Source organism: Triticum urartu, chromosome 7A (assembly GCF_056163025.1).
Source record: "Triticum urartu cultivar PI428250 chromosome 7A, HENAU_Tu73, whole genome shotgun sequence".
Taxonomy (NCBI): domain Eukaryota; kingdom Viridiplantae; phylum Streptophyta; class Magnoliopsida; order Poales; family Poaceae; genus Triticum; species Triticum urartu.
In genome coordinates this window covers 628,578,888-628,650,976 of record NC_141879.1, presented here as the reverse complement: position 1 = coordinate 628,650,976, position 72,089 = coordinate 628,578,888, and the positions used below count along the sequence as shown (strand labels likewise).

Here is a 72,089-nt window from a genome sequence, read left to right as displayed (position 1 = left end):
CTCCCCCTCTACCGACTCATGAAGAAGTCCACTCACTTCGAGTGGAACGACCAAGCAGACCATGCTTTCCACGAGCTAAAGAAGATGCTGACCACACCGCCTGTCTTGGCGGCACCGACTGAGAAAGAGCCCATGCTCCTTTACATTGCCGCCACTAGCCGGGTGGTCAGCACAGTTATCATGGTCCAGCGCCCAGAAGAAGGCCGAGCTTAGCTAGTCCAGAGGCCAGTGTATTATTTAAGCGATGTATTATCCGCCTCGAAGCAAAACTACCCACACTACCAGAAGATGTGCTACGGTGTGTACTTCGCCGCCAAGAAGCTCAAGCCCTACTTTCCAGAGCACCCCATCACGGTCGTATGTACTGCCCCGCTCGCCGAGATCATAGGCAGCCGGGATGCATCCGGCCGGGTGGCAAAATGGGCCATTGAGCTAGCTCCCTACACGATCTTCTACCAGCCTCGCACCGCCATTAAGTCCCAAGCGCTGGCCGACTTCCTCGTCGACTGGGCCGAAACCTAGTACCTGCCACCAGCCCCCGACTCCACTCACCGGCGGATGCACTTCGATGGGTCCAAGATGCACACCGGCTTGGGAGCCGGCATCATCCTCACCTCTCCCAAGGGCGACAAGCTCAAGTATACATTGCAAATTCATTTTGCCGCCTCCAACAATGTGGCCGAGTACGAGGCGCTCATACACGGGCTCCGACTAGCCAAAGAGCTCGGCATCCGCCGGATCCTGTGCTATGGCGACTCGGATTTGGTGGTCCAGCAGTCATCTGGTGACCGGGACGCCAAGGACGCGAACATGGCGAGCTACGCTTCCTCGTTCAGCAAATTAGTGGATATTTTGAAGGATGCGAGTTCCTTCATGTACCACGGGCTGACAACGTGCGAGCAGATGCCCTGGCACGAATAGGCTCCACCCGGCAAGCTATACCAGCCGGCGTTTCTCTCCACCGCCTCCTCAAGCCGTCTATAAAGCCGTCTCCAGAATCTGATTCCATCTTCGTGCCGCCTGACCCCGATGCGGTCAGGTCCGACTTGGGGAACCAAGCAGGCGGCTCGGGGACTTTGACAGGCGGCCCGGGGACTGCCATAGTCACACCCGGCTCGGGAACTTCGGAACTCGGCCTGGGGGCTACTGCAGCCGGCCCGGGGACTGCATCGACACAACAGGCGGTCGCTGACTCCAACTCTTCACCACCCAGCCCACCCGCCCTGGTCACAGTAGCAGTTTTGACAGTAGAAGAAGTCGCAGCTCCATCATGGGCCCAGCCCATCCTCAACTTCTTAGTAAACAGAGAGTTGCCAACTGACGAGATCTCGGCAAGACAAGTCCAACGCCGAGCCAGAGCATACACAATAGTAAACCGAGAGCTTGTTAGGCGCACCATCACTGGAGTCTTCCAGTGCTACGTCGAGCCAGAGAAGGGCATAGCAATCCTCAAGGACATCCACCAAGGTGAATGCGGCCACCACGCGGCCTCAAGATCACTCGTCGCCAAAGCTTTCTGCCATGGATTCTTTTGGCCGACTGCTTTGGATGACGCCAAGGAACTAGTCAAACACTGCAAAGGGTGCCAAGTTTTTAGTTCCAAGCAACACCTGCCGGCTTCTGCACTCAAGACCATCCCCCTCACCTGGCCTTTTGCCGTCTGGGGGCTGGACATGGTGGGCCCATTCAAGACGGCACGCGGCGGCATGACACATCTGCTCGTCGCTGTGAACAAATTTACCAAGTGGATTGAAACAAAGCCAATCAAGAAGCTGAATGGGCCGACTGCCGTGACATTCATCGCAGATATCACAACCCGGTACGGCGTACCGCACAGCATCATCATCGATAATGGCACAAATTTTGCAAAGGGACCACTGGCACGTTTCTGCGCAACACAAGGCATCCGGCTGGACCTAGCGTCCGTTGCCCACCCGCAGTCAAACGGCCAGGTCGAGCGAGCAAACGGCCTCATCCTCTCCGGCATCAAGCCCCGCCTGGTCGTGCCACTGGAGCGTTCGGTCGGCTGTTGGCTCGACGAGCTGCCGGCCGTCCTCTGGAGTTTGCGCACTACCCCAAACAAGTCGACCGGCTTCACCCCTTTCTTCCTTGTATATGGTGCCGAGGCTGTCATCCCAACTGACATCGACTTCGACTCACCTCGGGTCACCATGTACACGGAGGCGGAGGCCAAGGAAGCACGAGAAGACGGCGTCGACCTGCTGGAAGAAGGCCGGCTATTAGCCCTCAGCCGGTCCGCCATCTATCAGCAGGGTCTGCGCCGCTACCACAGCCGGAAGGTCAAGCCAAGATCGTTCCAAGAGGGCGATCTTGTGCTGCGGCTGATCCAGCGAACAGCCGGCCAGCACAAGCTCTCGGCCCCTTGGGAGGGCCGCTTTGTCATCAGTAGAGCTTTAGGCAACGACTCCTACTACCTAATCGACGCGCAGAAGCCGAAGGCACGAAAGAGAGATGATTCGGCAAGGAGTCGGAACGACCATGGAACGCCAATCTCCTCCAAAGATTTTACAGTTAAAAAGCAGTATGTACCACGGTACCTTTTGTACTAAGTATGAGACAAAGGGTCCCCCGAGGAGCACTCGGGGACTATCCTCTTTTATCTATGAATGATGAGTATCATGCCTATGATTATGTTACTACATTTGCTTTTTCGTCCGGCACCGGGTTCGACCAGTCGGCCCGGGGACTCGCCGCCTCGAGTTATATCTAAAGTTCTGCCTATAGTCAGACAAGTAGTGTGCCGGCACCCAAGCCCCCTCTTGTCAAAAGTCGCAGCTCGAAGAATCGACTGTCCGACTGGCAAGAGCCAAGGGCAGGAACGGCTAAGGACTAACGAACTTATATAACGCGAGCCGGCCTCCCGCCCCGCCAACCGGCTACCAGAGAAGCCGGCTGGCCGGCTTCCCGTTTACCTTGCTACAATCTAAGAAAGCTCGAGTACTTGTCTTCCCAAATCGACCAAGTCCTTCTCCAGCCACAGACTACAGAGCAACTGTCTGGCTGGGAAGGCGGTGGCCAAGGGAAGGCGGCAAAGGAAAAAGCCAAAAGGATGAAAAGCAAACATGAACGGAAGCCAAACACATGCATAATTATATTTACACAAAGACCTTCAAAAGGCCAACATTCAACATAGTTGGAATACACCCCCAGTGGGTGGAACTGCGCAAATTTAATAAAAGTTGTTCAAAAGAGTAACAAGCAGGAAAGCAAGGACGGCGGATCAGGCCAAGGGAACGACGGGCGAGTTGGGAAGGTTGGTGGAGACGACAGTGCCGGCTGGAGGAGTGACCGACTGGAGAATCTCGGCATGATCATCACCTCTTGCAGGCGGCGTGCTTGCACGCGCCTCATTGCTGGAGGCACGATCAGGCTGAGGCGGGCTGGTCGCTTCGTTGTCTGGCACAACGTCTTCACCATCCTCTCCCTCCTCCTCTTCGCCCCCATCGCTGGAAGCAATCTCCTCCGCCGAGTCCTCACCTTCTGTCGGGTTCAGCCCGAACCACTCCTCCGGCTGAGCGACGCCGGCGTCATCCACCTCAGGGGCAAAGGCGCTGGTGTCGGTGTACTCGGCGATCGCCGAGGCGCGCTGGATGATAGCCGGCCGCACTGCCTCCAGCTCCTCGTCGGCCTCCTGCCGCCAGGTGCTCAGCTGGTCCAAGTTTAGCCCAGGATACCAAGCTCGGACGAATTCCAGTGCCCGCCCAGCGCCGGACCGGGCCGCTGACGCCTTCCAAACCTCGAAGCGGCCGACTGCGACCTCCAGCCAGTCGATAGTCCAACTTGGGGTGCGGGGAACTGCCTCGCTGGGCCAGAGGGCGGCCAGCACTTGCGCCCCGGCACGCTGAAGACGGCGGAGCATGCGGTGGGCCGGCTGTAGGCGGGCTTGAAGCGCCAGAAGCTGCTCCTCAAGTGACCGGCCGACACCCAGTGCAATCTCGGCCCCTGCCTGCCGTCGCGCGTCGCGGTAGGCCTCGATGGCTTGGGTAGCGGCAACAGAGTAACCGGGAAAGTAATCTGCACAAAGAGAAAGCAGTAGCACAAAATCAAAAGACGAACCAGATGGTAGGAGGCAGGCAAAGAAACAAAGAAGAAGAAGGCCTACCGTCGATTAAGTCTTCCACCCGGCTATAGCCTTGACTCATCGCCTGCCTTGCCTCGGCCCAGTTTGCCGCCTCGGTTTCATATTCGGCTTTGAGGGCAGCCTCGCTGTCCTGCGCCACAATCAGGACCGCCTTGTGACTCTCCTCCTGGTCAGCCAGTTTCTTGGCCAGGCGATCGCGCTCCTGAGCCAGGGCGGCGCACTCGGCCTCCTTGGCGCGAAGGGCGGACTGGGCTCCGCTTAGCTGGTCCCTCAAGTCAGCATTGGCCCCTGCAGATATGAAGAAAGAAGTCGTCAGGAAAAGATCCGACCCGACAACTCAGCAGTCGGCCCAAATCTCGGGGACTACACCCAGTGGGTGCGCTGATATGCCCCCACTTGAGTTAAAAGATGAAGCACTTACTCCGGCTCTCGGTCAGGTCAGCGGCCTTCTGGTCCAACTCCTGGACCAGGGAGTTGAAAGCAGCTGCACGGAGGTTGTGGTACTCCTGCAGACAAGACAAGAGATGCGAGTAAGAACAAGACGGCAATCAAAGTCTACTAAGAAGTTCCAAGCCGCCTGCTCAGCAGCCGACTCGGAACTCGGGGACTACACCCAGTGGGTGCGCTGACGCGCACCCACGGAAGAAATCAGGAGCAATCAACGAAAAGCGGGAGGACTCACCCGAATAACTGTTCGAGTCGTGAGAAACTCTTGAGTATACTGCTTCAGCGCGGCGGCCTGGGCCTGAAGCCGGCTCCGGACGTCCTGCGCCGCCACGTTCAGCGCGGTCGTCCCACCGCCCGGCGTCCACCCGGACGAGCTGCCGCCGACCGCCTCCGGGTCCTGGGCCGACAGGCTGGCGCCCGCAGCTTTTTGCGACTCTGGCGCTAAAGTCGCCTTCCCCGCGCGCCGAGGAGACGGTGACAGGACCACAAGGTCCGCCCCCACAGTCGGCTCACCTTCGGTCGGCTGCGCGGGCGGTGCGTCGGGCCGGCCACCTTGGCCCTTTCTAGTCGGCGGCGTCGGTTCCGTCTCCTTCTCCATCGCCGGCCGGCCACGGCCGGCCTCCTCCATCGGGGGCACTGCGATGTCGGGAGCCGCGGCGCGAAGGGGGATGACGAGCTGCGGAGGTTGGTTCTGCAGGGCCTCCGCCTCCCTCTCCGCGGCCACGGCCTTCGCCTGGGCCTTGGCAGCCGCGTCGGCTCGCACCCCCGCCGACTTCTCCTCCGCCTCCCGAGCCGCCCTCCGCTCCTCTGCCTCCCGCTCCTCCCGCGCCTCCCGCGCATTTCGCTCCGTCGCCTCTAGGAGATCGGCACGGGGATCCACACGTCGGGAGCTTGAAGACCCTCCTATGGCTCCGATATGGAGGCGGAAGGGACCCGTCCGAGGGAAAGTGGGGCCCTGTTTGATAAGTCAAGAAGAAGGCTTAGAAGAATATCAACCAAAGAAGAAAAAGAAAGGCGTAAGAAAAATGACACTTACGCTGAAACCGCCTGCGGCTGCTTCACCACATTGCGGAAGAGGTCCGCCTTCGCGGCCGCTTCGTCCCGCTTGGTCGCCTCCGCGGTACTCTTCGGCTTCTTTGGCCGACTGCCGAAGTGGATCAACGCGGCCTGGCGTTTCTGCGCCACCATAAGCAGCCGGCGCGGTAGATGGGCCCGCGCCTTGATGATCGGGCGCCGGTCGGCGGCGCGGAATAACTTCGGCCTCATCGTCATCCGGCCAGTCCTCGAAGGCGGCCCCGAGCCCAGGGCCGCCTGCCTCGCTGCCTTCCCCTACGACGTCGTCTTCCATGGCGGCCGCCCCCAGGTCCGGGTCGTCAACGTCGTCCACCGCGCGGTCGGGGAGGAACTGACGTTCCACCCCCGCAGCCCCGGTTGCCGGTGGAAGCATGGGGTTCTGCCGAAAACAAGCCGACTCGTCAGGAGTCGGCCATCGCGAACCCGGCAACAGGGAAAGAAGAAAAGGAGAGAAACTTATCATAGGCGGAGGATTGGCGCGAGAGTACGGCTCCTTGCCGTACTGCCACTCCTCGGTGAGCTTGCAGTTGGAAATATAGTTCACCATGTAAGACACCTCGGTGTGAGGCATCTCCTTGGTGCTTAGCCGGCACGGGTCGAAGCGGCCGCTCATCTGGCAGATCATGTGAGGTCGGCCCTGGAGTGGAAGCACCCGGCGCTCCACGAAGACGACCACCAGGTCGGCCCTGGTCAGGCCCTCTGACTGGATCGTCACCCGAAGCCGTGCAACGGAGGCGGCCCCACCCTGAGACAGCGACCTGGCCTGGTAGGACCATGAGGGCTGCCTCCCAGCCGGCGGGCTGGCTACGTAAGCCGGCAGATTGACGAAGTCGCCTTGCGGAGTGACATTCTTCACGTAGAAGTAAGATTTCTGCCAGAGCTTCACCGACTGTATCAGCGGGATGGGCGGAAAAGGATTGTTGTCGCTCGTCCTCCGCATGACAATGAAGGCGCTGGATGGGGCGGGCACGCCCGCGATGACAGTGCCAAGCTTGCACTGGAAGAATCCCCCCAGAGTTAGAGGGTGGGGAGGACGCCAAGAAAGCCCTTGCATAGGGTGACGAAGGCCGACAGCAGCATCACCGCGTTTGGAGTGAGGTGATGCAGCTGGAGATGATAAAACTCGAGGAAGGAGCGGAAGAACCCGCTCGCCGGCAGGCCGAAGCCACGCAAGCAGTGCGAGCGGAAGATTACACGCTCGTCCTCCTCCGGTGCCGGCGAGATCTCCCTCTCCGGCGCGAGACGGACCCGCACGTAGTTAGCGCCTGGCAGCCGCCGCGTCCGGCGGAGGAAGTCGACATGGTCGTCATGGACGTTGGAGCCATCCCAGGAGCTCGACAGCGCCATGGGGACGGCGCGGCGATGAGAAAGGCGCGGCGGCGGGGAGCGCGCGACCCTGTTGCGGCTGAGCAACGGCGAGCCAAGAAGATTGGCGGGAAAACCGAGCGGCGGCGGGTAGCTGTGGTGACGGAGAGGAAGAAGAAGAAGGAGGAAGGGGCGGAGTGAGGGCGAGCATGCGAGTGTCTGCTGCTCCCCTCCTCGCCCTACTTATAGCCTCGTGCGGCGAAGCCGAGGAGGCAAGGTGTGGGGGACGTGGGATTAGCTGCGCCCGCTCCCCCACGCCCCATGATTATTGCGCCTTCACGGCGTGCGGTAACCGCCGCTGGGAGGCGCGCGGTCCATCCTGGCCGCAGAAGATCCGTGCGTGGGTCAAGGACCGGTGGTCACTACTAGGGAAAAGCCTACCAGCAGCGAGGGTTTTGGTCCTCTCAGTAGCGCGGGCACCGGCGCTACTAATAAGGCGCTACAGCTAACATATAGCAGTAGCGCCGGTTGTCCCACGCTACTGCTATACATGAATAGCTGTAGCGCTCTTTGGGAAAGGGTGCTACTAATATTATCTACAGCGCTGTTTGCTGGGACGCGCTACTAACAATGCGGCGCTACTGCTAAATTTCCCCCCTCGCCACTACTAGTTTATTTATTAGTTTTTTTCCTGCATATTTGTTTTGTATTTGAATAGGCTTTATACAATAATCTTTAGCATATCATACACATACAAATGTAATCATAGCATATACATACAATTAGTCTCATCAAATCATGTCATCATCATAATCATCATCCAACACAAAGTGGTCTCTCGTCATCATCTCGAAAATAGCGATACAAGTCTCGAATGATATGCAAATACATCGTCATCCATCTAAACAATGATATACGCAAGAAGAGCTATCACTTTGAGAACATGAGTTTGTATCCCTCTTTCGCATTAGCCTGAACCTCTAAACTAACTACTGCCTGTCGCTCGGAAACCGGAAGGGCCTGACACTCCAGCCACTTGTCGTATATATACTCCTGGCATAGCACTTCTTCGCCATCTATGATCTATGCACCTGCATCATCACATGAGTCGATGATATGCAACATATATAGTTGAGCAACAGAAAGAGACAGACTTGGCAAAAATAAAAACAACATATCATAAGCATAAATAACAAAGTTCATCCTACCCCAAAATGCCCTAACTAGAGTGATTTTTGCTAGTCGAGGAGGAGGACGGTTTAATTACATCACAAATAAAGTTTCACTGTGCATAACTCAAAGTTTTGTCATACAGAAAGTATGGACTAAACGGACACATTGTCATATATCGACAATCACTCCAACATGTCGTTCCATCCATCCAAGTCAGGGAGATAGTCCCCGAGCCTAGTGAAAGGCTTCAGGTCGAGACGCTGAGAGGCTATCCATGTTCGGACGTCTTCCCGCGACATTTGTCCTTCTCCGTAGAACATCCCTGTTTTTCCGACGACCTCCTTCATGATGATTTGGGCAAGTTCGCGCTGGATGTTATAGAACTCAGCTCGAAGTCGATGATTCTCGATATCTCCTATGTCCTTTGCCCATTGCAGAATATGGGCATCACCGGATCTAGGTGACATGCGAAGGTTCTGGTGATCCCGTCTGTACTCCAGCATGTGGTGTAGGACATAGAATCCATCATTAAGAGAATCGTTCGGTTGCTGGATGCAGCAGAAGTCGGTCTTATGGCCGAAGGCGACCCTGCTGCCCCTTCTCTTCTTGTCCCTGACCTCTCCACCCCTTGCTTGGCAGTAAAACATAGCACTGTCGAGAACATCCTTGATGTGGGTGTAATCCTTTTTGTGAATGTTCTTCGACGGTTCCAAGTAAAGAGCGTGGGAGAATCGGGGTAGAGGATGATGAGGACGGCGCGCCCGCCGCTGCGCAAAATAAGTCCTCAAATTAATTAGCCTCCACCATGCAAATGAATGATTGAAATCGAAGCAAGGATAGCAGCGCGGATGACTTACACGGGATGATAAGGCACGAGAATCGCCTCCTTGTCCTTATTGGCGAGCATGAAATTGACGATGTAATCCCTCGCGTATTCACGGTGATTTGCACAGGCTCCCAACAAGCCCTCGTGCATGTAGTACGGGTCAGCGACACAGATATGAGATATCTGCTCAACCCCGATGATGTAGTTCATGTGCAAGGCATAAAGGCGGACAAATGTAAAATCCAGCTTCTTCACGTGAAACATGTCGAATATGTAATTGAATCGGAGGAAGAACTTATCCGCGGGGAAGCTGTCGACGTACGACATTTTCCGCGGAACATTAACCACGTAGAGTGGGTATCCTGGATCTTTCGAGGCGATGAGGTCTTTCTCTACCCGCAGCACATCATCATGAAGTCTCTTTAGATCGCCAAATCTGGCCCGTAGCGCTGTTGCAGGTAGGATTGGTGGGGATATGCCATTTATCCGCACCGGGGATATCTATACGGTCCTGAAGCCGAGGCTGCTGAGGCGGCTGGATCATAGAAACAACTTTTTTGCCTTTCCTCGATCTCTTCCTAAACTTCTTTACACCGGAAGGTCATCCATAATATGTTGAGACGGCAATTCAGGCACCGACTCATGACGCTCAAACCCTGAGGAGGCGCCAGTATAGTCATACTGTTCAGCAGCGCCATCGTCGTCCTCATCCTCATCCATGGCGACGTCATCAGCGACTAATGGAGCCTCCTCCTTACCCCGTCCGCTATCACCCAACCCGACACCCGACGATAATTGGGTAGGTGGGGTGTTGATGTTCATACCTTGCTGAGGCTGTGTGCTCGTGGGTGTGCTCCCGGCCGCTTCCAGACGAAGCAGACTCTTTGGCCACAACAAGACCCACCCAGCATTGCAAAAATCACCAAGCCGCCGCGGTGTCTCGTCGTCATCCCCCAGTAGTACTGGAGGAGGCAAATTCTCATGGCCCGGTTTGACACTGGCCACGGAAACCTTGAAGACGTTCGGGGGGATCGGCCGGCTGTGGAACAATGGTTCCTTCGGCTCCATTATCGTCGCCTTCCCCACGTCCACCTTCTGGTCGCCGATGGTGTACAATATGGTGCACGGGGTTTCGTCGGCCTGCAAAGAAAAGTCTGCGATGTGAGACATCCGAAAGGCAACGAAAACGGGAGATTATACATTTATATTGAAGGGGGCCGGTGTGACAGATACCGTGAGGGCGTCGAGCTCAGCCAAAGACGAAGCACCGCCTAGCACGTCCGGTGCGGGAGCCGGTGCGGGAGCAGGTGCAGCTGCAGGTGCTGGTGCAACGCTAGTCGAGCTGCTCCCCGCCAAGAAGTCAGCAAGGGGAAAGTCCGCTGCATCTTTTTTTGGATTTTTCCTGGTCCAATTGAAAACGGCCGAAACCAAGGTAGTAGAAATATCTAAAGCCACCTGTTTTGTGGCAGCTACCCCTGTTGCGACTGTCTCAGTTGATTTCTTCTTAACCGCAATCTCAACCCTCTTGTCGATGTTTTCTTCATTTAACCTCCGTCTTTCCTTCTCTCCTCCGTGGTCTCACGGTAGTACTTCTTCCACGTGGAGCCGTCTCTGACACCGTGCACACGTCCATACGACGGTCGAGTATCCACCGGTTGTTGTTTCAATATGTTCAATGCCCGGTTGAATGGAGTGTCCCACTTGGGCCTCGCCAATGCCTCAGACGGCGAGTCACTTTCGGCCGCAATCCTGTTCTGCTCTCTCTGCAAAAGGCACAACGATCGTTTACAAATATAACTAACGTGTGCAGTCGAATTGATCAGAAACTAAAATTACCAGCAGTCTCATGAACTCCGTAATGACCGGTGTTGTCTCATAAACCTTTTTCACTGGGTCCCAACGGTGCTGGGCCCTGAGGACGTCACGCTCCCGCGGGACGGTGAACTCCACCAAGGGGTCTGGGATGCCCAGACTCGCGGCTTCCGCGTCCTCCTTGGCCCATTTGGACCTCTTTCCGCCGTAACCACGGCTTCCGAGGTGGTGGCTCCCAATGTTCCTCTCTTGAAGCCCCTTCATGTACTTAGACTTTTTTTTGGCATCTTCGGCCTCGCAAGCCTCCTTGAATATTTGAAACTGCTCTTCCGTGATTTTCGGATTATCCTTTACAATCTCGGAGTAGGGTTCCTTCTTGTCGATGATCCTTGCTTTCACACGATTTTTCCAGGCGGACAACGCGTCGCTAAACTTGGTCATGGCGTGTTTGTTTATCTTCTTCATTGCCGGGTCCTCATCTGGATCTTTATAATCCTTCTCATTCCGGCCCAGGAACAAGAATATCTGGTGAAACTTCTTTAGGAGGGAGCTCCTCATATTTTCTATCTTCTGTAGTTTCTCATCGTTGATGGTGGCGGTTGTCCGTATGATACAGCCTATTTGATTGCCGTAGCATCGACGCGCTTCCTCAGGCGTCGTTGGCTCAAAATTGCCGTCGTCCACCTCCGTGACCACCACTCTAGCAGTCCTGAGTTTGTTAGGAACCCGTCGCCTCTTTGCTTTCGCTTCTACACCGGCTCCGCTCCCCCAGGCAGCGCCGGTCTCAGTCTGAGCGCCGGTCTCAGTCTCAGCACCGGTCTGCGTGTCGGTCTCAGTCCCCGATGCCACCGGTGGGCCCAGCAATAACATCGGTTGATCATCGGTAAGGCTAAAAAATTCGTCTGCCGCCCGGTAGGCGTCGTCGCAATCACTAGAGCCCTATCCTTCATCGTTGCTAGCCATGTTTCCTATGATTAAATCTACTCAATTAATTCTAGACCTAATAAAATGAATAATGACATAAAAAGGCCTATTGTTTTGCAGGAATGTTGACTCCTTCCTGGTGCGGCAAATCACGGGCACTCGATATGTCCTAGTTTGTAGCACAAGTCATGCCGAAATTCACGGAAAATTTTGGCATGAGCTTTGCTAAAAAGTGGACAAATCGAGAACCTGAAATTTGCCGGAAAAGAAATGAATCAACATTCTGGCAAAACATAGGCCACTAAGCATTATTCCCTGCAAACAGTGTCCAAATATACACGAGCAACCACATGTGCAAACAGTGTAGAAGAAAATTCATTTAACTACTAATAGAACAAAATTCAGTTAACTTTAGTGCTCTATAATGATGAAAATAAAACAAATTCAGTTAACTACTAATTTCATTCATTTAGGTTATTCATTTAACATCACCTAATTAACCTACTGTACCAATACTACTAGCAGCACTACTAACCTAATTAACCAAGCAAAACTCTAGTGCCCTAACTGAAAAACATCTAATTAACATCTAATTTTTTCTCTAAAATACAGAGAGAGATGAGTGAGGGGGAGGGGTGGGGGACTTACAGAGAGGGGAGAGACGGTGGCGGGGAGATGCTCGGTGACGGAGGCAGGGGCGGAGAGGGCGGGCTCGGGCACGGGCAAGGGCGGTCCTGGGCGGGCTCGGGCGGCGGTGAGGTGGAGGGCGCCGATGGTGACGTGGAGGGCGGCCTTGGGCGGCGGCTGTGAGGCTGAGGGCGGCCTCAGGCAGCGGCAGTGAGGCTGAGGGCGGCCTCGGGCGGCGGCGGTGAGGCTGAGGGCGGCCTCGGGCGGCGGCGGTGAGGAGATGGCGGCGAGGGCGAGGGACGATTTGGGGAAGAATTGGTGGCCAGGGGGCGGGGTGGGGGGAAAACGCTGTTTAAGTGAAACGTAACGGTAGCACGTTTCCGGAAATGCGCTATAGCTAAGTTAGCTATAGCGCATTTACTGAAACCCGCTACTGCTATTCCTTTCTCCTTTTTTCCCTTTTTTATTTTATTTTTTTTACATTTTTTTTCCCTTTCTCCTTTTTCTATTTCTTTCATTTTCATTTACTTTTCTACTTGTTTTTCACTTTATTTTATTTCCGTTAGCAGCAGCGCTTTACACGTAAGCGCGCTGCAGCTAAGGAGATTAGCAGTAGCGCTGGGCCATTATACGCGCTACTGCTAGGTTGGGCTAGCCATGTGCGCCCAGTTCGAACGTAGCAGCAGCGCTTTTCGCTAGTACGCGCTACTGCTAAAGTCATAGCAGTAGCGCGGTTTATTCACGCGCGCTGCTACTAAGTAGCAGCAGCGCTTGATTTTATATAGCGCTACTGGTAAAATTATGTGTATAGGCTTTTCCCTAGTAGTGGGTGGCGGGCCCCGGACTGCGGCGGCGTCCCGTCGCGCGCGTGGGCTGGCAGGCCCTTCCTGCTGTAGGGTGCCACGTGGCGCGCAGGTGACGAGCGGTCCGCTCGCAGCCTGACTCGCGCGCCGCCTGGTTCCCGCCTAGGGCTGCAAGAAAAGCTCGAGGCTCGTGAGCCGCTTGAGATCGACTCGTATTTTGACTCGACTCGAGATCGACTCGAAAAGAAATGAGCTGAGTATGAACACTTTATGTAGCTCGATAGAGAAACGAGTTAATCTTGAGCCAACACTGGCTCGCTTGATTTTAGCTCGATAGCTCAATGTCATATAATTATATTAAATAATCTTGATGTATATTTAAAGAAAATAGTGTAATTTATTGCCATATATGCTGTGTCCAAGTTTTCTCATTTTTACCTAGTAGGAAACATGGAGGCCTATTAAGCAGGAGAAATTTAGCCTCAATATGGTGTGTGGCCAGTCATGTGCCAAATATCCTATTATTCTCAGCCAAAGTTTAAGAGCAGTTGCACCTTTATTTTTTATCTTTCTAGATCATTGATCCCTATTTGTCAAGTGCTAGTCTTTAGTTGAGAGAGAATAAGTCAAATTTTATAGTGGTTTTCTATGTTGTGTTGTTGGCTATAATGTTTGAAAAATTGCCTCAGATTATTCATAAAATCATCTGATTATTTAGCTCGAAACTAGCTCGAGATCGATACAAGCTGAGCACGAGCCACTTTCTACGGCTCGACCTTGATCTTCACTCGGTTTGAGCTCGCTCGAATTTTAGTATAATTTGAGTTGAGCCTAGTCCAACTCGCTCGAACTCGACTCGTTTGCAGCCCTATTCCCGCCTTCAAGCTTCGAAACCTCCAGAAGACGGCGCACCTAATCAAAGCCGGCTCCTAGTTTCCGGCTCCTCAAGATAGGAAGCAGATTGAGCTTCTCGTCTTTTTTCTGCCTCGGAGCTCAACCAGCTTCGGGAACTACTGTCGGAGTAAATGACCATGGGTAGCCTAGCCGGCTCCCCCTGGCTCTTCAGAAAAATTATAGGCCGATCGAGCCTTCAAGCATCCAAGACGTGGGACCGCCTTCCCCCAGCTGGCTACCTCTCAGGCCGGCTGCACGAAGGCGGCCCAGCCCTAAAATCCTCGTGAAGAAAACCACGAGAGGGCCGGCTCCAAAAAGCCGGCCACGAGAAGGCCGACTCCAAGAAGCCGGCCCCCCAGCAGGCGGCCAAGATCGTGCCCTCAGAGTCTGCACCCACATAACTGCGATGAGACGGGGCGTGGCTACAGTGAAGCTGCCACCCCCAAATCCCGGGACACGCATCACCACAGTGCACCGTACGGGGCGGCCATCACCCGTCCGGCGCGGCACTCTTGCCATGTTGGCCATGTACGACCCGTGGGTGGCGGGCCCCCTCAGTCAGGGAGACGCCTAAAGGCGGCCAGGCCTCCCCCAGTCGGCCTGGGGTATGGCCGACTCCCAATAGCCAGCTAGTCCACTCCCTCGAAGGAGGCGCCTCATTAAGGAGATAAGACGAGGTAAGGCTACAATGATAAGCCACCCAGCGGCAGCACTGTAGCCATGCTTACCACGACAAAGCCCTCGTCACGAAAGGCGAGGCAACAGTAACCAGCCTCCGACAAGACCCCTGAGTGGTGGGACCGGCCTGTCGACCAGAAGGTCGGCAGTCGGCGGGGTCCACCAGTCGGCGGGCCCCATCGGTCGACGGAGAAGCCGACGAGCATAGACACAGACGGCTAGGGCCCACGCCCAGCCGGATTACCATTGTATCCCTGGGGGTTAGGCCTATATAAACCCCCCAGGGCACCCATGCTGGCGAGATCCCCTTTCAATAGTTTTAGACACCAGATCGAGAGGAGAAGCGGGCTAGCCTTGCCCTTCTTCATCCTTTCACCGAACAGCTCAAGGAGCCTCTTGTAGCTACTTGTCGATCTAGTGACCATGCGGAGACCCCGCAGAGCAGCAGTAGGGGTGTTATCTCCACGGAGAGCCCTGAAGCTGGGTAAGATCCGCCAGCGTGCATGTCTTCGCCTTATCCCGTTTCCAGGCACCGGCGATGTTTTATTGGCTCCCACAATGATAAGGCACCCGTTGGCATATGTCGCACCAACCACCCGACAGTGTGTGTCTCCAATCTATCCCCATTGAGGGCCACAGTAGGCTGTCGAAATTGGTTTGCGACCATGCGCCCGACCTGCAAGGTGGCTGTGAGTGGAGGTGTGGCCACTCTCGTCCGGGGCGGTGCCCTAGATACTGTTTGTGGTGGCCATTGAAAGATCTTCATGAGAGTTTCTTTCTCCAGATCTGGTGGCTGCCGCTGGTGTGTCTTACTGGCGATATTATAGGATGTAGCTGGAAGGCTGCTTTATGGCGGTGAGAATCAATCTATGAACAACAACTTGACACAAAGGGTATGGTTGTGCAGCTACGACGATGAGATTTCTAGCACATCTCATATAGTTGTTGGGATCGAGGAAAAGTGGTGGCGACAACACAAAATTGACTTCAATCTGGTGGTGCTTCTTGAGTACACAGTCTCGAGCTCCATGATACAACCCCTAGGTCTGATCTAATTTGGTTATACCTGGCAATGTGATGTTTTTGTCGTTATCTAGTTGAAGGCATTGCTCGGATATGCTCCGACTTGTTCTTAATAGTGAAAACTTAGAATCTAGCCTTTGGTGGTTGGATCTAATGACAACGGTGCTTGAGCATTGTTTCCTTCCTGAAGGTGTTGTTATTGAAGAACTTCGTTGTCCTTATGGTGTCAAGAGATGGTTGCTGCAGATATGGTCACTGATGTAGTTTGTCGTTCGTTGTTTTGATCGCTTGAGAGTTTTTTAACACTTAGGCATAGCTTTGGTCTTGTCTGACTTCGCTATTTGACGGCATGTATATTTGTGTGTGTGTGTGCATTGGTGCTGGCTATGTGCATCCTAACTATGCAGAGAGCGGGTGTGTGCCCATGGTGTTTGTATCCACTTGATGATTCATTTCGAGTGAATAAAATACACCATTTGTCGAAAAAAGTACAAACGCACTTGAACGAGACCTGGTGGTGTCAAATGAAATCCCAAATTAAGGAGAGCTACCTATTCTACCTATGAATTAAACCAAGGAGATTATTAGGATACCTCTTGGAATTGTGTTGTGTTTTTAGTTATGCAAAGTAGACCGGAAATTAGAGCCTTTTTAGGGAAAGTTTATCTGTGTAGGCAACCCTAGAAAATGGAGACTTCCACCATGTTCTATTAGCTGAAGCAATAGCTCTCCAAGATGGCTATGACGTTACATCAGCTGAAGCAATAACTCTTTGGCATGGCATAATACTTGCTGGGGGTGCCGGTTGTAACAAACTAATGATTAATTCAGACAATCTGGAACTGGTAAACTCAATGAACAATGAAGGGAGATCAGTTGGACCTGTAGCTGTGATTGTGGATGATTGCTTCCATCTGGCCTGTGACTTCCCTAGTATTGCTTTTGTGCATTGTTTTAGAAAATCTAATGGGGTTGCCGATGAACTACCACAGATGGCCAAGGGCCCATATTGAAATAGCTTCCTTTAAGAGCCCCCCGTTGAGCTCACTCCTCTCTTACTAGATGATGTAACTCTAATTGAAGTTCAATGAAGAGAGGGTCTTTTATCAAAGAAAGATGGCGACTAATTTTTCTTTTGTTGATTTATCTGTACGGTGGTTGTCTAAATCATTCCTTGCTGCAGAGGACAGTTGTAAAGATGCTTTCCTTTTTAAAGAAAAGATTAAGCTCAATTTGTGTTTGATGACTTAATTCTCCCTTATTAACTGCAGAATGATTGAACATATTTTTTATTTTCAGAAGAAAAAGAAAAGGTGGTACATATGTTTGAAATGCTCTACACCATGTTGTTAAAGTTCATTTCCTTGATGATAGTCAGCGACCAAACTTTGATCCAGCGCAATCGCGCGGGTGTGGTGGTTGATGCTGCATTCACCATAAAGATCTAATTACTAGCTTGCTCGATTCAAGATCTTCATTATTAGATACACGATCCTTGGCGACTTCTGGATGTTGTGAAATTCATTGGGCCGCCTGCACTTAAGCTTCAAGAACATAGGGAAACTATGCATCCAGATACATGAACATGTTGGGGTACTATTTTTCGATCAGTGAATTATGGAAATAGAATATAAAGGTTCTAAATGTCATGTGGCATACAATAGAAGTGAAAATTTTGCGTGCTATCCTATAACGAGTGTGGAATGAGGATAGAGAAGGATATGAGACACATCTGAATGACATGAAACCCATGAGTTAAAAGAGTATGAAATCAACGATGGAAATGTTCTGGACTAGAGGATGGGGTGTAGAAAATAGGACAGTTATAAGTAAAACCAGATGTGCTTTCAAATTTAACGTACCTTGATGTAGCCGAACACCAAAACCCACATGTGCCTTAATTCAGGGAAGGTGTTATTAGTTGGGTGTTACTCCCTGTTGATGGCCCTTGGTTAGGAACTTCTACTTGTGAGTTGCGTTGAGATTTTCCTCGAAGAGGAAGGGTGAAGCAATATAATAGCGGATAAGTATTTCCCCCAGTGAGAACCAAGGTTATCGAACCGATAGAAGAATCACACACATTCCCATCAATAGCACCTACACACAAAAGCAAATACTTTCAACCAATTGAGGCAAGATGGTTGTCAATCCCCTTGAACTCGTTACTTGCAAGGATTAATTCTGATAGTGATAAATAGATAAAAAAGAAAAGTAAAATAAAAAGAGTAAAATTGCAGCAAGGTATTTTTACTTTTAGTAATATGATTAAGAAAGACTCGGGAGCCATAGTTTTCACTAGACGCTTCTCTCTCAAAAAATAGCATACGGTGGGTAGACAAATTACTGTTGGGCAATTGATAGAAAAGCGCATAGTTAAGATGTTATTTATGACAATGATGACATATATAGGCATCACGTCCGTGACAAGTATACCAACTCCTGCCTGCATCTACTACTATTACTCCATCAATCAACTGCTATCCAGCATGCATGTATGGTATTAAGTTCATGACAAACAAAGTAACACTTTAATCAAGATGACATGATGTAGAAAAAATAAACTCAAGCAATATGATTAAACCCTTACATTTTATCTTTAATGACAACAATACAAATACATGCCTCGCTACCCCTTCTGTCATGAGGTGAAGACACCACAAGATTGAAGCCATTACAAAGCACCTCTCCCACTGAAGATAAATCAATTTAGTTGGCTAAACCAAACGGATTGATCGGAGAGAAATACAAAGCTATTATAATCATGAACATAGGCTAGAACACATGTAGATGGACAAAGCCAAATGGTCTTGATCGACTATGATGTGAGCCATACCTCGAGTAATAATTAGGGAGGTTGATATGTACAAAAAACACCCACTGTATATAAATAATAATCAATGAATGAATATGACAAAATTGGCTCAAACTACACTGCTTATAAAATACTAGTTGATAGATGAATTTAAAACAACACACAATTGTCTAACTTGCATCTCCCTAATATGAATAATGTCTTGGATCTCTAATATTCTCAAACCTCAATCTTTATCTCCCATGAACTGCGCCAAGGTGTCAAGTTGTCCTCCAAGTGTAATCCAAGTTAATATAGATAGGTACTCCTTGGCAACTCCCACCTAGCACATTAGTTTTACTCACAATATTTAACATTAGGTGATGCGCAAATACTAAACATATCGACATTAGGGGGAGAATGATCAGTACCTTATTGTTTTACCTTCCAATTTTTTGGGAAGGAAAATATCCATAAATAAAAGCTAAGAAATACTAGGAGGAAAATTGATTACAATGCAAACGAGTTCCAATATCATAGAACATTTGGCAGATTATTAGCAGACTAAAACACAAGATTTACTTTTGACTAACTCTGCATGATAGAATTAACAAGTCAATGTTCAAAAGAAAAGGTTTTTTCACGAATTATACAATTGCCCTTAGTGTAACAATGCCACTACATAATTTTAATGCATCTGTTATGCCATAGAGGTTGATGGGGGCACCCTAATTCTAAGCAGAGAGAGGGGGGCTTTGTTTATGAAGACACCTTAATGACAATCAATATGCTTCCCAAGGCCTTCAGCATGGAAATTTTCTATGGTCCAGCGCTTCAAAAAAATAGGCCATCACAATCAAAGCTTCATTGGTGGGTAGGATAAAACTAAAAACCGAACAGATAAACATAGTAGGTGGATTTCTTTTCAAATTGTCTATGGTTGCTCCCTATGGCTTGCATTTTTGCTCAAAGACAGTTGTAAACCACATCTCTCTTATTTGTTCTCCTTATCAACTTCACGCGGCGGCGGGTCTGGTTCCACCACACCCAACAAAAGAACACCCCCCTCTTCAGATTGTGTCCCCCACATGCCACGTGATTCCTGAAAATATCCTCATGCGGATCCATCTCACCACGGAAAAAGAAGGCCTCTTACTACCGCCACCCCGAGTAGGGGAACATAGGGTCATGCCCCCGTTTAGGAGAAGGGGGGCACACAGACATGCCCACTAGCTCGACCTCGAGAGCAGTTTCTGATGCAAACCCAAGTGGAACCGAGATTATTCTAGTTGATCTCAGATATGAATGTATGAAAATATAATTGATTTAATTAGTAACGCACACAACTGATCATATTGATAGTTAAGACACTCAACTCAAACATAGCCAGCAAAATCGGAAAATCTTTGAACTGTTGTACCATTAAAAAAATTCCTACCTGTCAACCCAAACACAAAATAACACAATGCCATGCAATCCAGAACAGATCTCATAGATGAAGGAAATACAACTATCCACTTTCTATTGTCTGTGTACCAATTTTTTAACCAAAAGATCGCAAAGCTACTGGAAAAGTGGGGAATACTCGAAGTAGCTATTAGGGTACGTGATACTATATATGGGGAGGACACTCCTGAGGGTCAATAGCACCTCCAACAAACGTACCAGTCATTGTAGATCTGTAGGTCTTGTGTTCAGCGATAATGTCCTGTGATAGGGACTTGCGATATTCTTGTTGGCAACAAATTAATTTACCTATTACCTCCTAGTCCTATCTTTTCTTGTGGTCTCGGCATGTCAAACTTTGCATCAACTTCCATGAATGCCTTCCCCATGCTTGTGCAACAAACAACGTAGAACACTTTCCTTATTCTTGTGAACAACTAGTGTTGATTATTTATCAACGAGGGGTGAGCGAGAGGGTGCATAAGTGCAACACAAGTGCCTTCACCAACTGAATAATTGTTGTACTCCCTCCGTTCCTAAATTTAAGTCTTTGTAGATATTTCACTATGAACCACATACGGATGTATATAGATGCATTTCAAGTTTAGATTCATTCATTTTGCTCTCTATGTAGTCCATCTAATGGAATCTCTTCAAATACTTATATTTAGGAACGGAGGGAGTACAAATCAACGATGTCCGCTAGATGATGGCCTACGGATGAATTTAAAGCATTATATTCTCTTCTTTTATTACAGATGAAAGAAGCAGAGTTGTATTAACTAGACTCTCCGTATTTTCAACATTTGAAGTTTCAGTCTTTTTTACATGTCCAATTGTGTTTTTTTGTTAAGTTTCTGCTAGCTTTGTGATTTGAGTTACTTTTCTTAAGTTTCATCCACTTTCCTGAACTTCTAATCACCCTTTTATTGTTACTTCACTAGTTTTGCATTTGTTGCTAATACATTTTTTTCTTTGAGGAATTGCAACTCCTCCTCATTGTAATTGCACTTCACATTTTTTTCAAGACTTGTTTTGTCTACTTTTTGTTGCAGTTGCACCTAAGTTTGGTATGTGCTCAAACGGCCTCATAGTAGTGATGAAAATAGGCGAGTCACCAAGAGGACGCTCCTGGGGGTCGCACCTCCAGCTTAATAATATTTCTATTTTTAACTGGGCTAATCACTTCTCCGTTAAAAGCATAACAAAGAAACATGGTAATGAGATTGTAGGAGATGTGTATGAAGGGAAAGCAAGTTCAAGCACTACCATGAAACCCACTACTAAAGCTCATCAGCAAAATGTCCTCAAACCTTGATCTTACTAACAATATCAGATGAGATACTAGGGCATACTCAAACGTACTCAAAGTAGCGATCAACTAACTATAGACCTGCAGTTCACAGTTCGTCTACCAGCCTCTCCTGCATTAATTGCAGTCCAAAACCCATCATTGTTGTGACAGTTTTTCCTGTTGTGCACAAATTAATTTTCTTGCTACCTCCTATTCCTATGTATTCTTGTGTCTCAACATATCAAACCTTGCATTAATTTCCATCGATATCTTCCCCATGCTTGCTCAAACCTTGCAACGTAGAATACTTTCTTCTTCTTATGGATTCTGAAGCACTAGAAGTATCGATTATTTATCTGCTGGGGCATGAGGGAGAGTGTGCATAAATGCAACATATGTGCCTTCACCCAACTGAATAACTGTCGTACAAATGCAATGATGGAGTACAAAAAATTAACACTTCTTCGCTATACTGTAGATGATGGTTGATTGATGAATTTAAAGCAACACGGACTTGTATTAACTAGATTCTCATTAATTTAAAATTAGTACTAAAATGTAGGAACCATTTTATTTTTTCAATATTTTGTGTGGGTTTGTGTCACCTTTGGTGATTTTAATTACTTTTGTAAGTTGCAGTCCCTTGTCAGAATTTCCAGCCACCATTTTCTTGTTACTTTGCTAATTCTGTATTTGTTCAAATTACCTTTTTCTTTTTGTGCAATTGCACCTTGTCCTTGCTGTAATTGCACTTGCACTCTTTTTTGGCATTTGTTTTAGTTTTATTTTTTTGCAATTGCACCATAGTTATTGTGTGTAGTTGAACCTTTAATTAGTTGATGCAATTGCATATTTCTTCTTCATGAAACTGCACTTTAAATGCTGGGACATACCAGTGATACTACTTTATAGATCCTCCCTGGAAAAATTGACAGTTTCAAGCAACACAAATCATTGTAGTTGTTCCTGCTTAGATTCTCTTAACATACAATGAATTTAAGTTTAAAGGTTTGGCATTTGTGCATCAAACTATAATAAATGAAATACATGTACATGAAACAAAAGGAACAAGTCGCTCTTATCATTAAGCCACACTTATACATCAGTATCTCACCTTAAGACAATTTTGGTGTGCTTATGTGTTCTTGTCGTTCCAACATGTCAAAAAATTGCATTTCCAATCAATGCTTGTGTAATTAAGCAACACAAGTGGTAATCTATTACCTTACGACTTTGTTTTTTTCTAAACTTTACATTGTTGGAAGTACTGACCATATATTTATCAACCCAAAGACGAGGACGTCGGACATACATGAAACATAGCAATTGAACCACCATTATACAACTTCGATCAATGATGATTTCCTTTAGCATGATGAATGTAAAATGAATAAAATGGCTCTAGGTTATCTGGTAGAACAAAAAGTTTATTTTTTGAAGAGGAGTCAACATTTTTTTTCTTTCTAAATTGCCGCCAAGAGTAATTTAGAGCCGCAATCTGGACAAAACATGTTTGCCACTTTAACTTGGTCTCCTCGGAATAGTCTCACTACTACTATTAGGAAAAGGGATCCCCATATATAGACCTTTTCCAAAAAAACATTACTTTATTTCCAGGATCTGGAGTAGATATATGCAAAAAAGGTGAGTGTACCATAATTAGTGATTGCCTAATTACATGGGCTAATCTCCACAATGGGGGTGATCCATACAAGGAAAGTCTATCAATTGGGACCATATCATCTCCAGTGCACTAATTTGTGTGTCCTTCCGGCAAATGGTGTATGCGCGTACATAGCGGTTATTGGCCGCTCTAGCACTATTGACCCGCAAAAAAAAAGATTATGCTTTGGCCGGATATATTCATCAAAACGTCGGCATCCCTCTCGGCTACACATTGCCCTACTCCTTGGCCGGCCTGCCCGGTGCACCTCGGCTGACGCGTCATGTATGTCATCGGCGGTGCTTCTAGTGTGAAGAGGCAACATCTACACAAAAACAGGCTACATTTACATATATAGCCACCGGCATTCACTTTCCTCTGAGATTGCTGGACATAATTGAGAGACTAGTAACAGTTAAGATTATGTCAATTTCAGAAACCTAAACACACAGGAAATCCAAAGGTTATGAACAGAGGTTCCAGACGTGGGCTAAGGAAGGACGTATTCCAATTGGGGCTGCCATCAATGAGTTGTTGATTCTGCCATCTACTTGCAATGTTTATATAATTCACAATGCTTTAATTGCAAGGTTAAGCGGCATTGGAGGAAAAGAGCTTTTGGTTTGATGAAGACTAACGGGTGGATGAACAGGAAGTCCGAAGTGAAGGTCTCTGTTCGATTCAATACTTTTGGTGCAAGACTGAAGAGTTGAAGAACATGAAGTCTAAATTGAACTTTCTGTTTGTATTTTGGGGTCGGCATAATTGAATTTTGAATGCCGTGTTAAATTCATTGTGGACTATAATTCTGAACCGTTATGATGTTCATTTCGACTCTTAGTATCTGAACTATTCAGTCGCATGTTACTCATAGTATCTGAACTATTCAGTCGCATGTTAATCTGAACTACAATGTTGCTTTTCTAATGGTTGCCGCTCTCCGTATTGATGGACTCTACTACTGTCTGAATGGTTGCAACTGGAGTGCTGATCTTTAGTCTGATACGTAGTGATTTGATGAATAGATTCAGCTGTTTGATTTTTACATGCATATTTTGCTAGAAATTCTGATACTCAGTTGTTCTGTTGTATTTCAAATTTTTTGACAAATTTCGTTCATTTTTCATTTATTATTCGTTCATTTTTCGTCCCAAAATTCAAATTTTGCTATATGATTTTCGTCCGAAATTTTCCGAAAAAATCTGAAAAAACCGAAATTCGTCCATTTCGTCCAGGACCGGTAAAAATCAAAAAACGAAATCCAAAATTCTGATCCCACTGAACACACTCCTTTGACGCAAATATTAAGAAGAATGCAAAGCAAAAATATCTATGGGGTGCTTCTACAGTCTGAAGAAGCAAAATCTGAAGAAAACTAGCCCCTCACATGTTGGCTTTTGCCTCCAGCGTTCACTTTCTTCGGAGATTACTAACAGCACAGATTATGTCAATTTTCAAAACCTAAACACACCGAAAATATTCTAAGCCTATGAACAGAGGTTACGCAAGTGGTCACGGACGTGTCGCACTAAACACACTCCTACAGTATATATCATGAGACAAAAACTAAGAGGAAAGAAAAGGCTAAGCAAAAATATCTATGCTAGCTAGCTTCCAGGGGGCTACTGCCTCTGCATCCTGAGCTCCTTGCGGAAGTTGCCGATGAACCTCTCCGTGTTGGCGAACAGCTCCTGCCGACTCATCGTCACGTCGCCGTCCAAGTCGACCTCAAAATCATCCTGCTCCTCTTGCCGTCCCTTTTCCTCTCCGCCGGCCTGGCTGCCGTTCAGCGCGCTGAGGAAGAAGATGCTCGCCGTCGACGGGCACTTCTTCAGCACCACCTCCTTGGTCTTGATCTTGAGCTCGATTATATTACTGGCCACAAAGGCAGGAACCACCACACGATCATCATCAGCAACCGCCGTCCGGTCGTCGGGACGGACTGATCCAGCCCTCTGGAACGGCGAGGCCGCGACACCGACAGGCGCGACAGCCTGACCGGGACTCGAAGACTCGTCGGCGATGGAAGCTGTGCTGCCGACGAAGGCCTGGATGCCCAGCGCGAGGACGATGCCGTTGAAGAGGAGGTAGCCGTAGGCGACCCTGAGGAAGGCGGGCAGCAGCAGCGCGAGAAGGAGAAGGACGAGGAGGGAGCCCAGCTTGGCCACCTGGGAGAGCAGTTCTGCCGGTGGGAGTGTGAGCTTGACCGCCATTAATGGATGAGCTTTGCTGACTTGCCGATATAACTAGCGAGTGGTTCAGGTCTATTGGCTGGATTCTCGAGCAAAGATACTATCGGTCTAGCCCGCTGGCCAAGTATATATAGACAAAATTCAGATATTTTCTGGCGGTAATTAATTTAAAAAAATCAGATATTTTTCTGCTGGCTAAGAAAAAGAGTCATATCTGTCACCTCACTGACGTAGAAGAATTTGTAGTGGGTATACCTGCCGGTTGCTCCACTAGTAGGAGACCAAATTAACTAGCGGGAAAAAAATAAAGTGTTGGCGAAACATCAAAGCTATGCTCATCTAAGGTGGTGTTTGGTTTTCTAATTCTAGGTTTTTTCTAGTCTTTAGGACTTTTTAAAAGGACTCTTGAGGAAGTGCTTCTAAGGACTTTTAGCAAAAAGTCTCAGAAAAATCCCACCTTGTTTGATTTGCTATGTACTTTTTCTAGTTCCAACACAAAAAAGTCTCTGAAACCAAACACCCTCTAAGCAGATCACTGCGTGCCCTTACCTTTTTGGGAAACGTTTACGCGCGGTGCGCCGGCTGAACGCTCGGGCCGGTCACTTCGCCACGCTGGCGCTAGCCACTAGGAAGGGAACACGTGTACCTTATCTTCTCCCCAACGCCCGCATCCACTTCTTCTTCCTCGCGGCCGTGACCTCGCTTTCCGTATCTGTTTCCGCCTCGCCTCCTCCAATATAGCACGAGGCAGCACCGAGCACTCCCCCCTTCGCACCTCATGCTGCACCTCCTCCATGGGGGTGCTGCTCCCATCCGCCATGGCCTGCGAGCTCAAGGTCCGGGCGGCCATGGCTTACGAGCTCGGGGCGGACTGCGACGGGGCCTCCTACGAGCTGTTATGGGCGCCATGGCTTATAAGCTCGGGGGCAGACCAGGACGGGGGAGACTGCGAGCTGCTATGGTTGATGCCGTTGAGCATTTGCTACTGGGAGAAGCTCATCGAAGCTGCGAGCATCAAGCGACACCTCCCATGTTACAACTGGTGTTCAAGGAAGCTACCACAGGCGCCGCAAAAAGCTTCAACCGGTGACGCCAAATGCTGGGACCGCTTAGTGCCATCGCAAAAAGCTACAACCGGCGTCGCAAAAAGCTTCGACCGGCATCGCAAAAAGCTTCAACCACGACGACATATGTCAGGGCTGGCTACTGTCAGTACCAAAAAAGCTGCAACCGTTGTCGCTTTTTGCTACTACCGGCATCGTTGTTTGCTACATACTTCACGGCTTAGCTGCGACGTGCAACGACGGCGGCGATCAACAAGATGTATGTTTTTGCTGGAACGGAGACTATGTGTGCTACAACCGGCTTTGGCAGAGTTACCATGGGTGAATTTTTTTGCTACAACCATGTATGGATTATGTGTGACCTCGGTGGGGAGCTGCAACAGTTGATGTTTTTTTGCTACTATCGACATCATTGTTTGCTACATGCTTCACGATTTAGCTATGACATTCGACGATGGCGGCGACGTTTTTGCTACAACCGCCACTGGATTTTGCTTCATCCGTTCGTGGATTAGCTGCAACCCGCCACGGCCGCGACGGCGATTCGCTGCAACTGTGCTTCTGTTTTGCTACCACCGGCAAAGATTTTTGCTACATCCATGCATATTTGCTACGACGGCGCTTCAAACACGGTGATGAGCAAATCTTCTTGCTGGAGACGACGAAAGCCGGTTCTAGCAAAATGCGAGTACGGTTCCAGCAAATCTTCTTGCTGGTTCCAACATTCCTCGACTATTTTTTTGCTGGAGAGAACAGGAGGCCATGTTTTTGCTGGAATCGGTGATATGGTCGCCACCGGAGCACGGCCGTCGTGCACCGGAGTTGCGAGTGTCGCCACCGAAGTTGCAAGCCTGCAACCACGGGCACACGCTGATGCATCCACGGAGGCGAGAAAACGCATGAGGTGATCGACCCCGGTGAGGGCGGCGGCGGCGATGAGTAGGATACCGGTGAGGGCGGCGGCGACGAGCAGGACGCCGGTGAGGGCGGGCGGCAGGCGGCGCAGTGCTGCGACCGGAGGCGGCGGCGTGCAATCGAGGACATGCACGAGATGCGGGACCAGCAAGAGGAATGAGAAGCTCGGGGCAAACCGTTTTTCTGCCCAATCCAATGGCCCACCTGGATCACATCCGACGGATCACGCTCAACTAGCCGAAACCGCTGGGCCGGTGCGCTGGCGCGTATTAGTCGCCTACCTTTTTTCCTCAACAGAAAAAAAACATCACTGCGTGTCTGTGCACCAGCAATAAGGCCATAAGGGATTCCATGCCTACCCAAATTCGTGCATATTCTACACTACACGCACGTATAAGTCCGTGGCACTGCAGAAATTAGATGCACTGAATAGCGCGTTAGACGACATGTGCTATGTACAGTCGCCATCACACACAGACGAGCTAGCGTGGCGGTCAAAGTCGTGACAGGTCATATCGGCATGTCGACCAAGATTTGTGGCAGTAGAATGTACCAAAGGTTGCTTTCAGCAACTTGCTTCTATTGAGAAACGATCTAGCCGTGTTTTTTCTTAAACACAGATTCAGACGCGCTCTGCTAGTTGAACCCGAGTGACGTTGATAGGAAAGATACGTGCCTGCAAAATAATTTGCTAGCCATTGAAGCCCTTGATGTGGAAAGCTCAGATGTGTACATGTACTATATTGGATGTCGGTCTCGGTCACGCTCTACTTCGACGGGACGGAGCCGTGGACCTTAACTTTCAAGGCGGCGCTCCGGTGTTCTCTCGGCGATCACGAGTCTATTAAATGTTCTGGCGTAACAGATGGATGGATTTTTTTTTAGAAAAGGAGGATGACCCTGGCCTCTGCATCTGGGCGATGCATACGGCCATTTTATTAATTATTCTCACAAGACTTTACAAAATAATACAACAGTAAGACTAAAGCCGCCGTAACAGATGGATGGATGACAAGGGGATGGAACAATTGGCCGTCCATCTTCCTGCGGTTTGTCCGAAATGGGGGGCATCAGCAGCCTGATTTCTGTCGAGGCGGTTGCCGAGTACTATGAGGAAGCGTAGAACCTTTTGTCTCGGGCCGCGATGTATATATATGGCCAATGCCTTGATATATAGGTCGAGAGATCGATCATGATCCTCTGGGGAGGTTTACAGAAGATACGGGAGAGAAGAAGAGATAGACAGGGATACAAGTTAAACCACTTTCCTACGAAAATGCCGTTTGGAGGACGAGCTTCATGCAGCTCGGTATCATAGTCGCCAGTAATCGCATCTAGCAGGTGCAGCCCCGCATTTAATGACATGTATTCGAGCTGGCAAGGATATATGCCACACTGTATTCTGTATTTTCCTACAATAGCATCCCACGTCTGACGTTGAAGCATGGAAGGCTGGTTAGATGTGCCATCGACCCACCCATCATGTGCATGCAGTGCTAGCAGCTATCCCACACACTGACAAACATGGGCAAGCTCACGCTCCCATGTTCAGAGATGAGGCTACGAGCTAGCCGTTATCTTCGCCCCCTTTGTAATACATCAGTCCTCTAGCTCGTCCCATCGGCAGAGAAGAAATCAAGACCTCGTCCACGTCAGCACTTCCACTGGTGCCGCCCCCAGGCAGGTGCACACCGGCAACTAAATCTCTTAGGACGTCTCCGCCGTCCAAGCACAGCATGAGCCTGCGAAGGCAATCAAGAGAACAGCCAGATCTGACTCTTATAAGAAAAAGACGGGGGAATTACAGTCCAAATCGAAATCCAGTTCAAAAAACCACATCCAATAGTGGAAACTTGGGTGCGAGAAAGAAATTTTTGAGAACATTACCTAGCTCCAGAGTCCTCGAAGAAGAACTCCATGCCGTCCATGGCGAGAAGCGGCGCTCACCTGGCCTGGGTCTAGTGCCCACATACGACCACACACACGGCTTAGTGGTCATCGCTGTGGATGGACAGGCTCACTAGCTATATTTATTTTCCGAACCAACCACCACCTGATCCCAGGCCGCGAAGTGGGCCAATTTCAAAGCCGCCCAGGCAGGTCATCTTGTGCGTACGAGGCGGAGACGAAATCGCAGGCCCACGTACAAACTGTGAACAAGAGTACGCGGCACCTCTGTATATGTACTAAATAGATCTCGTATATAGTAAAAATAGCAGCCATCACGCATAGCAGCGCCAAGACGACCGCTCCAGATAGCGGCCTCCATGCAGCTCGTCCACCAAAACACCCTTCTCACTTTCCTATCCCTATACAACTTGTATTCTAACACTCCCCCTCAATCTAAACCCTATTTGCCAAGGTTGAGGTTGTACTTGAAATCATCTAACCTCCTCATTGTCAGAGGCTTTATGAATCCATCAGCAAGTTGATCACCTGTTGGAATAAACCTTATATCAAGCAGTTTGCGTGTCACTCTTTCTCTGACAAAGTGAAAATCAACTTCAATATGTTTTGTCCGTGCATGAAAAACAGGATTAGCTGAAAGATAGGTTGCACCAATATTATCACACCATAATCTTGCAGCCTGTGGAACTTTAATTCCAAGTTCATGTAACAATGTCTGAATCCACATTACTTCAGCCGTTGCATTAGCCAAAGCTTTATACTCAGCCTCAGTGCTTGACCTTGAGACTGTTGCCTGTTTTCTTGCACTCCATGACACAAGATTTGTTCCCAGAAATACAGCAAAACCACCTGTTGACCTTCTATCATCAGCACACCCTGCCCAATCCGCATCAGAGTAAGCTGACACAAGCATAGATGAAGACTTGACAATCTGAAGACCAAGTCCCTCTGTAAACTTGAGATACCTCAAAATCCTTTTGACAGCTGTCCAATGAGAAGTAGTAGGAGCATGCAAGTATTGACATACTTTGTTAACAGAATATGAAATATCAGGACGTGTAAGAGTCAAGTACTGTAATGCACCTACAATGCTTCTATAATTTGTTGCATCATCTGACCCAAGTGCTTCTCCACTTTCAACAGTAAGTTTTTCTGAAGTAGAGATAGGTGTACTGACTGGCTTACACTTTTCCATACCTACCCTCCTGAGAATATCAGTGGTATATTTTGTGTGTGTAAGAAGTATGCCATCCTTTACCTTCTTGACCTCAATTCCAAGAAAGTAATGTAGATCTCCTAAGTCTTTAAGAGCAAACTCCAGCTTTAAATCCTTAAGCAGACAAGTTGTAGCATCTGAGCTTGAACTGGCAACAATTATATCATCAACATAAACAAGAACAAATATAGTAACATTGTTCTTATTGTAAAAGAATAATGAGGTATCTGCCTTTGATAGTGTAAACCCAAGCTTTTGTAACTGTGTACTTAGCCTTGAGTACCAGGCTCTTGGGGCCTGTTTTAACCCATACAAAGCTTTGTCCAACTTACAGACATAATGTGGTGTGTTTCTGTTTTCATATCCTGGTGGCTGCCACATGAACACTTCTTCCTCAAGAACACCATGAAGAAACGCGTTCTGGACGTCTAGCTGTCGTAGGCTCCAACCTCTGGAAATAGCAATAGACAATACAAGTCTAATAGTAGCTGATTTAATAACAGGACTAAAGGTATCCTCATAATTTATACCAAACCTTTGTTTAAACCCTTTTGCAACTAGTCTAGCTTTGTATCTGTCTATGGTTCCATCAGCTCTTTTCTTAATTTTATATATCCATTTGCAGTCAATCACATTGGCATCCCTCTTTGGTGGAACTAATCGCCAAGTTTTGTTTTGAATAAGTGCATCATATTCAACATCCATAGCCTTCTTCCAATCCTTGTGTGCAAGAGCATCATGCAAATTTGTTGGTTCACCGGTACTTGTGAGAAAAGCACGCTTAAGTTTATCATACCTGATTGTACCATCTGTATATTTCTTCTCCTTGACAATACCTGACCGAGACCGTGTATGACGGAGAGGAACTGGTGTTGCTGCAGGTCTAGCCACAGAAGATCCAGAAGAATCCGGTTCTGCAGTAGGAATATCGTCCACAGAAAATCCGACCGGATCCTCATCGGGATCCTCATCCGGAGCAGACGCGCTTTCCCCCTCGCCAACAGCATCATGACTCGTGGCACGGGGCGAGTCACTGTCATGCGAGCTGGTGGGCTCCGCGCCTGGAGGGCTGTCGGCCACCCGGTCGGTTGGTGCGGGAGACACGAGGCGATCCTCCTGGGATCCCGTGTCCGTCAGACTGCGGCGCGAATCAGCCTCGGATCGCGCAGCTGCAGCGCCAGGCGAATCTGCCTGGGATCCCGCGCCTGATCCTATCTTGGCTGCATCTGTACACATAAAATCATGCCCTGTTGCTGCACAATCAACACCAGATTCAAAATTTTCCATGGAATTTTCCACATGATCAGTTCTAATTAATTCACCCCCATGATCAGAAGAGGACTGAGGATCGGAAAGGAGGGAGATTTCAGCACGCAAAAGAGCTCCCGCATTAGGATGAAGTTTAGCAAATGGAAACAATATTTCATCAAAAATGACATCACGAGAAATATAGATACGGCCTGATGAGATTTCTAGACATTTGTATCCTTTATGGAGATTACTATAGCCAAGAAACACACATTGTGTGGAACGAAACTCAAGCTTATGACGATTGTAGGGACGCAAATTTGGGTAGCAAGCACACCCAAATTTTTTGAGAGAACTATAGTCTGGTTTTTGGTGAAACAAATGTTCCAAAGGAGTAGTGTTGCCAATGACTCGACTAGGCAGCCGATTGATAAGATAAGTAGCCGTGATAAAAGCCTCATCCCAATATTTGAGTGGCATTGATGCATGAGCTAAAAGAGACAAACCAACTTCCACAATATGACGATGTTTTCGTTCGGCTGAATCGTTTTGTTGATGGGCATGAGGACAAGAAACATGATGAATAATGCCAATGCTACGAAAGAAGGAGTTGAGTTTCTCATACTCTCCTCCCCAGTCACTTTGGACTACAAGGATTCTTCTATCAAATTGTCTTTCAATAAGTTTTTGGAACTCTTGAAAAACAGAAAAGACTTCAGATTTGAATTTAAGCAAATATATCCATGTGAATTAGCTATAATCATCAATAAAACTGACATAGTATTTCTTTCTACCAAAAGAATCTCTTGCATGACCCCATACATCACTGAAAATAAGCTCTAAAGGAGCATGAGACACACTATTTGACAGAGGATAAGGAAGTTGGTGACTTTTTGCACATTGACAAGCTTCACAAACTGACTCACTTTCGGAACTACGTGACAATGAGAGATTGACTTTATTGACTACTTGCTTGACTATATTTGAAGAAGGATGCCCTAATCTTTGGTGCCATTTGGCTAAGGAGGGCTTGATGGCAGAATGAACTTGATGACGACGCTTTCAATCAAAGACTCTTGATGTGATGGGGTATAATCCTCCAATGCATCTACCGTGATGGATGAGCTCCCTCGTTGCCCGATCCTTTATGAAAAAATAGGTAGGATGAGTTTCAAAGAAAATATTATTGTCGGAGGTTAAGCGAGACATGGAAGCTAGATTTTTATCGGCTTGTGGAACATGAAGGACATCTTTAAGGACAAGATCACGTTTAAGGCTAGGGGAATTAATAGAAGATTGACCAATGTGAAGAATGTCCATACCTCCACCGCTTGCGGTGTGAATCTAATCATTGCCGTGGTACCTCTCTCGGAGGGCAAGCTTCTCTAGCTCGTTTGTGACATGGTCTGTAGCACCAGAATCAGCGTACCAGACCTTGTCACCATCAGCTCCGCCGTGCTCCCGCATGACCGCAGCAGCATGCCATGCATCAGGCACGAAGTCCTTATCATACTAGTGCCAGCAGTCAATGACTTCATGGCCCGGTTTCTTGCACAGCTGACATCTAGGTCGATGATTGTTGTTGTTGTTGTAGCTGCCGTTGTAGCCGTTGTTGTAGCTGCCGCCGCGATCACCGCCGCCATGGCCACCACCACCAGGGCGAGCCTGGCCCGGGTTACCACTGCGCCCGCCGCCGCTGCTGTTCCCGCGTCCGCGCCCCTGCTGTCCACGCCCACGGCCACGTCCGCGGGAAGCAGCGTTGACAGAAGATTGGCACAGATTTCCTCCTTGGAGCATGCTGAGGCGAGCGTCGAAGCTCAGGAGCTGACTATACAACTCCTGAACCGTAACAGGTTCGACCCGCGCAGCCAGAGCCGAGATCACAGGGTTGTAGTCGATGTCGAGGCCGGCTATGACGTGGGAGATGATCTCGGCGTCTCCGAGCGGTGCACCGACGCAGGCAACTTCATCTGTAAGGGTTTTAATTTTCCCAAGATATTCTGCCATGGTTAGGTTACCTTCCTGCAGATTGGTGAGCGCCATCCTCGTGTTGATCTTCCAGGCTTGTGTTTGCGTAGCGAACATGGCATGGATGGAGTTCCATACCTCGGCCGGCGTCTGGAGCATTGCAACTTGAGCGAGGACCTCTCGAGACAGAGACCCCATGAGGTACCCTTGTACCTGTTGCTGCTGCACAAACCAGATCGGCCTGGCATAGTTAAAGACCTGCTCTTCCTTCTCATTGTTGGTGATGGTGATGGTGGCAGGGGGCGCCGGACTTGCGGCATTGAGGAAGTGCTCCATCTGTTCTCCCTTGATCTGGGGTAGCTGAAAGTGCAACTATCCCTAGGTGGTTTTGGTAATTCATAACAACATATAGCTCATTGAGCTAATGCTATTCCAAGATGATTATTTCAGGAAAGCTCAATGTTTGGCATGGCATGGATGTGAAAGTGGAACCCTCAAAATGCTAAGGACAAAGGATTGGCTCAAGCTCAAAAGCTCAAGACTCTTCATTTTATATTTTAGTGATCCAAGATCACATTGAGTCTTTAGGAAAAGCCAATACTATCAAGGAGGGATGAGGTGTTGCTTAATGAGCCTCTTGCTTCATGTGCTTAGTGATATGCTCCAAAACCCTCAACTACTTTCCCATATCCACATATGACCTAAACCCTAAAGCCAAACTCGGTACTACCGATTCTTCCTATCCGGCGCCACCGAGTTTCACTTGTCATTAGCCATTGCCAAACCCTAGCAATTCGGTTCTACCGATAGGGATCTCGGTCTCACCAAGATGGGATTGCAAACTCTCTGTTTCCCTTTCGTAACTTTTCGGTCTCACCGAAAGAGCGAATCGGTCCCACCGAGATTGCAATGTAAATTCAGTGTTTCCTTTTTGTAACTTTTCGGTCTCACCGAAAGAGCAAATCGGTCCCACCGAGTTTGCCTGACCAACTCTCTGGTTAGCTAATTACCAAATTCGGTCTCACCGAGTTTGTGTAATCGGTCTCACCGAGATTACGTTATGCCCAAACCCTAACCATATCGGTCCCACCGAGTTGCATGTCAGTCCCACCGAAAATCTCTAACGGTCACTAGGTTTACATTTTCGGTCCGACCGAGTTTGTTGATTCGGTCCCACCGAGATTGGAAAACTGTGTGTAACGGTTGGATTTTGTGTGGAGGCTATATATACCCCTCCACCTCCTCTTCATTCGTGGAGAGAGCCATCAGAACACATACACAATTCCAACTCATATGTTCTGAGAGAGAACCACCTACTCATGTGTTGAGATCAAGACATTCCATTCCTACCATATGAATCTTGATCTCTAGCCTTCCCAAGTTGCTTTCCACTCAAATCTTCTTTCCACAAAATCCAAATCCTATGAGAGAGAGTTGAGTGTTGGGGAGACTATCATTTGAAGCACAAGAGCAAGGAGTTCATTACCTACACACCATTTGTTACTTCTTGGAGAGTGGTGTCTCCTAGATTGGCTAGGTGTCACTTGGGAGCCTCTGACAAGATTGTGGAGTTGAACCAAGGAGTTTGTAAGGGCAAGGAGATCGCCTACTTCGTGAAGATCTACCGCTAGTGAGGCAAGTCCTGTGTGGGCGATGGCCATGGTGGGATAGACAAGGTTGCTTCTTCGTGGACCCTTTGTGGGTGGTTGCTTCTTCGTGGACCCTTTGTGGGTGGAGCCCTTTGTGGACTCGCGCAACCGTTACCCTTTGTGGGTGGAGCCCTTTGTGGACTCGCGCAACCATTACCCTTTGTGGGTTGAAGTCTCCATCAACGTGGATGTAGGATAGCACCACCTATCCGAACCACGGGAAAAACATCCGTGTCTCCAATTGCGTTTGAATTCTCCAAACCCTTCCCTTTACATTCTTGCAAGTTGCATGCTTTACTTTCCGCTGCCAATATACTCTTTGCATGCTTGCTTGAATCGTGTGATGATTGCTTGACTTGTCCTACAATAGCTACAATCTGCCAAGAACTAAAATTGGGAAAAGGTTAAGTTTTTATTTGGTCAAGTAGTCTAATCACCCCCCCCTCTAGACATACTTTCGATCCTACAAGTGGTATCAGAGCCTTGATCTCCATTTGCTTTGATCTCCATAACTTTTGGTGGTCATAGCCTTGGTTTCACAACCTAGGAGAGTATGGCGTCTAGCGAGGGAAATTATCACCGTAGAGGTCCTTACTTTGATGGTACTAATTTTGCTAGTTGGAAGCATAAAATGAAAATGCATATTCTTGGACATAACCCCGCCGTTTGGGCTATTGTGTGTGTTGGTTTGCAAGGTGACTTCTTTGATGGGAAAGAACCAAACCGTGAAGCTACCGCGGATGAGTTGAAGATGTTGCAATACAATGCTCAAGCTTGTGATATTCTCTTCAACGGATTGTGCCCCGAAGAATTCAACAAAATCAGCCGTCTTGAGAATGCAAAGGAAATTTGGGACACTTTGATTGATATGCACGAAGGTACCAACTCCGTCAAGGAATCCAAGTTGGATGTGCTTCAAAGTCAACTTGACAAGTTCAAAATGAAGGATGGTGAAGGTGTCGCTGAAATGTACTCTAGGCTTGCTCTCATCACAAATGAGATTGCCGGCTTAGGAGGTGAAGAGATGACCGATAGATTCATCATCAAGAAGATTCTAAGAGCCTTGGATGGAAAATATGATACTGTGTGCACATTGATCCAAATGATGCCCAATTACAAAGATCTCAAGCCAACGGAAGTGATTGGAAGAATTGTTGCTCATGAGATGTCACTTAAGGATAAAGAGGAACTTCACAACAAATCAAGTGGTGCCTACAAAGCCTCATGTGAAGTCCCTACATCATCAAGTGAGAAACAAAACTTCAATGAAGAATTGAGCTTAATGGTGAAGAACTTCAACAAGTTCTACAAGAGTAGAAGCAAAGATAGAAGCTTCAAGTCAAGGTCCTATAATGACAAAAGATCTTCTAGTCGAGAGCGAAACTGCTACAGTTGTGGAAGACCCGGACACTATTCCAATGAGTGTACGGCTCCCTACAAGAGAAGAGAAGATTCTCCAAAAAGAAGAAGCAAAGAATCACCACCAAGAGAGAGAAGGAGTAGAGATGATCGTTATGAACGAAGATACTCACGGAGAAGCAAGGATTCGGAAAAGAAGGAAAAATCATCAAGGAGCTACACAAAACGAAGACATCAAGCTCATGTTGGTGAATGGGTATCCAGCTCCTACTCAGACAGCCACTCCGAGAGAAGTTATCACTCCGACTCCGAAGATACTCAAGATGAAGGTGTTGCCGGTCTAGCACTTGTGTCAACCAACTCCTACGACATATTTGACTCACCAAATGAAGGAATCTGAAGATGCTTCATGGCCAAAGGTCCTAAGGTAACACACCCCGAGTATGTTGATTTCAATAGTGATGAAGATGACTTGTTAGGTGATGATTTGCTTGTTGACAGCTCTAGTGATGAATACTATGATGAAACGTCAATTAATCATGCTAATCAAGATAAAACGAATGACAATGATTAGGAGAAGATTGAGGCTCTAACTAAAGAACTAAACACTCTTAAGTTAGCTCATGAAACTATCTTTGAAGATCATCGAGAACTTTTAAGAGCTCATGAGAAATTACGCTTTGAAAAGCTCAATCTTGAGCAAGAGCATGAGTTCTTAAAAGCAATCAATGATGATCTCCGCAAGAAAAGTTCTTCTTACATTGCCAAGCGTTTACTCTTATCCACTTCCATGCCTCAAGTCAAGTCTAGTAACAAGAACAAGAAAGATTCTTCCTCTAGCAGTAACAATGATCATGTTAAATCCAATATTGTTGCTTCTAGTAGTTCTCTTGATTCCACTAATGATTCTCTTAGCCAAGTTACACTTGAGCAAAAAAATAGCTTATTGAAGGGAATTATAGAGAAAGGAGTGTACAAAAGCCTTGCCGGGAGTAAGCAATTCGAGGAAATTGTGCGCAAGCAAGGAATGCACCGGAAGAATCAAGGTGTTGGTTTTGAATGAAAGTTCAATGCCAATGGAGTTGAGTGGGAAGAAGATCAATACCCCAAGACTAAGTTTGTTCCTCAACAAGAGAAGTATGATACTTCTTTCAAGGGGACACAAGCTCAAGATGATCTTCCACCACAAGACTACAAGCAAAAAGGCAAGGACAAGCTTCAAGAGGAAATTGATGCATTTGAAGAAGCTCCTAAGACCTTAGTCAAGTGGATTCCCATGACTACTTCAAGTTCCACTTCATCAAGTACGACTACAACTCCAAGGATTCCCATCAAGATGGTGTGGATCCAAAAGAAGAAGAACTAGAGAGTTCTTGAGGGTGACTCCGCAAACATACTTCACTCTTATCATTTTGGCAAGAACAAGTGCAATCAACTTCCACATCTTGCACTAGTTCAAGGAGTCACAAACCCTCTTGTTGGTAAGACAAGGGACAAGGTAACCTAAAAGTTTTCATGGACATCATCTTGTGTGTGCATCACTCTATGTCTATGGATATCCTTGTTTGTTCCTTGTGGGACTAACCCATGTAGGTATTGAAAGTGCAATTCACTCAAATGGATAGCTCCAAGTGATCTACATCAACATTGAGCGTCCACATCTTCAACATCTACATGAAGTCATCATCGACAAAACCCAAGGTTAGTTCGTCCCTCCTAGGGGGGATATCACATCTAGGGGGAGCTTTACTCTAAGACTTGAGCTAAAGCAACTCTATAGATGTGAACACAACAAATGCTTTATGTAAAAGTGGTAACCCCACTTGAGCTTAAACGATGAGTATGACCTATGATCAAGTGTTCTCACTTGACTCCTAAGTCAATATACTCATATATAGATGACCTTGTCATCGCAAATTGCTTGATAGATGCTAGAATTGGTTGTGCATGCCTTGTCACATATTTCATTTGCCATCTTATTGTGTGAGCATGCTGGTTGCATATTTTACTCATTCGAGTACATCCACTTGTTGTTTTGATTGTTCGGTTTTATTTCCTTTTGCCAAGTGGATGGACAAGAATGCCTAAGAACCTCCTCTAGCTATCTATGCTTTTCTCGTCTCAAACTCTATTCATGCTACATCACAAAATTTGATCAAGTCAGATTCGAACCACTCTGTGTGAGGAGCGCTCGGAGTCCCCGATTCGTCATAGACTTAAACTTCCAAAACCTCTTTATGATTCTCGGTCTGACCGATACCCCACTTTCGGTCCTACCGAGATCATTAAGTTGATCTAGGTTTTCGATCTCGGTGCAACCGATTTGAACCTTTCGGTCACACCGAGTTTCAGTAACTGCTTGCAGTTATGAATCTCGGTGCCACCGAGTTGTTCCACTCGGTCACACCGACAGGGTCGGGCTATATATAGTCACGGGCAAAAATTTGGAAATTTCTCCGAACCCCTTCGCCCGCGCGACAGCCTGCTCTGCCAACTTGGTCTCCGGATCATCTTCTCGCCACCAGCCGCCTCCAGTCGCTGGTCTCCATCGCCGTCAACGGAATTCAACCCCGCCGTTGCCGCCGTAGCAAGTCTCCGCCGAACTAGGGTATGGACTCGATCTTTGTGCTATTCCCCAATCTGATTCTTAGCACATTGTGATCATCATGATTCTTGCCACGATTGAAACACTCCTATCCAGTCAATGCGCTCGTAGATTAGGTTTGATTCGAAAATTTTAGGGTTAGGTTTCCGCCGAAACCATCTCGGACCCACCGAGTTGAAAAACTCGGTCCCACCGATTTGGCTTATGCCATTGCACAAGTGAGACTCGGTCTGACCGAGAATTACTTATCGGTGTGACCGATTTTGGAACTTTGTGAAACCCTAGCAGTCTCGGTGCCACCGAACCGTGACTTGGTCTGACCGAGTTCACTAGTTTAGGTGCCAAAACTGCTTTGGTATCACCAAGTTTAAAAATCGGTAGATCCGAGATGATTTCAGTGGGAAACTAAAACTAAGTTTTTGGATCATTCTTTTGCAAAAATCTCTTCATTTTGTGATGCTCATCTATTCTACCTCATCTATAAACTATTCACAGGGTCAGCAGACAGCTTGTTCAACATGTCAGATCAGAGTGACAGCCAGAATGTGTCAGAACAGCAAGTGGTGATGAGTGAGGGCACTAGTCCCTCAAGTTCTTCAGATGATGGCAGCAGAAGTACTCCAAGCAATTTGCCAAAAGCTGCCACTAGACAAAGGAAGAAGAGAACTTTAGATTCTGAAGATGAAAATTATGTGGCAGAGGAAGAGGCCACATCAAAGAGAGTTGAGCCAGCACAGGGCACAAAGCCAGGGATGAAAATCAAAAGGCCAGCAGGCAGGCAGCCTATGTCAAAGGCTAGAGCTTCAACTGAAAAGCCTGCACCCAAAGAGCCAGTTGCTGCTGAAGGCAAGAAGAGGAAGGAAAGGGTCAAGAAGACTGTAGCCAAAGTGCTTGGAAAGGCTTCCATTATGGAAGAAGAAGAGGATGAAGAGCAAGTTCCCAGAAAACTCAAGCCCAAGATCCCAGACCACAACGATGCTCATCCTGTGGCTGAGGACATGAAGCTCAGGAGAGACTCAAGGTTGAGGAAGTGGAGAGAAGCAGACCCGTATGCTTCAAGAAGAAGGACTGTTGTGGATTACAGATTTCACACCAAGGAATAGCAAGATTTCTATGAGATAGTTGACAAGAAGCCCATTGTTTGTGACATGAGATGGGTCGACTGGACCTACATGAAGGAAAATGAGGAACACTACCCTGGAGTGTATGACAGCTTTAGTGCTTGTGGAGTTGCAGACTTTGTTGGGCAGAAGCTCACAAAGTGGAACGAGGAGCTAATCATGCAGTTCTACTCCACAGCACACTTCTACCCAGATGGAAGGATCACATGGATGTCTGAAGGTACGAGGTACCAATCAACTGTTGAGGAATGGGCAAAGTTGATCAATGCCCCAGAGGAGCAAGCAGATGACTTGGACATTTATGCCAAGAAGAAGATGGACCACAACTCAATGTCCAACATGTACAAGGAAATTCCAAACGAGGCACTTGAGACTTTCAAGTTTGGCTCTGTGCATTATCTTCTGTCAGGATTGCCAACCATCAATTGGATTTTGAGGCACACCCTATTGCCCAAGTCAGGTGATCACAAGATGATCAGAGGCCATGCAATCAATCTGCTTCATGTATTTGATGTGCCTCAGAAGTTCAAGGTGATGAGCCTCATAGTGGAAACTATCAAAAGGACTGCAGCAGATCAGAAGAGGAGTTGCAGATATGCCCCACAGATTCAGGAGCTCATCAACTCAAAGATGGGCACGGGCATATACTTATTGGACAAGGAACACCTGCCCATCCGTCCAGATTTTGAGGATAATCAAGTTGTAATGACTAAGAATGAGCCATCATCAGTTCAAGCACAAGCAAAGAAGGAGAAGGCAAGGAAGGAGAAAGCTGCCAAGATGCCAACTCAAGAGGAGGCATCTAAGTATTTCTTGAAGACCAAACAAGAGCAGCTTGGTTACCTGATTGCATCCACCCTGCGGATTGAGAAAGGACTAGCCACCCTAACTCAGAACCAGGCAAGCCTAGAGAGAATCATGGAACAAAAGTTCTATGACTTGGATGTCAAGGTGACAGAGATTCAGACTGCAGTGGAGCAGCTCCAGGATAACATGCAGGAGAGGAGAGGCAGGACTACAACTGATGCCTTTGCCAGAGTGCCACGAGGTCCGAGGTCGTCTGCAGTGCCAGTTGCTGACACCAGAGCCACCACGTCTGCACCAGCTACAGCCTCAGTTCCACCAGCTCCAGCATCTACTTCAACTCCAACTCCAGCGTCTACTTCAGCGTCTACGGAAGCCTTCGTCCTTGGAGTGATCTGGACTCCACCACCACCTGAAGATCAAGCCTGAGCGTCGATCTAGCACTATGCATTTTCTAGGAACTTTTTGGTAACTTGTTGCCAAAGGGGTAGAAAAATGTATAGATCATAGGCTTCGAGAGAGAGAGTGTTTCTTTTTTTCTCTCTTGCTTTATTTGGTGTTTTTCGAACTTTGTTTGCTTTTGAGTGCTTGAGATACTACGTCATTATTTGTGAGACATTGATGATCATGTGTTTGATCATAAGCTACACTTAATGTTTGCTTAATGCTATTATCTTATATATCTTATGTGATCATTCACTTTTCTTGGTGATGAGTGCATGTATTTCATTCTTATCATTTTAAGCGCTCCACCAAGATGTATGTGACATGGAAGAGTAACCCATGACTCTAACTCCTTGTGCATTTGTAGTCCAAAGCAAATTTTAAATATGCACAAATTTAGGGGGAGCTCTTACTTGTCACATACTTCTCAAAGCGACAATATATTTCATGCTTATTATCATTTGTCGAAGCTTTGATCTATATGTTGTCATCAATTACCAAAAAGGGGGAGATTGAAAGTGCAACTATCCCTAGGTGGTTTTGGTAATTCATAACAACATATAGCTCATTGAGCTAATGCTATTCCAAGATGATTATTTCAGGAAAGCTCAATATTTGGCATGGCATGGATGTGAAAGTGGAACCCTCAAAATGCTAAGGACAAAGGATTGGCTCAAGCTCAAAAGCTCAAGACTCTTCATTTTATATTTTAGTGATCCAAGATCACATTGAGTCTTTAGGAAAAGCCAATACTATCAAGGAGGGATGAGGTGTTGCTTAATGAGCCTCTTGCTTCATGTGCTTAGTGATATGCTCCAAAACCCTCAACTACTTTCCCATATCCACATATGACCTAAACCCTAAAGCCAAACTCGGTACTAGCGATTCTTCCTATCCGGCGCCACCGAGTTTCACTTGTCATTAGCCACTGCCAAACCCTAGCAATTCGGTTCTACCGATAGGGATCTCGGTCTCACCGAGATAGGATTGCAAACTCTCTGTTTCCCTTTCGTAACTTTTCGGTCTCACCGAAAGAGCGAATCGGTCCCACCGAGATTTCAATGTAAATTCAGTGTTTCCTTTTTGTAACTTTTCAGTCTCACCGAAAGAGCAAATCGGTCCCACCGAGTTTGCCTGACCAACTCTCTGGTTAGCTAATTACCAAATTCGGTCTCACCGAGTTTGTGTAATCGGTCTCACCGAGATTACATTATGCCCAAACCCTAACCATATCGGTCCCACCGAGTTGCATGTCAGTCCCACCGAAAATCTCTAACGGTCACTAGGTTTACATTTTCGGTCCGACCGAGTTTGTTGATTCGGTCCCACCGAGATTGGAAAACTGTGTGTAACGGTTGGATTTTGTGTGGAGGCTATATATACCCCTCCACCTCCTCTTCATTCGTGGAGAGAGCCATCAGAACACATACACAATTCCAACTCATATGTTCTGAGAGAGAACCACCTACTCATGTATTGAGATCAAGACATTCCATTCCTACCATATGAATCTTGATCTCTAGCCTTCCCAAGTTGCTTTCCAGTCAAATCTTCTTTCCACAAAATCCAAATCCTATGAGAGAGAGTTGAGTGTTGGGGAGACTATCATTTGAAGCACAAGAGCAAGGAGTTCATTACCTACACACCATTTGTTACTTCTTGGAGAGTGGTGTCTCCTAGATTGGCTAGGTGTCACTTGGGAGCCTCCGACAAGATTGTGGAGTTGAACCAAGGAGTTTGTAAGGGCAAGGAGATCGCCTACTTCGTGAAGATCTACCGCTAGTGAGGCAAGTCCTGTGTGGGCGATGGCCATGGTGGGATAGACAAGGTTGCTTCTTCGTGGACCCTTTGTGGGTGGTTGCTTCTTCGTGGACCCTTTGTGGGTGGAGCCCTTTGTGGACTCGCGCAACCGTTACCCTTTGTGGGTGGAGCCCTTTGTGGACTCGCGCAACCATTACCCTTTGTGGGTTGAAGTCTCCATCAACGTGGATGTAGGATAGCACCACCTATCCGAACCACGGGAAAAACATCCGTGTCTCCAATTGCGTTTGAATTCTCCAAACCCTTCCCTTTACATTCTTGCAAGTTGCATGCTTTACTTTCCGCTGCCAATATACTCTTTGCATGCTTGCTTGAATCGTGTGATGATTGCTTGACTTGTCCTACAATAGCTAAAATCTGCCAAGAACTAAAATTGGGTAAAGGTTAAGTTTTTATTTGGTCAAGTAGTCTAATCACCCCCCCTCTAGACATACTTTCGATCCTACAGTAGCACGACAGCCTTCCAGAGGAGAAAAGTTCGTCCTCGTGAGCTTCTCTGATGGAGGCGGACCGAGAGAGGGCGAGCTGCTGGAGGTAGAATATGATGCAAAGGTGGAGGTAGAAGATGATGCAAAGGTGGAGGACGCGGACAAAGTGGACAAAGCGCTCATGGTGGATGCGGGCGTGGTGGATGCAGCGGTGGACGGCGTGGTGCCTGTCATGGTTACCTCTCTACTCGATCTCGGTTTCTCTCTTTTTTCTCGATCAACTAGATTGATTCCTTCTCGAGGGCTAGACGTACGAGAGGAAGGGCTCTCATGACCATATGAGGAAGCGTAGAACCCTTTGTCTCGAGCCGCGATGTATATATATGGCCAATGCCTTGATGTACAAGTCGAGAGATCGATCATGATCCTCTCGAGAGGTTTACAGAAGATACGGGAGAGAAGAAGAGATAGACAGGGATACAAGTTAAACCACTTTCCTATCCCTATACAACTTGTATTCTGACAAGTACCTCGTAGTTTGGGCACCCTGGGAATGGTGAGACCGGAGGAACATTCTGACTCTTTCTCTTGGCGGCCTGCTTCGCATGGAAAATACTCTGCAAGATTGGCATATCTGGCTCTATTTTGGAACGGAAGTTGCGCCGTGCGTGACAAAAATTCGGGGTTCATGGGCACCACTCGACATCAAATTTTTTGCTTGGCTGGCTATCTATAGAAGATTGTGAATCGTGGATCGTCTCGCTCGACGACAATTGCAAGTTTGGAACATCCTAACGGTTGTAAGTTGTGCGATCAACTACCTGAGGACCATGACCGTATGCCCGAAGGGTCTTCGAGCAACAATCCACTTTGCCAGCCGAGGTCGAGCGTCACACTAGAGCTCAGCTCTCTTTATGTAATGTATGGTGCGTGGTTGCCAAATAGGCGAGGAATAGCCCCCCGCCCCAAGACGGCTTCTGCTGGCGTGCCTTCTTGTGGCTAGACTAGCACATTGTGTAACTTCGACTTGGTTCTTCCTCGCTTAATAAAAAGACACACAATTCTTTTGTGTTTTCTTGAAAATAAAAATAGTTGGGGTTACTTGCTAACAAAATAGATTCTTGTTTACAAATACTATAAAATTATTGTTAATAGATTCTTGTTTACTAATATTCACTTGATAATGTCATTTTGCATCACATAAGTCGAATATTGATTGTGCACAGGCATTCAAAACCTTGCAAACAATACATTGCCAGATGATGGCGGGCCAGTACATTTAGGAAATAGTCGCGGAGACTACATTTAGAATTCCTTTCCGGGAAAGAGAAAGAGCAACCTTCTACACATTAGCTCAGAGATCTTCATTCATTGATTCATGATATACTAAGTTGGATGAATATAGTGAACTTCCCCATTCCTCCTATCCCTACGAGTCCTAGCACATGCACAAATAATTCACCAAGGTATTTGATAGCATCATCGTGGTACATAGGATCAGGAAGACTATAAAACCATAGGTGTTGAACTCCTATCGTATGCAAGGTAATAATTTTGAATGGTATGGATGTGTGTGGAATGAGTGGAATGAAGGAAAGGGGCTCCTTTTAAGGGCATGGGGTGCACATGGAACTTAAAAGGCAGGGGCAGATATTTGTGTTTTTTTCGAGAGTATGCCAATGGTAGATATCTGTGTTAATGGGTACCAAAACAATGATGGGAGTGGAGAGAGGTGTGTCACAGCCTAAGGCCATGAGCCCACGACGTCATTGGATAGAAGGTGGAGGATATAAATACAGCTTGTGGAGAGCTGCCACCTTGGGATACTTGCTCCTTGTAGAGAGCAGAGGATTCATAGTAGAACGGGAGCAAGGCAGAGAAAGAAGATAAGCTCAGTTCCTTTCCGTTCGATGTCTCACTTGCTGAAGCTGCTCTTATTTGTAGCTAGCGGAGCCAAGTCACCGGCCCTGTCCCACAGGCCATCGGCCCATATCCATCACGCCCAATACACTCCCATGGACGAGTATAACTATTTGGGTGCTTCACAGCTCGTGGACGGTGCAATAAGGGAGGCCGGGTCACGTACTCATGTGAAGGTGCTATTACAATGCTTAACTATCGCTACATATCGGATGTCATGTACAAATACACACACACACACATACACACCCACACACCAACACACAAATGTAAATTCCACATAGCACAACCAACTAGAATGAGAGCTGGTGGTGGCAAATCTAGGCCCTAATGAAAGGAGGGCTACCGGCCCTAGGTAGGAAGAAAACTGAGCAGATTATTGGGAGACCTCTTTGAGTTGTGTTGTGTTTTTAGTTATGAAAAATAGACAGAAAAGTAGAGCCTTTGGATATATTAGTTGCGACTAATTTGTGTTGTGCAGATTTATCTATTTGGTGGTTGTCCGTATCATTCCTTGATGCCCAGGCTGGTAGTAATGATGCTTTCCTTCTTCAAGAAAAGGTTAAGCTTAATGATTTAATTCTCTCTTATTAAGTGCATAATGGTTGAAAACAATTATTTATTTTCAGCAAGAAAATAAAAGATGGTATATTTTTCTAAAAAGCTCTACCAGATTTTGTTAGTATTCATTTCCCTGATGATATTCAATGACCAAACTTTGATCCAGCGTGATTGCACTGGTGTGGTGGTCTCTTGTACATACATTTCACTTTAAGATCTTCAATCATAGATACATGATCCTTTGTGGCTTCTGGATGTTGTGAAATTCACTATGCCTCCTACGCGTCAAGAATGCAAGAAAACTATGCATTCAGATACATGAACATTTGGTCTACTATTTTCTGATCGATGGGTCATAAAAAATAGGCAATCTATCAAGGCTTTGGATGCCATTTGGCATACAGGGAAAATATTGTGTGTTATCCTATTGAGAACGAGTGTGGAATGAGAGTAGAGAAGGAAATCAAACACATCTTAAAGACATGAAAACCATGACTTAGCAAAGCATGAAGTCTAGGATTCAAATGTTGTGGACTCACTAGTAGAAAAAGGCCCATTTGTCCCGGTTCATAAGGCCCATCTGTCCCGGTTGGGGAACCAGGACTAAAGGGTCGTTACTAATGCCCTAGGCCTTTAGTCCCGGTTCTTATACAAACCGGGACAGATGAGCCTCCACGTGGCCGCTCCGGCGAGCCCAGACAGGAGGGCCTTTGGTCCCGATTGTTAGCACCAACCGGGACCAATAAGCTTCCACACGTCAGTATTTCAGCGGTTGTTTATTTTTGAAAGGAGGTTGTTTAGGGGTTTTGGGGGTTAATTTAGGTTCGTATAGGTAGCTAATAGAGAAATGTGTCCTCTCTTATCTCCGTGCTACTGCTACTGCTATGCCTAAACATGACTTAGATTGAAGTGAGGCAACATGTGGTGCATGTCGAAAGTAATACTAATCCTAACTTGATCAAGTTTGGATTGTACTACTTTCGACATGCACCACATGCATGTTGCCTTCACTTCAATCCAATCCATGTTCATTTCACCCACAGATATATAATAACTCTTCATGCTCGCATCATGCATCATCATAATAACAAGTCCTACTAATCATCATCATACAACTTCTACTCGTTATTAATAACAAGTCATACGATCATCATCCTCATAGTCATCGAACCAATCCTACTTAATTGTTCTTAGCACATGATCATCAGTATTAGGTAGGACCTAAATACCCTCTTTAAGGTAAAATAGCATAAAACAAAATAGACCCTGACTCTCCATTATGGAGAATGGAGATCATCCTATCTCCAATTCTTGCGCTTCGCTTCCTTTTGCTTCCAAGAACCTCCTTACGCCTGTCCATACATTTTTTCCATCCTTTGATTTGCATGTCTCCACTTCTTTTAGAAATCTGGTATGGACAGTTGAGATTTGTAGGATGACCTGGCTGTATGTTCAAAACATTAAGGCTACCTTTCTAATACATAAAATGAGGCACACAATTCTCTGGGATTATCTGTTGAAAAACATAGTAATAACTTCATAGTTAGCAATGATGTACTAGTTTTAGAAGTATGCAAAAGATGCACGGATGTCATAATAGTAAAAAATCTTACCAGGGTATCTCCATGGTAGTTACCGTAGTTGAACACATGCACTAATGGCACGTATTGACCATAATGTTGAGGAGTTTGATTGTAGATATTGTAATTTTCAATGTCAGTACAAAATCCAACCAGATGATTTTTCTCCTTGTAAGTTAATTCGGAGCCATCGGTGTAGTGGGTTTTGTCAACCATCTCCTGCACATTCTTTGAAGAATGAAAATAAGCTGTCAATGGAAATAGCTGTCAACTATTTTGAAATAAACAATAGAAATTAGCTAATAACTATGTTTGAGAAACTCACATAGCGGTAGAATTGGAGCTGTATCAACAAGGACCCAAATGTCCATATTGTCTTGCTCGATTTCAGGATCACCATGATCCATGGTGACAAGCATACCCTCATCAAAACCATACATCTTGCAAAGTGCTTCCCATTTTTTGCAACCAAAATGGGTTACGCTCTCAGAATTGTACATCTTTACTTCAAAATCCACATCATGATGAGTCCTTAGGTGAATTTTCTTTGTTTTGAAACTTTCATGGTCTTCAAAACCCATCCTCTCCAAGACATAGCGCCTTGCATGGCATGGGATAAGCTACTCGAATTGTAAAAGATGAAAATTACACGTTGAAATAGTTGTAGTCATGCTTAATTACGAAAAAAAACACTTGTCGTCGTTGCGTACCGTTTCAACATCGAAGGTCTCCTCGAGCTTAATGATGAAGCGTCGATCATCATCCAGGTGAGGCATGTCGCACAGACCTCGATCGTCGTGGCACCAGCTGCACTCCCCTGGGAGACTTTCGTCATCTCATGATGACATTTCCTACATTCATAATTCAAAGATTAAACTTGTACAATTAAATATATGTACTACAAAAACTAAATTAGATCATTATTATTCATCACGGGTTGACTATCAGTCTGTCGAGTCTTTTCTTGAAAACTCTCAGCTCACGTGGTGTATATATTCGACTCTCGGTGATGGTCGCTACTCACTTTATCCCCGAGTGCATTACACCAAAATGTCTAGCACAGGGAACGAAGGAGAAGCGACCCCCGCGACAACAGTTGGGATTCTTCGTCCTCTCATATATATATGGTGGAACTCTCCCTCACTGATTCCTCTCTGACATTTGCGACCGTCGGTGATGGTCGTTACTCCTTCTTCCCCTAGTGCATAACAAAGGTCTAGCACCCGGAGAAGAAGGAGAAACGACCCCCACGACAATAGTCGGGCTTCTTCGTCCTCTCATATATGGTAGAGACTCGCCAGACTTAAAGTCAACCCGAAATATCGTTTAATTTTCTTTCTAAAAAGGATTTGGCTGGTCTCACCTCGAGGTCGGAGGGGGTAGGTGACGGGGACGACGGCGGGGATGATGTAGGGGGGCTCCTAGATTTCTGGGAAAACAAAAACCCTCTAAGCTATCAACTAATCATATGCATACGCCTTGCATAGTGCTCTCCAATTTTAGCATTCAAAGTAGGAGTAGTTTTCCAATTTGAGCATTCAATAAGCAAAATCAAATCGCAGAATAAAGTAGTATTCAAATTAGGATGCATTCAATTATAAGCAAAACTACATCATCTCTTGCGTCCGTACATCGTCGAATATTATCACTAATACACCTCGAATACTATCATACATATAACATCACTAGTACAGCTAGAACCGTAGCGCCCAACGGGTATCAGCACGGGCGGTGGACACCCAAAGAGAAGGAACCATCACAGGATCGCTCTAGTGAGATCCCTGAAGAACCGGCTAGGTATTGTCGAACCTGCCCTCCAACGCAACCATGTAGCGATGGACGTGCTCGTCCTCCTCACTGGCACGGTGACGTACCACCTCCGCGGTGTCCGGAAGCCTAAGCACCGTCACTGGCTGATGACCCACAAGCATAGGGGATCTATCGTAGTCCTTTCGATAAGTAAGAGTGTCGAACCCAACGAGAAGCAGAAGGAAATGATAAGCGGTTTCCAGCAAGGTATTCTCTGCAAGTACTGAAACAAGTGGTAACAGATAGTTTTGTGATAGGATAATTTGTAACGAGCAACAAGTAACAAAATTAAATAAAGTGCAGCAAGGGGGCCCAATCCTTTTTGTAGAAAAGGACAAGCCTGGACAAACTCTTATATAGAGAAAAGTGCTCCCGAGGACACATGGGAATATCATCAAGCTAGTTTTCATCACGCTCATATGATTCACGTTCGGTACTTTGATAATTTGGTATGTGGGTGGACCGGTGCTTGGGCACTGTCCTTACTTGGACAAGCATCCCACTTATGATTAACCTCTATTGCAAGCATCTGCAACTACAACAAAAGTATTAAGGTGAACCTAACCATAGCATGAAACATATGGATCCAAATCAGCCCCTTACGAAGCAACGCATAAACTAGGGTTTAAGCTTCTGTCACTCTAGCAAGCCATCATCTACTTATTACTTCCCAATCCATTCCTCTAGGCCCAAATAATGGTGAAGTGTCATGTAGTCGACGTTCACATAACACCACTAGAGGAGAGACAACATACATCTCATCAAAATATCGAACGAATACCAAATTCACATGGCTACTAATAGCAAGACTTCTCCCATGTCCTCAGGAACAAACGTAACTACTCACAAAGCATATTCATGTTCATAATCAGAGGGGTATTAATATGCATATAGGATCTGAACATATGATCTTCCACCAACTAAACCAACTAGCATCAACTACAAGGAGTAATTAACACTACTAGCAACCTACTAGCACCAATCCCGGACTTGGAGACAAGAATTGGATACAAGAGATGAACTAGGGTTTTGAGAGGAGATGGTGCTGATGAAGATGTTGATGGAGATTGCCCTCTCCCGATGAGAGGAGCGTTGGTGATGACGATGGCGATGATTTCCCCCTCTGGGAGGGAAGTTTCCCCGACAGAACAGCTCTGCCGGAGCCCTAGATTGGTTCCACCAAGGTTCCGCCTCGTGGTGGCGGAGTTTCGTTCGAGAAGATGCCCTCCTATTTTTTCCCATCGAAAGACTTCACATAGCAGAAGATGGCCACCGGAGGGCCACCAGGGGGCCCACGAGGTAGGGGGCGCGCCCCCACCCTCGTGGGCAGGATGTGGCCCCCCTGGTGAATCTCTTCCACTGAGTATTTTTTATATATTCTGAAAACGTCTTCCGTGAAGTTTCAGGACTTTTGGAGCTGTGCAGAATAGGTCTCTAATATTTGCTCCTTTTCCAGCCCAGAATCCCAACTGCCGGGATTCTCCCTCTTCATGTAAACCTTGTAAAATAAGAGAGAATAGGCATAAGTATTGTGACACAATGTGTAATAACAGCCCATAATGCAATAAATATCGATATAAAAGCATGATGCAAAATGGACGTATCAACTCCCCCAGGCTTAGACCTCGCTTGTCCTCAAGCGAAAAGCCGAAATCGAAAAATATGTCCACATGTTTAGAGATAGAGGTGTCGATAAAAATAAAATACGGACATGAGGGCATCATGATCATTCTTAGAACAACAACTTATATAATTCTTGTCATATGATTTCTTATGCTAGAGTAATAATTCAATCACAATTTCAAGTATGAATCGTAAACTTTATTGAAAACTAACAAACTATAATCTCAGTAATTGGAGCAATTTCAATTTATCATAACATAGGAAAGAGTCAATATAAGAGCTTTTCAGCAAGTCCACATACTCAACTATCATATAGTTTTTCACAGTTGCTAACACTCACACAATACTTATGGGTATGGAGTTTTAATCGGACACAGAGAAAGATAGGGGCTTATAGTTTTGCCTCCCAACGGTTTACCTCAAGGGTAATGTCAACGGTAATAGTTCATGAAAACTCACATCCGATTAGCCATACATACCAGGATCTTTCCAACATACTGTGCTTGCCAAAGGATAAAATGTAAAAAAGAAAGGTGAAGACCACCATGACTCTTATGCAATGTAGGGGATAAAAGTAAAAGATAAGCCATTCGCAGAGGGAAGCAGAGGTTCTCATGCGCTCTTATGGTTGAATGCACAAAATCTTAATGCGAAAGAACGTCACTTTATATTGCCACTTGTGATATGGACCTTTATTATGCAGTCTGTCGCTTTTATTTCTTCCATATCACACGATCGTATAAAGTTTATTTTCTCCCACACTAATAAGTCATACATATTTAGAGAGCAATTTTTATTGTTGTGCACCGATGACAACTTACTTGGAGGATCTTACTCAATCCATAGGTAGGTATGGTGGACTCTTATGGCAAACTGGTTTAAGGGTATTTGGAAGCACAAGTAGTATGTCTACTTGGTGCTATGAATTTGGCTAGCATGAGAGGGAAAGGCAAGCTCAACCATGTTGGATGATCCATGACCATATAACTTATCTCAGATGTAAGAAAACATAACCCATTACGTTGTCTTCCTTGTCCAACGTCAACTCTTTAGCATGTCATATTTTAATGAGTGCTCACAATCATAAAAGATGTCCAAAATAGTATATTTATATGTGTAGACCTCTCTTTCCTTATTACTTCCTATTAATTGCAACGATGACCAAAACTATGCTTGTCAACTCTTCAACAACTTTTAGTCGTCATACTCTTTCTATGTGAGCTCATTACTCTCCATAAGATCCATATGATCTCTTTGTTTCTTTTTATTTCTTTCTCTTTTCTTTTATTCACTTAGGATCATGGCAAAATAATCAAGCCCTTGACTCAACACTAATCTTTATTATATAGCTCACGGACTCGATTACATAGAAGGATTATAAAGCAAAACTCACAACTAGATCACACTAAAAACTTTTACTCTACTAGATCAAGATATTACCAAAAGGATCGAACTAAGAAAAACGGTAAAGGTAAAAGTGATGGTGATACGATACCGGGGCACTCCCCCAAGCTTGGCAGTTTCCAAGGGGAGTGCCCATACCCATGTGATTATGTCTCTCTTTTCGGGGATGGTGATGTGATGTTCTTGGCGATGATGCCCCTCAAGATACGATTCTCCTCCTCGAGCATGTTGACTTGTTGCTTGAGGTCCATTATTTCCTTTCGGATTTTTCCTGTAACAGCCAAAGCTCCCTACACCCAAGGGTGCTGCATAGCTGCGGGAGAACCAGTGACACTCTTTTTCATATTCTCATAAGAAAGAAATCTAACATTGGAAGGGATAACCGAGTTTGTAATAGCCGAGCTCTGCAGTTCTCCCATTGTGAATCCAGCTTGGAGGCGGGAAGTGACTTCTTGATCCTCTTCCATGGCATTTATCCTCTTAAAATCAGCCTCCATCTCTTCCTCCGTTGCTGGCCCAAAGAGGTCAGCATTGTTGTTTGTCGTTGATCTCGGTGCCAGATGAGACAGCCGGCTCTCCCTGACTGACTCTTGCGAAGACATCTTGCTCTAATCTGCAGCCGCAATAGCTCGAAACACAAACAGAGGATAATTGCGTGATACGGGAGTCAAAACCCCCGAGAGATTATATAATGAATTTTTAACGACCAAAATACGTGTCGTGTACGAAAACGGAGTCCGGAGAGCACGCGAGGTGCCCACGAGGTAGGGGGCGCGCCAGGGGGGTAAGGCGCGCCCTCCACCCTCGTGGAGCCCTCGTGTCCTTCCCGGACTGCTTCTTATTTTTTTTATTTTTCTAAATATTCCAAAATGGAGAAATATTGCCTTAAAAACTGTTTTGGAGTCGGTTTACTTACCGTACCACATACCTATTCCTTTTCGGAGTCTGAAACATTCCGGAAAGTGTCCCTTATGTATTCCTCCTGGATTACGGTTTCAATAATATTGGTTTCAACATTTATGGGATTACCTGAGATATAATGTTTGATTCTTTGACCGTCCACCACCTTCAGATTTGTGCCTTCGAAGTTGTTGATTTTTGTGGCACCGGAACGATAGACCTCTTCGATAACGTAAGGACCTTCCCATTTAGAGAGAAGTTTTCCTGCAAAAAATCTTAAACGAGAGTTTTATAGCAATACATAATCACCTACATTAAACTCATGCTTTTGTATCCTTTTGTCATGCCATCTTTTAACTTTTTCTTTAAACAACTTGGCATTTTCATAGGCTTGGGTTCTCCATTCATCGAGTGAGCTAATATCAAATAACCTCTTCTCACCGGCAAGTTTAAAATCATAGTTGAGCTCTTTAATAGCCCAATATGCCTTGTGTTCTAGTTCGAGAGGTAAGTGACATGCTTTTCCATAAACCATTTTATACGGAGACATACCCATAGGATTTTTATATGCAGTTCTATAAGCCCATAATGCATCATCAAGTTTCTTGGACCAATTTTTTCTAGATCTATTAACAGTCTTTTGCAAAATTAATTTGAGCTCTCTATTACTCAATTCTACTTGACCACTAGACTGTGGGTGATAAGGAGATGCAATTCTATGATTAACATCATATTTAGCAAGCATTTTACGGAAAGCACCATGAATAAAATGTGAACCACCATCAGTCATTAAATATCTAGGGACTCCAAATCTTGGAAAAATAACTTCTTTAAGCATTTTAATAGAGGTGTTATGATCAGCACTACTAGTTGGAATAGCTTCTACCCAATTAGTAACGTAATCAACAGCAACTAAAATATGTGTATATCCATTAGAGGAAGGAAACGGTCCCATATAGTCAAAGCCCCAAACATCAAATGGTTCAATAATTAGTGAATAGTTCATAGGCATTTCTTGACGTCTACTAAACCAATTCTTTGACATTCATCACAAGATAAGACAAACTTATGGGCATCCTTGAAGAGAGTAGGCCAATAAAAACCAGATTGCAATACCTTATGTGCAGTTCTATCTTAAGCATGGTGTCCTCCAAAAGCTTTGGAGTGACACTTGCGTAGGATCTGTTCCTGTTCATGCTCAGGTACACAACGTCTAATAACACCATCTACTCCTTCTTTATAAAGATGTGGGTCATCCCAAAAGTAATTCCTCAAATCATAGAAGAACTTTTTCTTTTGCTGGTATGTGAAACTAGGTGGTATAAACTTAGCAACAATGTAATTAGCAATATCGGCATATCATGGAGCAATATGAGAAGCATTTATGACATTTAATTGCTCATCAGGAAAGCTATCATCAATAGGAAGTGGGTCATCAAGCACATTTTCTAACCTAGACAAGTTGTCTGCAACGGGGTTCTCAGCTCCCTTTCTATCAACAATATGTAAGTCAAATTCTTGTAGCAAGAGAACCCATCTAATAAGTCTAGGTTTAGCATCTTTCTTTTCCATGAGATATTTAATAGCAGCATGATCAGTGTGAATAGTTACTTTAGAATCAACAATATAAGGTCTAAACTTATCACAAGCAAATACAACTGCTAAGAATTCTTTTTCAGTGGTAGCATAATTTCCTTGAGCATTGTCTAGGGTTTTACTAGCATATTGAATAACATTTAATTTCTTATCAACTCTTTGCCCTAGAACAGCACCTACAGCATAATCACTAGCATCACACATAATTTCAAAGGGTAAATTCCAATCAGGTGGCTGAACAATAGGTATATCTTTCTTAAGAATTTCAAATGCTTCTACACAATCATCATCAAAAATAAATGGTATATCTTTCTGTAATAAATTAGTCAAAGGCCGAGAAATTTTTGAGAGGTCCTTAATGAACCTCCTATAAAATCCGGCATGACCAAGGAAACTTCTTATACCTTTGATGTCCTTAGGACATGGCATCTTCGCAATAGCATCAACCTTGGCTTTATCAACCTCAATACCTCTTTCAGAAACTTTGTGCCTCAAGAAAATACCTTCATTAACCATAAAGTGGCACTTTTCCCAATTCAAGACAAGATTAGTTTCTTCATATCTCTGCAAAACTCGATCAAGCTTGCTCAAGCAATCATCAAAAGAAGATCCATAGACGGAGAAATCGTCCATGAAAACCTCACAAATCTTTTCACAAAAGTCAGAGAATACAGCCATCATGCATCTTTGAAAGGTAGCAGGTGCATTACATAAACCAAAAGGCATACGTCTATAAGCAAAAGTACCAAAATGGCAAGTAAAAGTAGTCTATGATTGATATTTGGCTGACACAGGTATTTGAGAGAAACCAGAATAACCATCTAGAAAGCAAAAATGTGTATGTTTGGATAGTCTTTCTAGCATTTGATCGATAAAAGGTAAGGGGTAATGATCCTTTTTATTTGCCTAATTTAATTTGAGGAAATCAATTACCATCCTATAATCTGTAATAATTCTTTGAGGAATCAATTCATCTTTATCATTAGGAACGACAGTAATACCTCCCTTCTTAGGGACACAAGGGACAGGACTTACCCATTGACTATCAGCAACGGGATAAATTATACCTGCCTTAAGGAGCTTTAGTATTTCCTTTGTTACCACTTCTTTCATTTTAGGATTCAGCCGTCGTTGATGATCACGAACTGGTTTAGCATCTTCTTACAAATTAATTTTATGTTGACACAGAGTGGGACTAATGCCCTTAAGATCATCAAGAGTATACCCAATAGCAGCACAGTGCTTCTTCAGAGTTTTCAATAATCTCTCCTCCTCCTGCTCTGAAAGGTTAGCACTAATAATAACATGATATATCTTTTTCTCATCAAGATAAGCATATTTAAGAGTATCAGGTAATGGTTTAAGCTCAAACATAGGATCACCCTTGGGTGGAGGAGGATCCCCTAGGATTTCAACAGGTAAATTGTGTTTCAGAATAGGTTCCTGTTTAAAGAATACTTCATCTATTTCCCTTCTTTCATTCATAAACATATCATTTTCATGGTCTAGCAAATATTATTCTAAAGGATCACTAGGAGGTACGGCAATAGAAGCAAGACCAATAATTTCATCCTTACTAGGTAATTCTTCTTCACGGTGTTGTCTACTAAATTTGGAGAAATTAAATTCATCAGTCATATCATCTAAACCGATAGCAACAGCATCCCTTTTGTAATCTATGGTAGCATTAACAGTGTTTAAGAAGGGTCTACCAAATATAATGGGACAAAAGCTATCTTGTGGGGAACCAAGAACAAGAAAATCAGCAAGATAATTAATTTTCCCACACAAGACTTCAACGTCTCTAACAATTCCCATTGGTGAAATAGTATCTCTATTGGCAAGTTTAATTGTGACATCAATATCTTCTAACTCAACAGGTGCAATATCATGCATAATTTCTCTATATAGGCTAATAGGTATTGCACTAGCACTGGCACCCATATTATATAAACCATGATAACAATGATCTCCTATTTTAACAGAAATAACAGGCATGCCTACCACATGTCTAGGTTTATCTTTAGCACAAGGTTTAGCAATTCTAGTAGTTTCATCATAGAAATAAATAACATGCTCATCAATATTATCAGACAAGAGATCTTTAACAATAGCAATATCAGGTTCAACCTTAATTTTCTCATGAGGTGTATAAGTTTTAATATTGCTTTTACGAACCACAGTTGAAGCTTTAGCATGATCCTTTATCCTAACAGGAAAAGGTGGTTTCTCAACATAAGAAGTAGGAACAATAGGATCATTATAAGTGACAATCTTTTCTTCAACTTTAATAGGTGCAGCTACTTTTACTTCTATGAGAGGATGATATTTAAACCACTTCTCCTTGGGGAGATCAACATAAGTAGCAAAAGATTCATAGAAAGAAGCTACTATCTCAGAGTCAAGTCCATATTTAGTGCTAAATTTACGGAAAACATCGGTATCCATAAAAGATTTAACACAATCAAAACTAGGTGTCATACCTGACTCCTTACCTTTGTCGAGGTCCCAATCTTCAGAGTTGCGTTTAATTCTTTCCAATAAATCTCATTTGAATAAAATAGTCTTCGTCATAAAAGAGCCAGCATAAGAAGTATCGAGCATGGTGTGATTGTTATCATAAAGCTGAGGATATAAATTTTGAATAATCATCTCTCTTGAGAGCTCATGATTGGGGCATGAATATAACATTGATTTAAGCCTCCCCCAAGCTTAAGCGATGCTTATATATAATTGTGATCACGATGAACAAGATGCATAGGGTAAAACTTCTAATGAAATTCCAATTTAATCGTTTGTAATTATGAGACCCCATATCATCACATAGCCTATACCATGTCGATGCATCTCCCTTCAAAGATAAAGGGAAGACCTTCTTCTTAACAACATCTCCGGGTACACCTGCAAGCTTAAATAATCCACAAACTTCATCCACATATATTAGATGCTCATCAGGATGTTTTTTTCCATCTCCTAAAAAGGGATTAGATAGAAGTTTTTCTATCATACTCGAAGGAATTTCAAAGCAGACATTTTCATTTTCAGTAGGTTCAGTAGGTTGAGGAGCAACTCTTTGCTCTACTGGTCGGGGTGAAGATACCCCGAACAAGCCCCTCAGAGGATTACTTTCCATAGTAACAAGTGGCAGTAAATTTCAGCACACTATATAAATTTTTCCTTACCAAATTCCATCTACCAAAGGCGCTTCACTCCCCGGCAACGGCGCCAGAAAATAGTCTTGATAACCCACAAGTATAGGGGATCACAACAATTTTCGAGGGTAAAGTATTCAACCCAAATTTATTGATTCGACACAAGGGGAGCCAAAGAATATTCTCAAGTATTAGCAGCTGAGTTGTCAATTCAACCACACCTGGAAACTTAGTATCTGCAGCAACAGTATTTAGTAGCAAAGTAATATGATAGTAGTGGTAACGGTAGCAAAAGGTAACAGTAGTAAAAGTGATGTTTTTGGTATTTTGTATGATGATAGCAATAGCAACGGAAAAGTAAATAAGCGAAGAACAAAATATGGAAAGCTCATAGGCAATGGATCAGTGATTGAGAATTATGCCAGATGCGGTTCATCATGTAACAGTCATAACCTAGGGTGACACAGAACTAGCTACAGTTCATCAATGTAATGTAGGCATGTATTCCGAATATAGTCATACGTGCTTATGGAAAAGATCTTGCATGCCATCTTTTGTCCTACCCTCCCGTGGCAGCGGGGTCCTTACAGAAACTAAGGGATATTAAGGCCTCCTTTTAATAGAGTACCGGAACAAAGCATTAACACATAGTGAATACATGAACTCCTCAAACTAGGGTCATCACCGGTAAGTATCCCGATTATTGTCACTTCGGGTAAATAGATCATAACACATAATAGGTGACTATAGACTTGCAAGATAGGATCAAGAACACTCATATATTGATTAAAACATAATAGGTTCAGATCTGAAATCATGGCACTCGTGCCCTAGTGACAAGCATTCAGCATAGCAAAGTCATAGCAACATCACTCTCAGAACAAAGTGGATACTAGGGATCAAACCCTAACAAAACTAACTCGATTACATGATAGATCCCATCCAACCCATCACCGTCCAGCAAGTCTACGATGGAATTACTCACGCACGGCGGTGAGCATCATGAAATTGGTGATGGAGGATGGTTGATGATGACGATGGCGACGGATTCCCCTCTCCGGAGCCCCGAACGGACTCCAGATCAGCCCTCCCGAGAGGTTTTAGGGCTTGGTGGCGGCTCCGTATCGTAAAACGCGATGAATTCTTCTCTCTATTTTTTTTCTCCCTGAAACACAATATATAGAGTTGGAGTTGGAGTCGGAGGAGCTCCAGGGGGCCCACGAGGTAGGGGGCGCGCCCCCCACCCTCGTGGACAGGTGGTGGGCCCACTGGCCTTCGTCTTTTGCAGGTATTTTTTATGTTTTCCAAAAAGTTGCTCCATGAAGTTTCAGGTCATTCCGAGAACGTTTATTTCTGCACATAAATAACACCATGGTAATTCCGCTGAAAACAGCGTCAGTCCGGGTTAGTTCCACTCAAATCATGCAAGTTAGAGTCCAAAACGAGGGCAAAAGTGTTTGGAAAAGTCGATACGACGGAGACGTATCACTGGCCCACGCGACCGCCACCAAACAAGGATTGGGTCAACGACGGGCTGGCTCCTCACCAACCTATGCCCCCCGGAAGGTAGCACCTCCCAATACCAGCTCGGCGGAGCCCAGTCCCGGACATGGCCCCTCTGATCTAGCCGGCCTCCTCCGCCGAGTCGACGACGAGGATGCGGCATAGGCATCGTCGACGTTGATGCGGGAATAATTGCTTGAACTAAAAAAATAAACTAGTTCTATTAATTTTCTTGCTAAAAATAAACTACTTCTATAGTAAAATAAAGTAGTTTTATTAAATCAACTAGTTCAACTACTAATTAAGCACTTACTATAAATAAAATACTTCTATATATAGTAAAATAAAGTAGTTTTATTAAATCAACTAGTTCAACTACTAAACACTTACTATAAATAAAATAAAGTAGTACTTACTAAAAATAAACTACTTCTATATATAGTAAAATAAAGTAGTTTTATTAATTAATCAGCTAGTTCAACTAAAAATAAACTAACTTTAAATGCACTAACAGTAGAACTAGTAACCTAAAATGCACTAAATCAACTAACCTTAAATGTAACTTTTGCAACACAGTTTTTTCCTCTCCTCTTCTAACCATAAACATTGAACAAAAATAAATCTATACAGCCTATAAAAATGCAATGAACAAAAAACTATGAAAAAAAACTATGAACAAAAAAACTATGAACACATACACATACATCCATCCATATACATGCATATCCATCCATCCATAGATACATACATACATCCATATACATACATACATACATACAAAAACAAGGGCGGCGGCAGCGCACTGATCGGGATGGGAAGGGGCTCACTGGGGGCTCGAGGCAGGACGGCGACGAGGACAACGACGAGGCCGATGATGATGACGGCGACGAGGACAACGGGCTCGTGGGGGAGGGGTTACGCGCACGGCGAGGGCTCGGGGAGGAGCGGCTCGGGGGCGGCGACGGCGAGGACGACGTCGACGGCGGGTCAGGGGCGGGGCGACGGCGTCGGGGCAGGGGCTCGGGGCGGCGACGGCGACGACGATGAGGAACGGCCTGGTGGCGTTGGGGGGAATGGGAGGAGTTGGCGAAATTTTCACAAGTGCTACCTCATATAGCAAAACTAATCATACCGGTTCGTGGCACCAACCGGTACCAATGCCCACCTATGGTCCCGGTTGGTGCCACGAACCGGGACCAAAGGTCTCTTTTCGGCAGCCCAAAGGGCGGGAACCTGAGGCCTATGGTCCCGTTTGGTGTCACGAACCGGGACTAAAGGGGGGGCATTGGTACCGGTTGGTGCCACGAACCGGTACCAATGTATGCCTTTAGTACCGGTTGGTGGCACCAACCGGGACTAAAGGCCTAGTGCTGCCCGCATCGCGACATGAAAGTTTAGTCCCATCTCACTAGCTGAGGGAGCTCGGGAGTGGCTTATAAGCCCCACTCCCGCTGCCCTCTCGAGCTCCTCTCAAATACAGGCTTTCGGGCCTAAACACATTGTATCTATATTGGGCCTTCTACGGGCCTGAATCCTGGCCCATGGGTGGGTTTCTAGTCGTATTCAGGCCGTGGTGGCCCAGTAGGTTGCATTTTCCCCCAGTTTATTTCTTTTCTTTTTGCTTTATTTACTTTATTTTGTTTCTAACTACTTACTTATTATGTAATTTTGCTATTAAAGTTTCTAACAAAAAAAGTTCTTTATGAAAATTCTTTTTGCTTTTAATGATTTTGAACAGAAAATACTTTGATAATTTTGTTTTATTTTGTTTATTTTTCCTTTTTTCCATGATTCTTTTTGTTTCTACTTTTATTTATTTTATTAAATTTTATTTTGTTTCTACTTATTTATTTTATTTTGTTTCTACTTATTTATCTTATTTTATTTTTTTGTTTTTTATTTATTTTATGAAAATTATTTTTGCTTATAATGTTTTGAACAGAAAATACTTTGATAATTTTAGTTGCATAAATTTTATATAATTTTAGTTTCAATAATACTAGAGGTTTATAAAAGTTTTATGAAAATTCTTTTTGCTTATTATTTTTCTATTAGAGTTTCATAACAGTTTTCCAGGTCATTCTTTTTTTATTTTAGTTCATTATTTGAGCTAAATGACTCAAAAATTGAAAATGCACCATTCAAAGCCACACCATCAATTTTCAACCCTTTGCTGACTTCATTTGTTATTTTTCATGCATTTATTGATTTTTTTGAGCTATAAGACCCTGAAAATGAAAAGCACTACAAATGAACTCTGAAAAGGTTGAAAGTTGGCATGGTATCATCATTTCACCCACATAGCATGTGCTAAAAAGTTGAGAGGGTTACGGCAAAAACTGGATGCACTTCATGTACAAAACAGGCAATCTCTTTCTAAGTATCAGGGTTTCATATGGAAACTCGTCTGTTACAAAGGGATTTCATTTTTTTGAACTTATTTGAACTCCAGACTTTTTGTGTGCTCAAAATGCACCATTAAAAGCCACATCATCAATTTTCAACCCTTTTCGACTTCATTTGTTATTTTTCATGCATTTACTGATATTTTGAGCTATGACCCTGAAAATGAAAAGCACTACAAATGAACTCAGAAAAGGTTGAAAGTTGGCATGGTATCATCATTTCACCCACATAGCATGTGCTAAAAAGTTGAGAGGGTTACGGCAAAAACTGGATGCACTTTGTGTACAAAACGGCAGAAACTCGTCTGTTAGAACATGCATTTCAAACGAACTAGGAAAAGGTTGAAAGTTGGCATGGTATCATCATAACAGTTGTAGGCAGAAAGTCTTCACTTTTTCTTCGCTTGTGTGCTTTGCTTATTGCGCCGTAACCATGGATAATCTTCATCGTTTATGAGGATGCTTGGGTCAGCCTTGACTTTGAAGGGAGGAATTTCATGAAACTTTTCATAATCTTCGAACATGTCTGTCTTGCCCTCCACTCCCATGATGTCCCTTTTTCCTAAAAGAACTACGTGGCGCTTTGGCTCATCATATGATGTATTCGCTTCCTTATCTTTTCTTTTTCTCGGTTTGGTAGACATGTCCTTCACATAGATAACCTGTGCCACAACATTGGCTAGGACGAACGGTTCGTCAGTGTACCCAAGATTGTTCAGATCCACTATTGTCATTCCGTACTATGGGTCTACCTGTACCCCGCCTCCTAACAGATTGACCCATTTGCACTTAAACAAAGGGACCTTAAAATCATGTTCGTAGTCAAGTTCCCATATGTCCACTATGTAACCATAATATGTGTTCTTTCCCCTCTCGGTTGCTGCATCAAAGCGGACACCGCTGTTTTGGTTGGTGCTCTTTTGATCTTGGGCGATCGTGTAAAATGTATTCCCATTTATCTCGTATCCTTTGTAAGTCAATACAGTCGAAGATGGTCCCCTGGTCAACGAGTACAACTCATCACAAACAGTGTTGTCACCTCTGAGACATGTTTCCAACAAACTGCTGAAAGTCATGCCGTGTTCACATGTAAGCCAGTCGTCACACTGCTCCGGGTGTTTGGAGCGCAAATTGTTCTTGTGTTCATCGACATACGGGGTCACCAAGGTAGAGTTCTGTAGAACTGTGTAGTGTGCTTGAGACCAAGAATGCCTGTCCCTGCATATTATTGTGTCCGCTCCTACCGTGCCTTTTCCAGTCAGTCTCCCATCATACCGCGATTTAGGGAGACCTATCTTCTTAAGGCCGGGAATGAAGTCAACACAAAACCCAATGACATCCTCTGTTTGATGGCCCATGGAGATGCTTCCTTCTGGCCTTGCACGGTTATGGACATATTTCTTTAGGACTCCCATGAACCTCTCAAAGGGGAACATATTGTGTAGAAATACGGGGCCCAGAATGACAATCTCGTCGACTAGATGAACTAGGACGTGCGTCACGATATTGAAGAAGGATGGTGGGAACACCAGCTCGAAACTGACAAGACATTGCGCCACATCACTCCTTAGCCTTGGTATGATTTCTGGATCGATCACCTTCTGCGAGATTGCATTGAGAAATGAACATAGCTTTACAATGGCTAATCGGACGTTTTCCGGTAGAAGCCCCCTCAATGCAACCAGAAGCAGTTGCGTCATAATCACGTGGCAGTCATGAGACTTTAGGTTCTGGAACTTTTTCTCTGGAATATTTATTATTCCCTTTATATTCGACGAGAAGTCAGTCGAGACCTTCATACTGAGCAGGCATTCAAAAAAGATTTCCTTCCCTTCTTTGGTAAGAGCGTAGCTGGCAGGACCTTCATACTGCTTTGGAGGCATGCCATCTTTTTCGTGCAAACGTTGCAAGTCCTCCCGTGCCTCTGGTGTATCTTTTGTCTTCCCATACACGCCCAAGAATCCTAACAGGTTCATGCAAAGGTTCTTCGTCACGTGCATCACGTCGATTGAAGAGCATACCTCTACCTCTTTCCAGTAGGGTAGGTCCCAAAATATAGATTTCTTCTTCCACATGGGTGCGCGTCCCTCAGCGCCATTCGGAACAGCTAGTCCGCCGGGACCCTTTCCAAATATTACGTGTAAATCAGAGACCATATCAAGTACGTGATCACCGGTACGCATGGCGGGCTTCTTCCGGTGATCTACCTCGCCTTTGAAATGCTTGCCTTTCTTTCGACATTGATGGTTGGTCGGGAGAAATCAACGATGGCCCAAATACACATTCTTCCTGCATCTGTCCAGGTATATACTTTCGATGTCAGCTAAACAGTGTGTGCATGCGTGGTATCCCTTGTTTGTCTGTCCTGAAAGGTTACTGAGAGCCAATCGTTGATGGTTACAAACAGCAACACATGCAGGTTAAATTCCACCTGTTTGTGCTCATCCCACGCACGTACACCGTTTCCATTCCACAGCTGTAAAAGTTCTTCAACTAATGGCCTTAGGTACACATCAATGTCGTTGCCGGGTTGCTTAGGGCCTTGGATGAGAATTGGCATCATAATGAACTTCCTCTTCATGCACATCCAAGGAGGAAGGTTATACATACATAGTCACGGGCCAGGTGTTGTGATTGCTGCTCTGCTCCCTGAAAGGATTAATGCCATCCGCGCTTAAACCAAACCATACGTTCCTTGGGTCACCTGCAAACTGAGCCCAATACTTTCTCTGGATTTTTCTCCACTGCGACCCATCAGCGGGTGCTCTCAACTTCCCGTCTTTCTTACGACCCTCACTATGCCATCGCATAAACTTGGCATGCTCTTTGTTTCTGAATAGTCGTTTCAACCGTGGTATTATAGGAGCATACCACATCACCTTCGCGGGAACCCTCTTCCTGCGGGGCTCGCCCTCAACATCACCAGGGTCATCTTGTCTGATCTTATACCGCAATGCACCACATACCGGGCATGCATTCAAATCCTTGTATGCACCGTGGTAGAGGATGCAGTCATTAGGGCATGCATGTATCTTCTCCACCTCCAATCCTAGAGGGCATACCACCTTCTTTGTTGCGTACGTACTGTCGGGCAATTCATTATCCTTTGGAAGCTTCTTCTTCAATATTTTCAGTAGCTTCTCAAATCCTTTGTCAGGCACAGCATTCTCTGCCTTCCACTGCAGCAATTCCAGTACGGTACCGAGCTTTGTGTTGCCATCTTCGCAATTGGGGTACAACCGTTTTTTGTGATCCTCTAACATGCGATCGAAGTTCAGCTTCTCCTTTTCACTTTCGCACTTTTCCCTTGCATCAACAATGACCCGACGGAGATCTCATCGGGCACATCGTCTGGTGCCTCTTGATCTTCAGCTTCCCCCGTTGCAGCGTCACTATATTCAGGGGACACATAGTTGTCATCGTCCTCTTCTTCTTTGCTTTCTTCCATCATAACCCCTATTTCTCCGTGCATCATCCAAACATTATAGTGTGGCATGAAACCTTTATAAAGCAGGTGGGTGTGAAGGATTTTCTTGTCAGAGTAAGACCTCGTATTCCCATAATCAGGGCATGGAAAACACATAAAACCATTCTGCTTGTTTGCCTCAGCCACTTCGAAAAAATTTACACACGCCCTTAATGTACTCGGAGGTGTGTCTGTCACCGTACATCCATTGCCGGTTCATCTGCGTGCATTATATATAATCATGTGTGTCAAAAGTAAGAAAATTAGACAAGTATCTATCTAAAGTAAGATTTTTTTTCTTTCAGAAAGAAGATAATAACAAGAGGCTCACCACGGTGGTGCCGGCAACGAGATCAGCGTAGGCGATCGACGGCGGTGAAGACGAGGACGGGGCGTGACGGACCGCTAAACCTAGACAAATCTCGGAAAAAATGGAGCTCCGAGGTCGAGCTTCGAGAGGAGAAAGCTTAACTAATGTGGCTCGGGCATTTCATCGAACACCTCACATGCATAAGAGGTGAGCTAGAGCACCCAAATGCCCTTCCTCGCCGGCCAGCAAAAAACAGAGCACTGTGGAGTGCTCTGCTTGCCGGCGATGGTATATATAGGAAGCTCATTTGTCCCGGTTCGTGGCTGGAACCAGGACTAAAGCCCAGCCTTCTGTCCCGGTTCGAGCCAAGAACCGGGAGCTATGTTTGTGGGCCAGGAGCGAGGCCCATTGGTCCCGGTTCATGCCTGGAACCGGGACAAATGGGTCCTTACGAATCGGGACCAATGCCCATGAGGCCCCGGCCGGCCCCCTGGGCTCACGAACCGGGACGAATGCATCCATTGGTCCCGGTTCGTGGAAGAACCGGGACTAATGGCTAGCCAGGCCCGAACGAAAGCCCATTTTTCTACTAGTGACTAGAGGAGGGGTCGTGTGTAGACATAGGAGACTTGTAAGTTAAAAACTTAAACTAGATGCATTTGTGGATTTAATATATCTTGATGTAGCACAACCACCAGGGCACATGTCTTAATTCAGGGAAGGTATTATTAATTGGGGGTTGCTCCCTGTTGATGGACCTTCGTTGGGCATGCTTGATGGATGGGCATTGGGCACTGAACATAGGCAAGAACATGTGGATGTATGAAGCAGCATGGTCTCTCGACTATGATATGAGCCATACCTGGAGTACTAACCGAGTGGTTGAAAATCTAAAAAAGGGAATAAGAAATAAGAATAGAGATCATTGGATGGAGAGATCCAGATCCACCATGCAAGACCAGACTGATGGAATTACTATCGGAGTATGGAGTTTTCGAACAATTGTTAATAGAGAGGTTTGTAACAAGTTATGCTCGGATGCGCTAGGAGATCATGATGAAAGTTATGAGGATCAATGAAAGTGTGCTTCAACAAGCATTTAACACTAGAAAATGCATATGATCCGATTTGATTGCCCGCAATACAGGTTCAGACGTTAGTCATCTTAATTAGATTTGCATCCCTTGTTATTTAATTTTCATTTGTGAGTACTTCAAATTCACTAAACATAATTAGTATTTTGTTTTATAAACATTATGGGATTCCGTTACATGTTTAATAAATATTTTATCTACTTGCTTAATGATATTTGTAAAGATCATTTGCTCCAAAAATGAAGCGAACCGATCCAGAGATCGAGTCGGCATCTTCAGCAAAAAAAGGTGCAAAGCTCCACGGCCCGCTCAGTGATTCCTACTTCATGAACCAGAAAGGTTTCTTTTGTGGACTCTTTACCTAAATAATGGGATCTTGCTAACTTCCTCGAGCCTATTGATGGAAATAAATGATGTTTCATTGTACCTCGAGCCGCAAGTACTTATAGCCTGCTTACATGGAAATTTTGTCCATGGTGGCATCCACCGCCATTCCAGCTGACATCGGCGTGAATGGCGTGGGCCCACGGAGCCGTCGACATGGTCATGGATCTGGAATTAGTAGAATTTTAGCAAGTATGTCCGCTAGGGGGATAAGGGGGGATTGTGAAGATTGAGGGTGATTGGCACGTGATCCTGGATATGCACATGCGAGAGGTTGGCAGCGATGGCCAGCTCAAAGATGGCGAAGGGATTGCGATCCCCAGAGTGGGAGGAGCAAGGCGAGGCCATGGTGAGATGGAGGTGCAAAAGCGTGGTTGTGGATCAGCAATGAACGTCTGATGCCATGAAAGAAATCGGGGGAGAAGAGATTGTGCGGCAACTTGATGTATTCAATTTCAGGAATTTTATACAAATTACAACAGCTAATGGATCGGCCTAACATAATCCTAGCTATCAGCAGATGTGGTGTGGGAGGTGGGTTAGCTATCAAGGAGAATATGATTCGTACGTGCGCTAGCTTATCGACTACCGTGGCAGGTGAATTGGCTGCCATGGCAGTGGTATACAAAGCCTGTTCAACCATCCTGCGCTACCCGGGTTGGTTGACTTTTGGTACAAAACTCTGTGATAGCATCTGACAATATTCTTGTTGACCACAAATTGAGTTTCCTACTACCTCCTATTCCCAAGTATTCTTGTGGTCTCAACAAGTCAAACTTTGCATCAACTTCCATGGATGTCCTCCCCATGCTTGCACAACTAACAACGTAGAACACTTTCCTTATTCTTATGAACTCTGTAGCACTACCAGTGTCTGGTTATTTATCAACTGAGTGATGAGGGCGAGGGTGCATAAGTGCAACACAAATGCCTTCACCAACTGAATATTGGTGAAAATAAGCGCTAGTTGACTATCCGGTAGATGATGGTTGATGGATGAATTTAAAGCATCACAATCTCTTCTTCTTTTATTTACCGATGAAAGCAGCAGAATTGTATTAACTAAGTCTCCTTATTTTTAAGCATTTGAAGTTTCATTCTTTTTTTACGTGTCCAGTAGAGTTTCGTTATATTTTTTGTTAAGTTTTAGCCACCTTTGTGATTTCAGTTACTTTTTTTAATTTTCAGTCACCCTTTTATTGTTACTTAACTAGTTTTGCATTTGATGGAAATACATTTTCCTTTTTGTGGAATTGCAAGATGCACGGCCTCTGCATCGCAAGAAGAGAAGGGGGAGACAATGAAATCTTCGGTAAAAAAGAAGAGAACTTCACAACTGTTGTAATAAAAAAAGAACATAATATCACAGCTGTGGCAGCAATGATCATCAAGAAACGGCCGCATTCTCATCTGGCCACATTAAATACTAGGCAAAGAAACCATATCGGAAAAGATCATGTATACATCACAGAAACACATCATTCTTAAATGCGGTGAAGCAAAGGCGGAGAGAAACAGAGCGAGGGATGCAGAGAGGGGGGGGCACCATGGGCATACTACTGGATACGTACATGTTCTTGAAGAACAACTATGGGAAGGAACCCATTTCTCTAGCCCTTCTCTCTCTCTAAAACATAGACTTTCTCTCTACTTCCGCACCAGGACATGAAACCTCTCATTAGGGCTGGACACAAACCTCTCATTAGGGCTGGACCGAAAGCTCATAGTCGGCCACCACAAGAGAGAAGGTTCGTCATCCATCCTGCTAATATCATGTCAATGTTTTGGATGATGGGTTAGAGCAAATGTTGTGGGATTTCGTTACTGGAAAGCGAAATTCTGAGGTAGGTGCATGGCAGAGAGATTAGGGCAACCCAAAATGTCCATGATCTCATCCGCCGTCATTTTTCCAATATTGACTGGAATGAACGTGATCTTGTGATAATTAATTTTAGTTCCGAGAAGTCTGAGAAGCATGCTAAGATATGCTTGGTCATATGGGCTTGGTCAGTGATGCCATGAACACGTACCAGCATGCCATCTGCATATTTTAGCACCGGGAACGTGCCGTGTCTTTCCAACGGGTGATTTTGCTAGCCATTGTTGAACTCTCTAGTACACATACACTGCAAGATGTTGGCAGCCAAAATGAAAAGACATGGGGAAAGAGAATCACCCTGCCGAACTCCCAACTAGAAAGAAATGGCTTCCCCAGGGGTGTCATTGGTTAGAACCTGAAAATTTCGGTGACCCAAGATTTCATGCAGGTAGTCCCAAAGAAATGTAGCAAAGACCTTTTTTTTTAAATCCAACTTCAAAACAATCATCGGCAATTTCCTCTTGAAGCTGACTAATAAATCTTTACTGCATAACATCAATAAGCTCCGCAATCAATTTTTGTAGTCTATCTGTTGACACCTTTGACATGATTTTTGTTGTAGATCAAAAAGTTCCAGACCATTCTGCACCAAGACTCTGATCTTGTTTAATTAGTGGCACACATAACTGATCATACAAAAAGTTAAGACATCCCAAAAAATCCGACAAAATCAGAATCTTTGAATTGTTGTCCCATGAAAAATGTTTCTACCCGCCAACCCAAACTGAAAATAACACAATGCCATCAAATCCAGGACAAAATTTTATAGACAATAGAAATACAATTATCAACTTTGTATTTCCTATTTGATGAGATTTTAAACAGAAGATCGTGGAGTTGCCAGAGAAACAGGGCATACGCAAACATCCTTAAAGTAGCGACCAGAGTTGGTGACACACTAGGGAGGATGCTCCTAGGGGTCAATAGCACCTCCACTAGATGTAGCAGTTCGCTACAGACACACTTCACAATTCCTCTACTTGTGTCTCCTTTCTTGATGTCTGTTGCAACAATGTTCTCTGATAGGATCCAACAATCTTCTTGTTGGCGACAAATCAAGTTTCCTGCTACCTCCTATTACCATCTATTCTTGTGTTCTCGACATGTTAAACCTTGCTCAACTAGCAACATACACCATTTTTCTTCTTCTTATGAACTATGTAGCAGTAGAGGTGCCGATTATTTATGAACGAGGGGTGAGGGAGAGGGTGCATAAGTGCAACACAAGTACCTTCACCAACTGAATACTGGTAAAAATTAGCGCTAGTTAACTATCTGGTAGATGATGATTGATGGATGAATTTAAAGCAGCACAATCTCTTCTTTTATTTATGGATGAAAGCAGCAGAATTGTATTAACTAAACTCTCCTTATTTTTAAGCATTTGAAGTTTCAGTCTTTTTTACGTGCCAAATTGTGTTTCGGTATTTATTTTTGTTAAGTTTCAATCAGTTACTTTTGTGAAGTTTCAGTAACTTTTCTGAACTCTCAGTCACCATTTTATTGTTACTACCTTTGTACAAAAATATATTTTGGTATAGAGGTAGTACTTCACAAGTTTTGCATTTGTTACAATTACTTTTCTTTCCGTGGAATTGCAACTTGTCCTCGTTGTAATTGTACTTCACCTTTTTTGTAGTTTATTTTTGTTTCCTTTTTGCTACAATCGCACTTTAGTTTAGTGCAAAAAGAACAATGTCCCTCTCATCATTAAACCACACACACACACACACACATCAGTATCTCACTTTATAGTAACCAATGAATTGTTATCCACGTGCAAAGACCTCTTCTGACTGGGTCCGCTGGGTAACCAGAGGAGAGCGGCATTGAGATTTCAACGACAAACCAAGTGTCTGGCGCTGATGTCCCCAGAGTTCTTCTTCCTCCACCCTTTCCATTACAACCACACAAATCCTGCCGTGCATGCTATGCAAGAGGCGATTCATCATCGCCGCTGGAAAAAACTTTTGAATTTGCGGATACTAGTTTGGATGCTGGGCTTAACTCCACAGTCTCAACATTTCAAGCCTATGCACATCAACAAGATACCCTCTTCAGGCTCTCACCACCTAAAGTTCACCATGACCGCCTTCCTCGTTGTTTTCACCATCCTCTTGTGCCCACGCTCCCCAGCGAGTTCCGCTGTGACAGACACCATCTTGCCCGGCCAAGCACTTGCCGTCGACAACAAGCTCGTCTCTAGCAATGGCAGGTACGTGCTTGGCTTCTTCCAGACTAGACACAATGCCAACTGGCACCTTGGCATATGGTTTAACATGGTACCGAAATTGTCGTCGTAAACTGGCACCTTGGCATATAGTTTAACACGGTACCAAACGCCAATTGTCCCCTTGTCATACTGATCTCCCACGATGGCAACATTGTCGTCGTAAACTAGTCCACCAAGTCCGTGATCTGGTCTGCAGAAGCAAACATCCAACAATAAGCTACTCGCAAAGGGCGCCGCCTCGCGATAGCCATGTCATGAGCGCGACTATTCGGCTGTGTCGAGGAAAAAATACCAAGAGATAAACACAGCGATTGCCTTGTTTCCTTTCCAAGGAAGGCAGCTCCGAATCGTGCCGCACGCGCTCGTCTTCCTGTCCACCTCTCCCCAACACACTGTTTCCTCCTCTTCCTCGGCGCCGCCAGCCGCAGCCGCCATCTCCCCCTCGTTGCTGAGCCTCCTATTGCGCTCATTCCTCTCTAACTAGATGATGTAACTCTAGTTGAAATTCAGTGAAGAGAGGGCCTTTTATCAGAAAATGCGAATAATCTATGTTTGCTGATTTATCTGTACAGTGGTTGTCCGAATCTTTCCTTGCTGCAAAGGAGGGTAGTAATTAGGGATGTCAATTTTATCCATGGATCTGGGT

At 45.4% G+C, this 72,089-nt stretch overlaps 2 protein-coding genes and 2 pseudogenes across 2 annotated transcripts; all 4 read right to left on the bottom strand.

Moving 5' to 3' along the window:
* Positions 1-3,241: 3,241 nt before the first annotated feature.
* On the bottom strand, positions 3,242-5,177 carry LOC147960786 (uncharacterized). Its single transcript, XM_087533550.1, has 4 exons — positions 4,785-5,177; positions 4,524-4,608; positions 4,124-4,390; positions 3,242-4,035 (listed from the first exon to the last, which is right to left on the bottom strand). The coding sequence occupies exons 1-4, from the start codon at positions 5,175-5,177 to the stop codon at positions 3,242-3,244; spliced, it is 1,539 nt and encodes a 512-aa protein (XP_087389676.1).
* Positions 5,178-24,163: 18,986 nt separating this feature from the next.
* On the bottom strand, positions 24,164-25,268 carry LOC125523248 (uncharacterized). Its single transcript, XM_048688298.2, has one exon. It carries the CDS (start codon positions 25,093-25,095, stop codon positions 24,505-24,507), a length of 591 nt encoding a protein of 196 aa, XP_048544255.1. The 5' UTR covers positions 25,096-25,268; the 3' UTR covers positions 24,164-24,504.
* A 7,965-nt stretch (positions 25,269-33,233) lies between these two features.
* LOC125526139 (small nucleolar RNA Z247) lies at positions 33,234-33,372 on the bottom strand (annotated as a pseudogene).
* Positions 33,373-62,466: 29,094 nt separating this feature from the next.
* Positions 62,467-71,878, bottom strand: LOC147960785 (uncharacterized; annotated as a pseudogene).
* Between the last annotated feature and the right edge of the window lie 211 nt (positions 71,879-72,089).

Coding starts and splice junctions, on each gene's coding strand:
- LOC147960786 (XM_087533550.1), bottom strand. CDS start 5,177: ATGGAGGAGGCCGGCCGTGGCCGGCCGGCGATGGAGAAGGAGACGGAA. Junction 4,609..4,784: donor CGACTCGAACAGTTATTCGG/GTGAGTCCTCCC, acceptor TCTTGTCTGCAG/GAGTACCACAACCTCCGTGC. Junction 4,036..4,123: donor GGTGGAAGACTTAATCGACG/GTAGGCCTTCTT, acceptor CTCTTTGTGCAG/ATTACTTTCCCGGTTACTCT.
- LOC125523248 (XM_048688298.2), bottom strand. CDS start 25,095: ATGGCGGTCAAGCTCACACTCCCACCGGCAGAACTGCTCTCCCAGGTG.